General features: G+C 42.3%; 4 protein-coding genes across 4 annotated transcripts; 2 read left to right on the top strand and 2 right to left on the bottom strand.

The window, feature by feature from the left end:
- Nucleotides 1-3,933: 3,933 nt before the first annotated feature.
- RNASE13 (ribonuclease A family member 13 (inactive)) lies at nt 3,934-5,230 on the bottom strand. Its single transcript, XM_043989740.1, has one exon. It carries the CDS (start codon nt 5,228-5,230, stop codon nt 4,775-4,777), a length of 456 nt encoding a protein of 151 aa, XP_043845675.1. The 3' UTR covers nt 3,934-4,774.
- A 16,978-nt stretch (nt 5,231-22,208) lies between these two features.
- Nucleotides 22,209-46,228, top strand: LOC122738485 (ribonuclease pancreatic-like). The gene is made up of 4 exons (XM_043980503.1): nt 22,209-22,338; nt 26,557-26,757; nt 42,365-42,454; nt 45,803-46,228. Exons 2-4 carry the CDS (start codon nt 26,614-26,616, stop codon nt 46,226-46,228), a joined length of 660 nt encoding a protein of 219 aa, XP_043836438.1. The 5' UTR covers nt 22,209-22,338; nt 26,557-26,613.
- LOC122742641 (ribonuclease 8-like) lies at nt 27,589-28,053 on the top strand. The gene has a single exon (XM_043987024.1). The coding sequence runs from the start codon at nt 27,592-27,594 to the stop codon at nt 28,051-28,053; it is 462 nt and encodes a 153-aa protein (XP_043842959.1). The 5' UTR covers nt 27,589-27,591.
- Nucleotides 46,229-50,305: 4,077 nt separating the features above from the next.
- Nucleotides 50,306-62,062, bottom strand: LOC122740675 (ribonuclease 7-like). The gene is made up of 2 exons (XM_043983178.1): nt 62,041-62,062; nt 50,306-51,630 (listed from the first exon to the last, which is right to left on the bottom strand). The coding sequence occupies exon 2, from the start codon at nt 51,616-51,618 to the stop codon at nt 51,139-51,141; it is 480 nt and encodes a 159-aa protein (XP_043839113.1). The 5' UTR covers nt 51,619-51,630; nt 62,041-62,062; the 3' UTR covers nt 50,306-51,138.
- Between the last annotated feature and the right edge of the window lie 2,052 nt (nt 62,063-64,114).

Raw genomic sequence — 64,114 nt, 5'->3', positions numbered from 1 at the left:
GATTGATGGATGGATGATGGATGGATGGATGGATGGATGATGGATGGATGGATTGATGGATGGATGATGGATGATGGATGGATGGATGGATGGATGGATGGATGGATGATGGATTGATGGATGATGGATGGATGGATGGATGGATGGATGGATGGATGGATGATGGATTGATGGATGGATGATGGATTGATGGATGGATGGATGGATGATGGATGGATGGATGGATGGATGGATGGATGGATGGATGGATGGATGGATAAGCATTTATTAAGTACTTATTTGCCTAGCTCTTTGCTAAGCATTGAAGATCCAAATACAGAAAGTCAGTCCCTGATCTCTTGGTCTTAGAGAGTCACAAGGATGATGAGTTGATATATAGAATAGTAAATTGACATGCCTTCCAGAAGCAATAGTGCTATCGATTTAAGCAAAAAGTAGAAATTGGAGATGGGGAGAAGTGAGGTAGCAGGCGGATGGCAAGATAGCCTGGATGAATGGCTTGATGGTGGGTAGGATGTGAAAGTGAAGCATGACGTGTTCTGGAGTCTAGGACCCAATAGGAGATAGATTGGGCAGTGTGAGCTAGTTCACACTTAGTCACCAATCTAGACAGTTGGAACCTTGGGCAGCCAACCATCAAGCCATCCATCCATCCAGGCTGTCTTGCCAGCTGCCTGCTACTTTACTTCTCCTCATCTCCAATTTCTACTTTTTGCTCAAATTTACCCAGGTTAAATTCCTGGGAGTGGGGAAGGATTAGGGATAGGAGACAGGGATTTTGAAAGTCTAAGGTTCAGCTACTGGTTCAGATGGGGAAAAGTGGAGCAGCAGCAAACAGATGTCAAGTTGGCCCAGGTAGACAGTTAGATTGGGATGTGAAATGTTTTTATACCTGTTTATGAGTGGTTCTAAATTAGTGTTCCCCAGATCTCACAGTGGATTAGGCCTATCTCAGGCCTCATGGCTGTTTGCCATGATTTGATCAGAAACCCACCTTCAATTTGACCCAAATGTACATTCTTCCTGGCCCTGCCCCAGTCAGAATGGCTATTTCTGTTTCCCAGGCCAAAGTACCTGTTTCTCACCCACTCCCAACCCCCAATAAGTTGTTGGGTTGTTGTTGCTTTTTTTTTTAAACCCATGCTGTACTAACTCCCAGCTAACCAGAAAGACTTCAACCTGTAGTGAACTTTGGAACTTCACCCACACATTCCCAATGATCATTGATTGCCTCCTGGGTTCTTCACTTGTGATGGTGGTTGGGGGATGGGACACCATTACCATTAATAAGTATATCATATTAAGGTTAAATATAAGGCCACACAGCTTGTAAGTGATGGAGTTGAGATTTGAACCTGTCTCTTCTGACACCAATGCAGATTATACTACAATATTGTTCTATGCCCTAAAATACTAATGTGACCAAACACCAATTCTTCATTGCCAAATTCACCCAGAAACCAGACTTTTTTTTTTTCACAGAGGGATTACATTGTTGTGATGCCCTACCCCCAATTAGGGAGCATTCTGTATTTAAGGCAGAGGATTCCACCATTACTGAAAGAACAGTGGATTTATCGAAGTTACCACAATTGGGTCCAAGGGACTGGGGTATTACAGCTACTCCCTTTTCCATTAGGGGCCCCTTTGGTCTGGACACATGCATGTGGCTTCTATACCAAATTCAGTCCTGGGGAAGCCTGGCTTCTAATGAGAGGGGGCTATGTTTCCTTATCTCATTCTCTTCAGCTCATTAAATACCCATCCTGATAAACTGGGGACAAATTATTTAAAGCTTAGGTTTTAGCTTTTGTCTACAATGTTCCTAAAAGGGGAAGCAGAAAGGTACTCAATGTATAATATGAATCAGGTATGAGACGGGTACATTCCTCACACACAGACATTTTGCTAAAAGATGCAAAAATCTCAAGATGCATTCACACCACTTGAGTCATATAACTTATATGTTTTATATATATATATATATGGTCATAGTTAATATAACCTTATAACTACTATTGCAATCTCTCAAGAAACTGATACTTAAGTCCCATCAGAACACAGAGCAGTTTGCAGGACTGCTGATTAGGCATTTTATGTAATTAGCTCTTTGCTGTCTCCCTCAAAGTCCGTGTTTTCTGGCAAGCCAGGCCAAGAACTTGGGTTGTCTTCTTTGTCCTCAGTTATCTCTGCTCGTTGGTCCTAGGACTTCTGGACCTCTAGACCCTCAGTCATGGTGAATTTAGTGAAAGAAAACAGGATGTGCCACATGAGAGTCAAAGCAAAAGAATGAGCTGGTGGCCTGTCATCAATTCCTATCTCATCAGTCAACAAAGGGCTTGTTTTGTCATGTCAAAGTGCTCATATACTTCAGCTCTCAATCCCATGTATGGTTGAGCCATCTCCAACACACCCAAGGGTTTAATGAGTATCTGTGATCAGCAAGAATAAGGAAAGGCAACACCATATGTTTCCATAGGCTGGCTGTCATTACACTTGGAGCAAGAAGATTTGGGTTCTAGTCCTATCTTCAAACTCCTTTGTGACTTTGGGCTTCAATTTCTTCTCAATAAAATGGCACTAATAATAAAAGAAATTCTAAATCCTAACTACAGTTATGGAGTAGTGAATAGAAAGCTGGCATAGGAGCCACAGAGATCAGATGCCAAGTTCTGCCTCCAGCACATACTGGCTATGACCCCACTCACAACTTCTCAGTGTTCTAGACAACTCTAGGACCCTTAAGTTACAGAGAATGTGACAACCTAAATTAGAAGATTCCTTGTTTGGAAGCTCCTTTTACTAATGAAATCACAGATCCAGTCTCCAATGCCTTAAATATTCACAGGATTGCTATGAAAGTCAAATGAAATAATGTATGTAAAGTGCTTTATACCCATTAAGCACTATATAAATGTGACCTGTTATTGTATCAGTGTGCCTGGCACATATTAGAACCTTAATAAATACTGTTTGGTCAATTGGTTGATTCATTAGATCTCTCTTGCCTTCACTGGTTGCAGTTTGGAAAGGTAGCTCTAGATGGGATGGGAGGTAATTGAGTTATCAGGCCATGACACCCATGTATAGCCTCCAAGACTTAATTTTGCCATCTTCAAATCCAATAAATTGTTAAGTCCTGCTGTTTCTTCCTCCAACATTTCTCTCAAATCTCCTGTTTATCATCCACACTACCATCATCTTAGGATAAGCCCTTAATACTCCTTGCCTAGACTTTATAATAGACTCTTTGGGGGGGGGGTTAAGTGACTTGCCCAAGGTCACACAGCTAGTGTCAAGTGTCTGAGGCGAGATCTGAACTCAAGTCTTGAATCCAGGGCCGATGCTTTATCCACTGTGCTACCTAGCTGCCCCCGTGTGTGTGTGTGTGTGTGTGTGTGTGTGTGTGTGTGTGTGTGTGTTTGTATATACACATATAGATAGATAGATAGCTACAGAGAGAGACAGAGACAGAGAAACAGAGATTGAAATTTTCTCTCTTGAAACTGTCTTGTGTGTTGGATGCTAGAGGAATTACTACCATTTTTCAGATGAGTAAACTGAGGCTCAGAAATTAAGCCAATTGCCCATGATCACACCATTAAGCATTGCCTTCCTTTCCCTTCTCCACTCCCTGCCCTATTACCCACAGAGCCACTGGAGTCAATGTAGAAGAGAGATTGATTGAGGGGTTTTCTGAAGGGAAAGAATCCCAAATTAGAGGAAAGAGGTGAGAGTCAGGTTGAAGAGGAGATCTAGTTGAGAGGGAAAAGGAGAACCTAAGGAGGAAGGAAAGGAGGCTGTTGAATTGGTTGAATTTGAAGCTCTGGAGGCTCCCAGATCTGTAGCTATCCCAATACTCCCATCTCCCTCAATTCTCTTGTACTATTTCCTAAGATTTCAAGATGTATCCAGAGAAAATAAAGCACATGGTTCATGGTTTAAAAGACTTTATCTTACTCTATCCCAATCAACCCTACAAGTGCTACCTAGAATCTGTTGTGGGATGGAGAGAAAGGAGAGGGCAGATTATATATAAAGGGAACCCCGGTGAATGGAAAGAAAGGAAGATATTGGGAAATTGGGGAGGGGTGTGTTTAAGAGGTGGGGAAGATGGAATGGGAAGAGGTTCTGTGACCCCAGGATGGGCATGAGGGGGCCAAGTGCTTCAGAGACTAGATGGCCAGTGTCTAGCAAACAAAGATACCCTTTGGAGGAAGCTGGGCAGAGAAAGAAGTAGTGGGGATAGAAGGTGGGGGGTGGAGGGAAGGGAGGCCAGGCCAGCTGTTGTCATGGTGCTGGCCATGGCTCTGGGCCTCTTGCCAGTTTTCAGGATCCGGCCAAGTGAACAGTGAGCCTCTGCCAACTGGACAAAGTTAGCTTCTTAGGGCAAAGGGGGGCTGGGGGAGAAGGGGAAGACTGAATTTTTCAAAGGGTGAGGGGCTATATCTCTGGGTTAGGAAACTGGCAAGCGGGCACAAGGTTGGACTTGCTCAAAGGGTAATGGGGCAATTTCCTGGTGGTTTATAGGGTAACTTATCTATTATTCTTCATGTAGAGACAGTGGGGAGTGGTCTGGGGCCCTTGGAAATTCTGCCGAATGATCTGGTTTCCTGGAAACTGGCTTGGCCTGCTCTGTTGTCATAGGAGGGATGCAGAGGGCAGGGGGAAGACTTATATTCCCTGAGCAAGGAAACAACAGCCTGACCCTTGTTTTGCCAGGGATCAAAGCCTAGGTTTTCCCCTGATACTTGGGTCCCTCCCCATTCTACTTCTAGAGGAGGCCAATGATAAACACAGGTTCACCATTGTATTTTCTGGAGCAAAGTAGGTATACTCGTTGAGTGGAAGTGGTTTCGTTGTATTGGCAGGTGGTGGGTGGCTCCAAGGTTAGGCGGTTACAGGTGGTGAGAGGAAAGGCATCTTGGCTGACAGAGCAGTACTCATTGAAGTCCTCACAGTAGCTGTCAGTATGCTTACAGTTCTTAGTAATTTTTGCCCAGGGAGCATGCAGCACATAGTGGACCCACGGGCATTGCCAGTCTTTTTTCCATCCTCGAACATAGGATACCAGGCCATTGCAGTAGCCTTGGAAGCCCTCAGCGAATTTAACCTTAGGATAATCAACATGCAGGGCACGGAATTTTCTGACTGCAGAGGATGTGAAGGAGAGGAAAGCCAGAGTTGGTACCAGGAGCAGATGGAGGACCAGAATCCTAGACAGAATCATTTTTCCTATGTGGGGAAAGAAGGACAAGGGGGAGTTGGAGGGAGAGGGCAAAAGATAAAAATATTGTTTGTTGCCTTTCCCCCAAATACCTACATCCTCATTCCCAAAGTCCCAGCACCCTATGTCTGGCTCTTTCCTGTCTTCCCCTCCTCATTCAAGCCATTCTTGCCCAGATTAGCTCAGCCTAGGACCTCTCTCCTTACCCAGTTCTTATGTTGAAGCTTTGGCAGAGAAAAGAATCAGCCGATCCTTAGACTAGGAATCTTCCTTGGCTTTTTTGGCTCCCGGCCCAAACTTCTGATGAATACAGGTTATGAAAAGAGAAGACAGAAGAAGAGCAGGCAGGCCCTGTCTTCCTCTAGTCTTCTTCCTTCTGGGAAAGGAAGAGCTGGCTGAGGCCAGCTGTAACTCAGGTCAGCTGGGAACAGTAGGAAGGTAGGATGGAGCAATGAGTCTGGAGGTGGACAATAGTACTAGGAGGGTTCACATTTGGAAATCTGATTAAGGAAACTATTCAAAGGGGGCGTTGGTTGTCGGATAGAGTATCCTGAACTCATCCATCTTGATAAGATGTGGGGTTGGGAGTCAGAACACCTGGTGATTTAGTCTCTGAACCATCTTTCATGTTTCCTCTGAGCCGCCCTATGGGCCCCTCTTCCCCAAGAAAGGTGGGTAGAAAAGGACTGTTTAGTTTATGGGGAACAAAATGCTCCCTGGATCTAATTTGGTAGGAACAGAGAGTGACTCAGATGCCCCTTTCTCTCCCACTCTCTGGGGCATGCCTGGCACAGTATTATATGAGTTAGTTTCCTATTTAGGAATCTAGGCTCATAAACACATCTATAAGGACTCTCCTCCATATGCCAGCTTGAGATCATGGCACCCAATCTCTTCCCACTAGACTAACACCATTCACCTGAATTCAGAACCTCTAAAAAAGACATTAATGGGTCCCTGACCCTCCTTGTCTACTACCTCAAAGTATATGTGGGTGGGTGAGCCACAGGAGCAGATGTATAGCTTTTCTGGTCTGGATGGGTGTCGCCAGTCTGTAGAGTTAAGAGCATAGTTGGCTTGTCCTTTCCATCAACACTAAGCTTTAGCCACCAGAACTATTCTCTCCCCACCCACTCCCATGATTCCCAGGAAATAATCTGGCAGTTTCCCTCCCTTATCTCATGGTCTATGCACCCACAAAGTATTGCCTTGCGACTAGAGGTTTCAGCTGTCAGAGGTCACCCCCATGCCGAACAGAGTAGTTAGCCAGGAGATAGATGAGGCCAACTTCTGATGTTCTATGATTCCAGCAGCACCAGGTGTTATTCTGCCCCTTTTTTTGCTGGGGGTGCTTTGAAGAAAAGACTCTCTGGAGGGCTTCCTGCTGTCTTAGTTCCCTGAACCTACAGCCTTGAGATGGACTTCACAGAAAGGAATTCTAAGCTTCTGGTCACCAAGGCATTGCTCTTATTCCAGCTCCTGCCTCCCCAGCAAGCCAGAGTCTTCAGGGGCTTGTTCACTCAGGGGAAAAAAGATGAAACCCGGAGAGTGAAGTCAGCATTGCCTTTCAGTTCGTGAACCAGAAATGCAGATGATGATAGCCAGGGGGTAGTTTGGACCAGAGTTCACTTACTACATTCCCTTTTAGAGGAAAAGTAGCTAATGTTTGGATTAGTCAGCTGGCGAGCAAGGCTTCCACCTAACTACCTAGTCTCTTCCAATAACCCCTTACTAGCCAAATGCAGTGGCCTTTTCTCCACCCTCCTCACACTTCTTCAGCTCTCTGCAGCTTTTGACCCTGTTGACCACTCTCTTTCTCCTTGATTCTCTCTCCTCTCTAGATTTCTAGTACTCCTACATTCTCCCTGTTTTCTTGCTGCCTGTCTGCCTGCTCCGTCTGGATCTCTTTTGCTGGATCTTCATTCAGGTCATACTTCCTTTCCCATATGTGTTCCACAGGGTTAAAAAAGATTTATTAGGAAAGAGGAACACATGGCCTAGGGACAAATCACTTAGGGAAAGCTGTCCCCCAGGAGTAAGAGAAGACCTGGTCTTTTGTATCTTTACCAAACAAAGAAAGGGGAGGGAATTACAAAGCAAGAGGAAATGCAAAAACTGGGAAGGGCCAGATATTTAGAAGGGAATCTTTGAATAATGGGGTATCAAGAGGAGATGCAGGATCCATACATATCCTGCAGAGCATTTTGCAGACTTTGGTATTGCTTATCAGGGTACCAGGGTACCGGGGTCTTGCTCCTCGACACCTTATTCCCGAGGTGGGAGACAGAGCTGTTTTCCCCTTGGCTTTGAGAGTTGGAATCTTTAGGTTTCTTGGGATGCCACTGCATTCCCACAACAATGGGTTCGGTTCTCTCTATGCCAGTGATTCTTAAATCTACTCTATCCAGCCCTACTCTCTGGACTGGCCTCCAGTCTCACATCTCCAACTGCCTATTAGACACCCCAAAGTGGATTTTATAGATATCTTATACTGAACATGAGTTAACAAAACTGAACCCATTGTTCCCCCAACTCTGTGGGGGGTGGCCTGTAGCCTATCTCAGATATTCCCCCTTCTCTCATACAGGCCTGTTCTCCTCACTCCTAGACTACTGTGACAGCCTGCTGGTCATCTGCCTGTCATAAACCTCTCCTCACTCCAGTCCATCTTTCTTCAGCCACCAAAGTGATTTTCCTAAAGAGCAGGTCTGACCATATCACCCTCCTACTCAATAAATTTCAGTGGCTTCCTATCACCTCTGGGATCTAGTACAAAATCCTCTATTCAGTGTTCAAAGTCCTTCATAACCTTGCCCTCTACTCCCTACCTTTCCAGGGGTCTTAAACTTTATGCTCTCGGGGGCAGCTAGTTGGCGCAGTGGATAGAGCACTGGCCCTGTTTTCAGGAGGACCTGAGTTCAAATCCAGCCTCAGACATTTGATGCTTACTATCTGTGTGACCCTGGGCAAGTCATTTAACCCCAATTGCCTCAACAAAAATTAAAAATAAAGAAATTTAAACTTTACACCCTCCACTGACCAGTGACACCCAACTCCTTGCTTTTTCTCAAACAAGCTATTCAATCTCTCAGCTCTGGCCATTTTCTCTGGCTGTCCCTCATGCCAGGAAGGCTCTCTTTCTTCATCTCCACCACTGGTTTCCCTGGCTAATGACCAATATCATGAGGAACTTCAGATGCCCCCCCCCTTATATTAAATGTTGTAATTCCATACTCACTGTCCCACTCAAGACCACACTCGGGTGAACTCCAGTGTGCTGGCTCAGCTTGGGTGGAATTTACATTCTTTGGATTTGTTGTGGGAAAAATAGGGTAGGGGGTTTGGGGTAGGGGTTGGGGGTCCTTAGGAATTCCTCTTTAAAGAATTACACCCTCTCGCACACAAATCCAATAGAATAAGATAATAGTTTATTTAGGGGATGGGGAAAGGAAACCAAGAGAGAAATCCTTTGATGTACCCCAGAGAACTTCTGGGGTGCTCTGGGCCCATAATAAATTGATTACCTTGAACAGAGATATTGTCCCTAATCAAAAGAACTTTCAGTCCTTCAGCTTGATATGGGTCTGGCCTAACTCAGGTTTTCTCCTAGAGAAGCTAAACTGAAGCATGGACACACCTAAGAAGTAGGGGGAGATAAGCAGCACTGGGGACAAATATAGCTCCAGAAGTCAGGACCACCACCCTTCATTCAAGCCTCTTTCACCCCACCAGGAGATGAGCCTATTAGGTGTGGCTGCTGCCTGAGCTGTGACGGGACAGAAACACTACCACCCCTCACTCAAGCATTTTCCAACCCCAAAGGTAACTTTAAATACTCAGGTGGTCACCCCATCCATTCCCCCACCATCCATCCTGTAAAGGCCTTGGCCTCCCTCCCTTCCAAAGAGAAAGTTGACTCAGAGAATCAAGTCTCTAAGTCACCTCTTCTCCCCTTGAGGTCTTTGACTTCTCTTTTGGTCACTTTCTCTAAGTGCCTAAATAAAAGACCATTTTATTCTAATTGAATTGTGTTAGAGAGGTGTAATTCTTTAAAGAAGAATACTTAAGGATCCTCACCACCTCTCTCTCCTCCCCCTCCCAAACCTAATGTAATCCACCTTTAGACTATTGAATTATGTGAACCAATTAGATTTGGTTGCTGTGTAAGGATCCACCTCTTGTCCAGAAAGGATAAAAACCTGAAAAAGTGGACTACAAGAGGTTAAGGAGCCATTTTGTCAATTCCTTACCTGTACTGATTGATAAATTGATTATAACTTAACCAATAATTATTTTAATTGCCAGAAAGGCTAAACTAAAATTCCATCTTCTAAAGGAAGCCTATCCCATCTTTTTTATTCATTATTGTTGTTTGTTGCTGTTCATTCATGTCCGATTCATCATGACCCCATTTGGGGTTTTCTTAGCAAAAATGCTGGAGTGGTTTGTGGGGACCAATTTTTAATTGGGGAGTGCTAGCTAAGCAGCTCGCCACAATATTGGGGCAAGGAAGGAGACCGGCAGACTCCCTCAAAACAGAACAAGATTTATTTTAACAAGAACAAACTTAAAAAAAAAACAAAAAACAGGATCAGTAGGATCAAGGGAAAGGAAATAAAATGGGGAAAGGGAAATTATAATACCTGAAAAAATACCACCGCCCAGGAATCAGCTGAAAATACACAGCAGAATGCCTGTCGCTTTCCAGCTTCCACCTAGAATGCTCAATTCTCTTCCCCGAAACCTAGAAACACCCCACACAGCCCCAGCCAATGGGATGGTCACTCTGACAGTCACATGACTGCCTTCACTAGGCTTCCAATCATTATAATTTTGCCAGGCCCATGTGGGCGTCGGCGAGTGGTGATGACATGAGGTGCCAGAGCCCTGGCAATGGCTACAACCAGTGGGTGGAACACCATGCGGTTTGCAGAGCCCCAGGCCAGTGCGCACCAAGGCATAAACCCCTCAAATAACAATTAATTCTTTACAGGTTTGCCATTTCCTTTTCCAGATCACTTTACAGGTAAAGAAACATGAGGCAAATAGAGTTAGGTGACTTGCCCAGGGTCACACAGCTAGTGTCTGAGGCCAGATTTGGATGCAAAAAAAAGATGTCTTCCTGACTCTAGGACCTGCACCCTATCAACTACACCACCAAGCTTCCCTCTCATTTATCCTGTATTTAACTTGTTTGCAAATAGATGTTTGCAGGTTGTCTCCTCCTTTAGATTGAGAGGCAAGAACTACCTTTTGCCTTTCTTTAGCACAATGCCTCTACTTACTAGGTGCTTAATAAATTCTTATTCACTTTTATTCACTATCTTACTTTTACATTCTCTCTGGGTTATAGCTCCCTAGTCTCCTAAGACCTCCTCGATTGTTGGTGTTTTTTCTCCTTTTTTTCTAGATTTCTAGGATTTCTAGAAGAAATCCTAAACTGGGTCTCCTAAACTATCCCTCAAATACCCTTCCTCCTCAGCCTAGGCTATTACTTGTCTGTGCCTTTCTATGACTCCCCTTCCTTTTTTCTAACACTTTAAAACTGGGCTTTGTCACTTCTAAAAGGGTCTAGCTTCGGACTCTTTTTCCCTGTCCAACTCTCTCTCTCCTGTATATTAACCACTCTTTATTCTTCAGCTATCACAACCCAAATTATGGCCCTTTCTAAAACCCTAGAGCCACATTTCTCACTGCTTGATGCATATGTTATAGGGCCTAGCACCCCAGAAGTTCTCTTGGGTACAGCAAAGAACCTTCTCCTTGAGAAAACCAAAGGACAGATACACCTAAAGAGAAGATAAGTGGAACTGAATCAGGACTGAGCTAGCTCCGGGACCATCACCCTTCATTACAGTCTTCCTCAACCCTGGGGAGATGTTTGGGTGTGGCTGCTGTCTTTATGCCAGGAGGAGGAGAGAGATGGCTTGAGAGATCCGCAGCCACCCCTCACCCAACTCCCCCAGCCACCACCAGTGGGGGATGGTCTTCCCTCAATAGGGGAACTTTCCACAGTCAGATGATCACCTCATCAGACCACCATTGGACCTCTATAAAAGTGTCTGACTGTCTCCTGCTCGAGGAGATTGGTATCTCAGAGCCATGCTCTGTGCCATGCCTTCTCCCCATGAGAAGTCCAAGGATTTTTCTCTTGGTTTCCTTTCCCCAGCCCCTAAATAAACTATTATCTTATCCTATTGGATTTGTGTGCAAGAGGGTATCATTCTTTATTTTCTTTTTCAGCAACAAACATTTATTTTCTTTTCCAGTTACATGTAAGGGTAGTTTTCAACATTCATTTTCAGAACTTCCGGGGCAGAGCCAAGATGGCGGAGGAAAGGCAGTGAGCTCCCAAACTCATGACATGATCACTCCAAAAACACATCCAAATAACGCCATAGGAAAATGCCCGGAGAAGCAAAACTCACAGAAGAATGTGCTGAAATCATCTTCTAACCAAGAATGGCTTGGAAGGTCAGAAGGAGGGAGCTGCTGTGCTAATACAGGAGTCAAGCCCGACCCCACAGTCACCCTGACACAGATCCAGTCCCAGGAAGGCCTCACCAGAGAAGGAGACCCCCCCAGAGCCTCTGAATCAGCTGAAGCACCAGTGTTGTCTGGAACTAAGCTCACAGTCTGGTGAGTGGGCTGAGCCCTGGGCAGGGGGGAGACTACAGAGGTCTATGCTGGTGCTAAGACAGAACTTGGATTTTACACCCCTGCTGAGAACCAGGAGGTAGGCTCAGGTAGCAGTGGCCCAGGTGGGGAGGGGGCATAGGCTCATTGGAGCTAACAATCACAACACACAAAGCTGGTTGATTAGCAAGTTGGTCTGGGGTCATCTAAGGACCAGGGAACAGGACAGGCAAGTGAAGAACCTGATTCTCCTTAAAACATTCATTTTCATAAGATTTAGAGTTCCAAATTTTTCTCTCTCCCTTTCCTCCCCCCTCCACAATATCGCAACCAGGTTATATATGTACAATCCACAAGTGTTCTTTTTATCAGTTCTTTCTATAGGGGTGCATAGTAAGCTTCCTCATTAGTTCCTTGGGATTGTCTTGGATCATTGCACTGCTGAGAGTGGTTAAGTCATTCACAATTGTTCATTGGACAATACTGCTGTCACTCTGCACAATGTCCTCCCAGCTCTGCTCACTTCACTATACATCGATGTTCATTAGTCTTTCCAGGTTTTTCGGGGATCATCCTGTTTGTCATTTCCTGTAGCATAAGACCATTCCACTACAATCATATAGTACAGCTTTTTCCATCATTCCTCAATTGATAGACATTCCCTTGATTCTCAATTCTTAGCCACCACCAAGAGTTGCTATAAATATCTTTTGTACAATTTCCCCCCTTTTCTCTTTTTCATGATTACTATTGTTAACTGTTTCCCTTCCATCCTATTCCCTTCCCCATGATATTTATCCTATTATCCATCTTCTTTCATCCTATCACTCTTCAAAAGGTATTTGCTTCTGTCTGTCCCCTCCCCCACTCTGCCCTTCCTTCTTTTGCCCCTCTCTCTTTATCCCCTTCCCCTCCTATTTTCCTGCAGGGTTAGAGAGATTACTCCACCCAATTGAGCGTGTACATTATTTCCTCCTTGAGCCAATTCTAATGAGATTGAGGTCTTTGAGCCAATTTTGATGAGTGTTAGGCTCATTTACTGCCCAGATTAAATAGATTACTCCATCCAGTTGGGTGTGTCTGTTAGTCCCTCTTTGAGGCAGCTCTGATGAGTTTAAGATCTTTGAGCCTTTTCTGATGAGTGTAAAATTAATTTACTGCCCTGCTCCTCTCCCATCTCTTCCCCAACTCCATAAGCCTTTTCCTGTTTCACCTCTGCCCTTCTCCCTCCCCCATTGAATTCCCTTCAGTAGTAGTAGTAGTAGTAGGCTTCCACCAGTTGAGGATGACCATGGATCAGTGCCTTGAAGAGCCACAGGCCACAGTATGGCTGTGCAGTCTGATACGGGAGCCGCAGCTCCTGCCGCCAGGAGGACATCGGAAAACTTCGCTCTCTATTGCCCATCGGTTCCTGTGTCTCATTCGTTTTTCTTCCTCCAGAGCTTGAAGGCCCATCTCAGCTGCGCTCAAGCTGCTCCTGAGTACTGAACTCCATCAGGCGCAGTCCTTGGCCATCTCCTCCCAGCTGCCAATGTCCATTCCCAGAGCCCTCAAGTCTTGCTTGCATACATCTCTATAGCGAAGCTGGGGGCATCTAGCAGGTCTTTGGCCTGAGGCTTACTTGCCATAGAGTAGGTCTTTAGGAATTCGTCCATCTTGCACGCGATGCACATGACTGAGCCAGTGCAGCCATCTTTGTTTCAGTAGCCTGTAGATGCTCGGAAGTTGCGAGTGTTGGAGTACTTCTGTGTTGGTGATCCTATCTGACCAAGATATGCCAAGGATGCACCAAAGGCAGCGCATATGGAAGCTGTTAAGCTTCTTCTCTTGTCTAGTATATGTAGTCCATGTTTTGCCGCCATACAGTAAGGTACTCAGCACGTATGCTCTATAGACAGCAAATTTGGTTCGTCTTGTCAGTTTACTGTTTGCCCAGACACCCTTGGCAAGCTTAGCCATGGTTGAAGTAGCTTTCCCAATCCTCTGATTGATCTCAGAATCAAGTGACAAATTGTCACTGACAATAGAGCCAAGATATGAGAATTGGCTTACGACATCCGACATCCAACTGGTAGCTACCGATGTGTATCAATGGAGGCAACCTAGCACTCTGACACATGACTTTCGTCTTTTTAAGATTAATGGTTAGGCCAAAGTCTGTGCAAGCTTGGGAGAAGCGATCCATCAAGGTCTGCAATTCATGCTCTGAGAGACAGGCAAGTGCAGCATCATCAGCGAAAAGCAGGTCTCTAAGGGTGCTACCTCTCACTCTGGTTTTGGATCTCAGACGTGAAAAGTTGAACAGGCCTCTGTCAAACCAGGAATGTAGATAGATGCCATCAGTTGATGAACCAAAAGCATGATGCAACAGCATGGAGAAGAAAATTCCAAACAGCGTGGGAGCAAGCACGCATCCTTGCTTGACTCCGCTGTTTATGCTGAATGCTTCAGAGGTGTTGTCTTCGAACTGTACAACACCCTGCATGTTGCAATGAAAAGAGCGAATGAGGCTATGAAGCTTAGGAAGGCAACCAATTCTCGAGAGAATTTCGAAAAGACCTTCTCTGTTAACCATATCAAACCCTTTGGTCAGGTCTATGAAGGCAATGAAGAGGGGTTTTCTTTGTTCTCTGCACTTTTCTGGCAGTTGGCGAAGTGAAAAAATCATATCCATAGTTGACCTCCCTGCTCAAAAGCCACATTGCGATTTGGGGTAAACATGGTTGGCAAGTTTATGCAGTCTTAGCAAGATGACGTTGGCAAGCATTTTCCCAATGACACTGAGAAGTGAAATTCCTCTGTAGTTGTTACAGTCATTCCTGTCTCCACTGTTCTTATAAAGAGTAACTATGTGGGCATCACGCATATCCTGTGGCACTTCACCTTCTTTCCAACACAGGCACAACAATTCATGCAGGGGCTTTAATAGGACATTTTTAGAGCATTTGATCAATTCAGCTGCAATACCATCTACACCCGGAGCTTTTCCACATTTTAGGGAGCTAATTGCATTCTCAAGTTCCTCAAGTGTGGGTACATTGTCCAACTCCTGTAGTACAGGGAAGGACTCCATGATGTTTAAAGCTGATTCTGTGATAGAATTTCTGATGGTGTACAACTCAGAAAAGTGTTCTACCCATCTTTCCATTTGCTTAACTCTGTCCATAATGTACTCTCCAGTGCTGGACTTCAGGGGAGCTATCTTGCTCTGAGTGGGTCCACAAGCTTTCTTGATGCCTGCGTATATTCCTCTGATGTTTCCCATGTCAGCAGCAACCTGTATTTCCTTCACCCCTCAATTTAACCCTAAAGATGTCATCACCTAGCTAAGTGACACAGTGGACAAAGCATCACCCCTAGACCCAGGGGGATCCCAGCCAAAACCCGGCCTCAGACACAAGACAGTTGCCCACTGTACGACCTCAGGTAAGTCCCCCAGCTCCAATTTTTTATGGTTCTCCAGGGTCTTGTATTTGAAAGTCAAATTTGCCATTCAGTTCAGGTCTTTTCATCACAAATATCTGAAAGTCTTCTTTTTCATTAAAGCCCCATTTTTTCTGCTGAAAGATTATGCTGAGTTTTTCTGGGTAGGTGATTCTTGGTTGTAATCCCATTTCCTTTGCCCTTTGGAATATCATATTCCATGCCCTCCGGTCCTTTAATGTAGAAGCTGCTAGATCTTGTGCTATCCTGACTGGGACTCCACAGTACTTGAATTCTTTCTTTTTGGCAGCTTGTAATATTTTCTCCTTGACCTGAGAGCTCTGGAATTTGGCTATAATATTCCTAGGAGTTTTCCTTTTGGGATCTCTTTCTGGAGGTGATCAGTGGATTCTTTCAATTTCTATTTTAGCTTCTTCTAGAATTTCAGGGCAATTTTCCCTGAGAATATCTTGGAAGATGATGTCTAAACTCTTTCCTTGATCATGGTTTTCAGGTAGACCAATAATTTTCAAATTATCTCTCCTGGACCTATTTTCTAGGTCAGCAGTTTTTCCCAGAAGATATTTCACATTGCCCTCTATTTATTCATTTGGATTTGCTTTATTGTGTCTTGGTTTCTCATAAAGTCATTGGCTTCCATTTGTTCAATCCTCATTCTTAGGCAATTTTCATCAGAGAGCTTTTGTACCTCCTTTTCCATTTGGCCAATTTGGCTTTTCAAGCTGTTGACTTTTTTCTCATGTCTTTCCTGCATCTCCCTCATTTCTCTTTCCATTTTTTCCTCTACCTCTCTAACTTTATCTTCAAAGTCATTTTTGAGCATCTATATGGCCTGAGACCAATTCGTATTTTTCTTGGAAGCTTTAGATATAGGGGCCCTAATGTTAACATCTTCCTCTGAAGGTGCCCCTTGGTCTTCCTTGTTACTGAAGAAACTTTCTATGGTCCTTACCTTTCTCTATCGGCTCATCTTGCCTTCCTTTTACTTGACTTTTAGCTCCTTAAAGTGGGGCACTGTTTCCAGGCTGCAGTATCCCAAGCTTAAGAAGTTCCAGGTGGTATGATTTAAGGAGAATCAGGTTCTTCACTTGCCTGTCCTGTTCCCTGGTCCTTAGATGACCCCAGACCAACTTGCTAATCAACCAGCTTTGTGTGTTGTGGTTGTTAGCTCCAATGAGCCTGTGCCCCTCCCCAACCTGGGCCACTGCTACCTGAGCCTACCTCCTGGTTCTCAGCAGGGGTGTAATATCCAAGTTCTGCCTTAGCACCAGCATAGACCCCTGTAGTCTCCCCCCTGCCCAGGGCTCAGCCCACTCACCAGACTGTGAGCTTAGTTCCCGGGTGTCATTCTTTAAAGAGGAATTCCTAAGGACCCCTACCCCTATCCCAAACCACCTACCCTATTTTCCCCACAATAGATATCTGACTGTCCCACCCAAACCTTAAGCCTAGTGTGTCCAAAACCAAATTTATTATCTTTTCCCCAAAACCTCTCTTCCTTCTCCCTCCTCACTCCTTAGTTTCTTTGAATGCCCTTGCTAGTATCACTCAAACGCTGAACCTATACTCTCTCTGACTTCTCTCTCTTCCTCACCTGTCATGTGGAATCAGTTGGCCAAATCCTTTCAATTCTGGCTTTGAAATCTCTTGTATCCATTCCCTCCTTTCATTATCAGTATCCAAGTTCAGATTTGTTGTAAGGTAGTAAATTGGTGCAATGGTTTGAGTGCTGGTCCTGAAATCAGGAAGATTCAGGTTCAAATCTAGCTTTAAATGAACCTAGGCCACTCATTTAATTATCATCTGCTTCAGTTTTCTCATTTGTAAAGTAGGGATGCTGCCTCCCAAGGGTTTTTGTAAGAATAAAGTGAGATATAATATTTGTAAATTCAATAAACATTTATTAAGTGCCTACTGTGTGTCACACTGTGTGTTAAGTGCTAGGGATACAAAAAGAGGCAAAAGAAAACTTCCCTAAAGAAGCTTATAATCAAATGAGAGAGACAACATGCAAATCAGTAGACACAAAGCAAACTATATACAGGATTAATTGGAAGTAGTTAACAGAGGGAAAATAGTGGTAAATTAAGAAGGGTTGGGAAGGTTTTTCCTGTAGGAGGTGGAATTTTATTTATTTATTTTTTTTTTTTTTTTTTTTTAGTGAGGCAATTGGGGTTAAGTGACTTGCTCAGGGTCACACAGCTAGTGTCAAGTGTCTGAGGTCAAATTTGAACTGAGGTCCTCCTGCATCCAGGGCCGGTGCTCTATCCACTGTGCCACCTAGCCACCCCGGGAGGTGGAATTTTAGTCGGGCATAAAGGAAGCAGGTGAGGTCAGTAGTTGGAGTGGGGGAGGGAAAGACCAGAGAAAATGACCTGGAGCTAAAAGATAGAGGGTCTTGTTCTAAGAACAGCCTGGAGGCCTGTGCCTCTAGATGCAGAAGTACTTAAGAAGATTGGAAAGATAGGCAGGGGCTAGGTTATGAAGGGCTCTGCATGCCCTTCAAAAAGAGCATTTTGTATTTGCACCTGTGGCAATAGGGAGCCACTGGAGTTTTTTGGGTAGGGGGATGAGTTCAAAATTGTAGGTAAAGCACTTTGTAAACCTTAAGCACTATATAAATGTAAATTATTACTATTATTCTCACCTCAACTACAATAGCCTAATAGCCTCCTAACTGGTCTCCCCAATTCTACTCTCTTCCTTTCTAATCTGCCTTCGATTGTCTTTCAGTTTAAACTTCCTTATATCAACTGGGTAGTCCTGAATTCAAATTCAGTTCTGACACACTAGCTGTGTGACTGTACAACTCCCCTAACTACTCTGTGCTCTAGGCAATCCTCTGAGATAATCAATCCGTGCAGAAAACATGCCGATAGAGGGAGATAGAGGGAGTGTCTTCACCTGTGAAATCCAGAGCTAATGAAATCAGAGGTCTAGTCTAGTCTAGGAATATGTTTGATCACTTCATTCCTCTACCAGTTGACTGACACATCAAAGGGGAAACAAGCACCGACTCAGGTAAAGACTTATGTCAGAGCCAGAGGTCCTGGGTTCAAATCCTTCCTCTGATTCTTTCCTGTATGACCCTGGGCAAGTCACTTAATTTCCTGGGCCTCTCTTCCTTGAATTGTAAAATAAAGGGATTGGACCAGACAGTTTCTGAGATCCCTTCAAACTCTAGATCTGTGATTCCATGATCTCTGATTCTAAAGTTCAAATTATTTAACCTGGTTTTCAGGATTCTCCAAAGCCCGAGTCCAACCTTCCTTTTCATCCTCCTGTGTTAGGTGTTCTACTCCAGACAAACCCATGCCCACATTCCTGCTTTCCCAACAATCTATCTTTGTTCCCTGAACTTGGAACTCCCTACCCCCATCTGCCTGTTGAATTATAGCCATTCTTCACCACTCTCCTCAAATGCCATTTCCTTCTTGCTGTCCCAATGACCTTCCAAAGCACTTTTCTTTTGTTTCCTCTTCTCTGCCTGGCACATAGTAAATGCTTAATAAATGTTTCTCCATTCTGTTTGGTGCTGATCTTGTGTGAATCTGTCCCATAGTTATTTATGTGTGCATTGTATTCATCTCCCCTTTTTAAGCTTTGTAGGGCAAGGACTAGAACTCACCCATCTTCATATTTCTCCCAGTACTAAACCCAGTACATTGCCCAATGTGGACTGGAGGTCACATACATTATTACTATATGTTACTCAAGGGAGCAGCTAGGCTGCACAGTGAATAAAGCACCAGCCCTGGATTCAGGAGGACCTGAGTTCAAATCCGCCTCAGACATTTGACACTTACTAGCTGTGTGACCCTGGGCAAATCACTTAACCCTCATTGCCCCACCAAAATAAAAAAGTACTATATAACACTAAAGAAGAAGACTCTGGACCCTGTCCTAGACACTTGGAACCTCCTATGTATGATTGCCTAGCCCAGAGGTGTGGGAAGTGCTCAGTTTCATGATTTTCTCCAGTAATGCGCAGCAGCTTTATACTTACTCTTAGAGTAACAAAACAATCAGGAGGTTCTCCCACCTCTCAGACTGCTGGGTCTCAATAGCATTTCTAGATCTTCATTCAGGTCACACCTTTGTCCCTGATGTTTCCGTCCAGGGCCCTCTTCTCTTCTAGATCCTACTTCCTTGGTGACCTCATCAGCTCCCACGGATTTAATTACCACCTCTATGCTGTTGATTCTCAAATCTCCTAACCTTTCTGTTGACCTCTAATGTCTAATCTCCAGCTGCCTATTAGACACCTCCAACTAGATATCCAGTAGACACCTTAAACTTAATCCGTGCAAAATGGAATTCATTGTGTTTTTTCCCCTCAAACCCTCGGCCACTTCTAAATTTCTTTATTACTGTTGAGGGCAACTTTATCTTCCCAGTCTCCCAATCACACATCCCTCTTCACTGCAACCCATTCTGCATTCAGCCACCAAAGTGCTTTTCCTAAAGAGCAAGTCTAGTCATGCCATCCCCACCCCTACTGAATACATTCCAGTAGCTCCCTATCCACTCCAGGATCAGTACAAAATCCTCTGTTTGGCAATCAAAGGTCTTCATAAGCTAATCCCTGCCCCCAAAGCCCCCAACTGGAATACCTTATACTCCTCCATGTACTCTGATCTAGTGACCAGTAGCACTGTTCTCCTTGACTTTTCTCAAGCTATTCAATCTCTTGGTTCTGGGTGTTTTCTCTGGCTGTCCCTCATGCCTGGAATGCTCTTTCCTCATTTCCACCACTGGTTTCCTGAGCTCCCTTCAAGTACCAACCAAAATCTTCTACAAGAAACCTTTCCCAACCACCTCTTAATTACAATGCCTTCCCTCTTTTTATTATTTCCTGTTGTTCCCATGTATAGCTTGTTTGTACATATTTGTACACTTAGGGCAGGGATTGTCTTGCTCTTTTTATATCCCCACCACTTAGTACAATGTCTGACACATAGTAGGTGCTTAATAAATGCTTATTGACTGATGGTTAGGATTTATCTAGGGACAATCAGGATACAGGTCAGGAATGGGAGGGATCTTAGAGGTCATTTTAGTCCAACCTCCTCATTTTACAGATAAAAAACTAGGAGGTTCAGGGAAATGCCCATTGTGACAGAAGTAGTAAGTGATAGAGCCAGGATTAGAAGTCTAGATCCTCTGATGCCAAAGTTAGCATTCATTTTACTGTACTTTGCATGCTTCCTCTCTGGGGTGGTATCTAGTGAAGCATTACAGTGGACAAGCAAGACTACAGGGACTAAGGCAAGTGATGCCAGAATGTGGGACATGAATTGGGAGAGGATGAATACATCAACCAGAGGCCCTGATAAAGGCAAGGAGCAAATTCAGAATGGAAAGGTGAAGGTAGATGAATGGATCATACATTGTAGGCTCAGAGAGTGTCAGCTTTTTGAGAGCAGGTCCTTCCCCCACCCCACGACTTTGTGTCTTCAGAGCTTAGCACATACTTACTGATTGACTGACTGAGAGTAGAATTCCAAAGTGGAGATTCTGGAGGTAGCATGGTTCCTATAGATGGTATGATCAACAGTCTAGTTTTGTCAGCTTGTGGCTAAATTGGATCAGAGAAGGAGGTTGTAAGTTGAGGAGCTAAAGGAAATGAGAGATCAGATTGTTAGAAGGCCCTTTGACGTGAACATTCAATCCCCCAAGGATGATGGCAGGGGATAGGCAGGAAAGGAAGATGGTAAGCTAGATGATAGAAGTCACTGAGACAATTGGGAATGCCTTGGAGATTTAGTAGATATAGCAGCAAGGACAGGGAGAAGATGGTATAGAGAGATTTCATAAACCTCAAAAGAAGAGAGGTCACAAGGGCTTTTATTGAAATGGACTTGGAGCCAGCAGAATTTGAACCCAGTATGCCTGTCTCCCATGAGTCAGAGGGAACAGGAAACATGGTGTCCAATGGAGAGGAAACCACAGACAACCAGAAAACCTGAGTTCTAGTCCCATCTCTGACATCACCTTGCTATAAAACAAAAGTAGGTCACTTTCCAAAAAAAAGGAATATGTAAGAACCGAATCTGAACCTGCCTTGGATAGACCTTCCATGTCCTTGGCGTTTTCCTATATATCTACCTTCACCACCCAAAGGCTATGAGAAAAGCAAAAAGAGACACAGAGACCAATCTCCTTTCTTTACAGAGGGAATATGGGTGTGGAGCTGTCCTCATACTGTCGGACTTGGTTGATGTGTTGTTACTTAATTCTGCTTAGTGGCTTCTCCCCTTCTCCCTTTCTTTTCTTTGTTATAAAGTATGGCTTGCTGGGTAGAAGAGAGTAAAGGGGTACAACCAGAAATCAAGGTGATTTCAAGATATCATGAAGAACATTTTTAAGTTCAGATTGATTTCAGAAAAGTGTTGCAGACAACAGTCAGTCTTTCGTGTCTCTGCCACCACCTCTTTAGCCCCCACAGATGAAAGCAGCAAGAAACAGCTGCTGTTGGCCTACCATAAAAAGAGGCAGATCTCCACCTGGCATGGGTTGGGATTTGCACAACACTCACCCCAGCTACTTTAACTGCCAGCTGCAGGCCCCCCTGGGGAGAGACTGGGCCACCATCAGTGCCACGGCCAATGGGATGGGAGCGAGAGTAGGCCAGCTCTCTCAATTCCCATGCACAGAGGCAGCTTCTTTGCTGGCCCATTTTCCCCTTTTCTTCTCTCTCCCCCTCACCCCAGTGCTGGCCTCCTGCAGCTCCACTGTGACCTTTCCACCTTGGCCCTCTGCCTACCTCCTCTTGTTCCCCCATCCTCCACATTTTCTCTCCTCCCTGAAAATACCCTTTTTAAAAAATGTAGCCCAGGGGCAAATGAAGGGAAAAAAAATAGATCACACCGAACACTTTTCTTCATAGCTGCATGTTTGTGCAAAATGAGCCAAAGAGGACCTCACTCAGCCTGTGATCCAGATAAGCCAGGCAGGGAAAATCTCTCTTCACCAGTAGAATCCAGATGATGATGAAGGGACAAGTAAATGTCTGGTTTACACATGTACAGGTAATGGATTCCATTTTCCATTTCAAAGTTAATGTGTAGGCATACAGAGAGAGGGCCTTTTATAAATGGATAGAGAGCCAGTTATTTAACTTCTGAGCCATGTTCTAGGCAACCCTTTAAGACTAAGTTGCAGAAACACAGCTAATAATGGAAATATGTTTTGCATGACCCCACATATATAATTGTGTGTGTGTGTGTGTGTGTGTGTGTGTGTCTCACAATAGAGGGGTTAAGTGACTTGACCAAGGTCACACAGCTAGTAAGTGTCAAGTGTCTGAGGTCAAATTTGAACTCAGGTCCTCCTGACTCCAGGACCAGTAGTCTATCCACTGGGTCACCTAGCTGCCCCTCATATATAGAATCCAAATCAAATTAATTGCTTCCTCACAGAGGGCAGAGGGACAGGAGGGAAAGAGAGAATTTGGAACTCAAAATTTTTTTAAATGTTATTGTTGAAAAAAATTTTACATGGAATTGGAAAATATTTAACTAATTAAAAATTATTTTTTAAAAAAACTAAGTTGCAGAGAAGGTGCTGACCTGTATTGGTAGGAGTTTGCTCATGAGAAAATAACAGACCCAGCCCCCGACTTTGTCCCTTTATAGACACAGATCATGAATATCTTCATGCGTGTTGTTTTTGCTTTTTTGCTCCAAGGCAGTAGGGGAATGTGTCGATTTAATTTCATCTCCGCAAAGGCAATTCAAATGAAGGGAGGTGGGGATGATAACTAACGTTCACATAAGGCTTTAAAGCTTGGAAAGTACACTGCATTTATTCCCTCCTCTTAATTTCCCAACAGCCCTGTGAGATTTGTACTATAGATAGTTTCTCTCCACTTTGCGGATTAGGAAACTTAGGCTCAGACAAGTTAAGTGACTTGCCAATGGTCACAGAGCTAGTGAATGAGTGAAGAGGGATCTGAACCCGTGTTCCTAACAAGTCCAGCACTCCATCCATTGTGGCATCCAACCTTCAAATACCATGATGGGTAAACTCAGTGGCAGAAGTTGGAGGAAATCAGGGTGTGGAGACATTGCATTACAAGAATAAACAAGCAGTTCTCGCTGGGAATCCAACTTAACTCCCTCACTAGCCTCCCTCCCCATCCTGCCACCAGCCTCCACCCCTCTGTTGTCTCAAGTCAATAACTTCTACTTGATGAATAGGCTGTGCTGAATCAAGGATTCTTAGGCACAAAATGTCTTGGCATCCCCGCTATGATGTGCATAGCTCCCTAGCCATAGGTTCACATTTGCTCATCGTTCAGAGTTCTTAAGAAGGCAAAGCAAGGTGTGGCCCAAGAGTTTAGGGCCCTAGAAAAGGAAAATGAAGTGTTATGGTCCATTTTCTCTTAACCTCTTCTGCCATCTAGTGGCATGGCTCCCTTTCCCAAGTCATTCTAGTACAGCCAATCTCCTGTCTCCCTCCACCCTCACCACAGTTGCCCTTTATCCACAGTGATGGTTCTTTCCCTGTTGGTTTCCTGTCTCTGTTGGGCCCCCAACAAAAATCCTGCCCAAAACCTTTGCCCCGGTTTACTGACCAGAACACTAATCCTAACCCCAAATGAACAGATCCTGTAACCTCTGATCTAAACTAATATTCCATCCTACTAAATGCCTGTGCAGTTACTGTAAACTAATGAAGATCCTAGAAATGATTTGGGGAGTGTGTGTATGGGGGTGTGGGGGGGAGATACCTAGATATACAAATTAGGAAGAAATTACTCCATCTGCTTCCTTCAGTCCTTATCTATAGCTGGCTGAGTCCTCAATCAACATCAAGCTATCTAGCTGTCAGTAGTTATCCCATTGCTGGCCAACCAATGACTGCTGCTGGGCTTAAGCCAGCCAGTAACATAATGAAGGAAGCCTTTGAGAATCTTGAATTCTGTCTTAGTAGAAGAAGGAAAGACCAAAACTCCAATCTGAGAAATCAGAGAATGGACCCCATCCTTTGATTTATAGCCAGAAAGGACCCATTGATTTTCAATATGAAGAAACTGAGTTAAGTTAAAGGATTTGCCCAAAGCCGCGCCACCCAAGGCAATGGATCTGAGCCCACATACTCTGACTCCAAATCCTTGCTAATGCTGCTGTTCCAAAAATACTAGGGCGATACCAGATACTCCCTTATCCTCAGACTGCCACTTAGCATTTCCCATGATCCTTTGCTGCTTTGATACAGAGGCAGCATGGAATTCTGGCAAGAATCAGTAGAGCTGGGTTCATGGCATCATAAGACCCACTGTTCAGATTCCAGATTTAAGCCTGCTAATTGAGTGACAATGGCCAGGTCACTTCGCTTGAAGCTTTCATCCTAACATCTCCCTCTCACAGCCAAAAACAAAAATGAAATGTCTTCCATTCATTACCTCCTCTTTCCTCCCTTTTCTCAACCCCTTTTAATCTGGTTTATGATGTCATCATGCAATTGACTCTGCTCTTTTCAAGATTAGCAGTGACTTCTTAATTTCCAAATCCTATGGCATTTCCTAAATTCTCATCCTTTTTTACCACTCAAGAGCTTTTGACACCTAAGACTCCCCTCTCCTCCTGTATATCCTCTTCTCCCAGGTTCTGGCAATACCTGCTTTTTGGTTATTCTACCTGTTTGGCAATCTTTCAGTCTTCTTTGTTGGACCATCCTTTATGTCCCACCCTCTTTGTGTGGCCCTACTCCAGGGCTCTGTTCTGAGCTACTTTCTCTCTGTCAACTTTCTTTCTCAGTGACCTCATCAGCTCCCATAAGTTCAGTTATCCTCTTTAAGCACATGACTTTCAGATTTTTCTATGTAGGCCCAGCCTCTCTCCTGAGGCCCACTCCTGCATCTCCAACCTCCTTTTAGACATTCTCAACTTCTTGTCCTGTAGGTATCTATCTCAAAACAGAAACCACTCCCTTTTCCCCAAAGCCCTACCTTCTTCCCAACTTCCTTGTTTCTATTGATGGCATCACTATTCTTCAAGTTTTACAGTTTGCAACCCTGGAGTCACACTCAACTCTTCCATTTCCTTCAACCTTCATATCCAACCTATGGCCAAGTCTGGTCCATTTGTTCTGCTCCACAACATATCTTGCATCTTTCCCCTTCTCCCACTCACACAGCTGTCATCCTAATTTTCAGGTCCCCATCGCTTCTTGCCTGAAATATTATAAAAACCTCCTAACTGGTCTTCCTGTTTCCAGTCTCTCTCACCTCCAATTCATTCTCCAAACATCTGCCAAATTGACTGTGTCATTCCTCTGCACAAGATGCTGCACTGGCTCCCTCTTGCACCAGGATAAAAGACAAGTTTCACTGTTTGGAGTTTAAAACCATTCACCCACTGGTTCCAGCCTGTATTTCCAGACTTATTGCACATAACTCTCCTAATGCAGTCTATGTTGCAGTCAAAGTAGCCTGTTGCTGTGCCCCATCTCCCACCTCCATGCTTTGGTACTGGCTATTGCTCATGCCTGGATATATTCCTTTCCTTACTTCCTCTAGTTAGAATCCCTAACTTCCTTGGAGGCTTAGCTTAAGGGCTATTTTCTACAGAAGGCCTACTCTGACCTCCCACTCCTCAATTGCTACTGCCCTCTCTCCTCTCCTCCTGCACAAATAACTTGGTATTTATTTTGTATTTACTTCTCTGGGTACATATTGCGTCACCCAACTGAACGTAAACTCCTTGAGGCTGGGAACTTTTATTCTTGTCTTTGTATCCTCGATGCCCAGTGCAGTGCCTGGCACATAGTAGGTGCTTAATAAATTTTTGTTGAATGAATGCAGTGGTCAGTGTCTGGACAGAAAAAAAAAAAGAGGCCCAGGTAATAGTCATGGGAAGCACTGCATCATCATTAGAATAACTATTGGAGATGGAGATGAAGGAGCCAAAGAGTACAGGATCCTTGTAAAACCTTGATGATTCAACTCTTTTTCCTTCCCATCCTCATAAGTAAACAGCGCCACCCCAATTAGGAAATCATATACACAATGACTTGTAAAGGCAGGCATGGGATAGCTTTCTCAGGGCAGGGAGAGAGGAGCCCTTGATGCCACCACAAGGAGCCCTATTGGTGCCAGCAGGGAGAGAGAAACAATGGCCTTTTTCCAGGCCTTCATTCTTGGTTGACACATCAGGAGAGGAAGTACGCCACTAAACTTTTTTTTCATGTGACAGAATGAGTACATTTTTAGGGCGTTGTCATTATAGAACTTGTTTACACAGGTGTATTAACTCCTTTGATATACACTGGCATGAATGGTATCCACTGGTTGAGGTCACATGACAGAGAGGGGAAATGACTGGCTTCAACCTGTTCCTGGATATGAGGTGCGCTTGCCAGCCACAAACACCACTTCTCTCCACCAACCCCGAGCTCATCCCCATATCCTTCTGGCTCTGCAAGAACTACAACCAACAAGGAAGGTAACTCCAGAATTTTCTCAAGAGTCATCTGGATTAAACTTGCAGCAAGAAATTGTTATTGGTACTACTGGGTGAGGAAATGTGATGGTTTTCTGGGGCTGGGGTAGGACAGGATTTAGAGAGGAAAGAGTGTTGTGGGGACAAGAGAGGGGGGGAAAGGATAGATAAAGAGAAAAGATGGTTTTTCAAAGGGTAATTATATAATTCGGTGGGGATGGGAGCATAGTCATATAAGCAAGGGACCCAATGGGGTTTGTAGGGAGGGGGGCACAATAAGGTAAATTGAGATAGAAGCAGAGTGACTGAGGGGGCAGGAAGGGCAGTAGGGAAATAAGGATGAAAGCAAAGTGGGGTATGAAGAGAGAGGAATACAGTGATATGAATAGAGAAGGGGGAATAAATAGTAGGGTAAGAAGAGATAGGCCATAATGGAGTAAGGGGGGTTGATATAAGTAGGGGGATGAAGATAAAGGCAAAGTAGGGTGTGTAGAGCACAGTGGTGTGAACAGGGAAGGGAATATTGTGTTATGTGGGGATGAGAGCATATAGTCAGTAAGCATTTATTAAGCACCTACTATGTGCCAGGCACTGTGCAAAGTGTTGGGGAAAAAGAAAAAAAGGCAGTTCCTGTTTTCAGTGAGCCCACAGATTAGATGAAATGAGGTAAAAGAGAGAGATTGTGAAATGAGTAGGGATAGGGTCACATTGAGGTAAGTGGGGATGGGTGCACAGCAAACCAAGGAGATGGTAACTGAAACCAGAGGTGGGGGCCATTGATTTCTTGAATAGCTTCTTGCCCTCTGCTCCCTTCATTTTTCCTCCCCCGTAGGAGAGATGGCACCAGCTCTGGCAGGGTCATGCCCCCTCTTGCTTCTCTTTCTGGGACTATGGGAAGTCCCAGTCAGCGCAAAGCCTCAGAACCTGACCTACGCCCAGTGGTTTCAAGTTCAGCACATCCAGCCCAGCCCTCTCCAGTGCAACAGGGCCATGGGCAGGATTAACTCTTACACCCACCACTGCAAGCCCCTTAACACCTTCCTCCATGACTCTTTCCCAAATGTGGTCATTACCTGTGAATCTCCCAGCATGACCTGTAAGAATGGCCGGGAGAACTGTCATCAGAGCCCTAGCACAGTCTCCATGACTCAGTGTGACCTCACCTCTGGGAGATACCCCAATTGCCGCTACAGTGACACCTCCCTAGATAGAGCCTACATTGTGGCCTGTGATCCCCCTGAAAGTGGTGATCCCCCTGGATATCAGCTGGTTCCTGTGCACCTGGATGGCACCGTTTAGCACCTGAAAACCCTCTGTCTAAGACTGCAGTGGGAGGCTGACCCATTGGTTCCCTGCTGCTTTCTGCACTGGCCCCTAGGGGTCCTTTCTCCTAGTTTAGACTCTTCTAGGGGATGAATAATGGATTGGGGGTGGGGTGGATCCAGGGGAGAGGAGAGAGAAATAACATTACTGGGAGTAAAGCCAAGAAGGGGACTGCTATTAATCCTTTCATTGCTGCTCCTCACCCATGTTAAATGGGACTAAACCATGGGCTCTCCCTCCATGATCCCAGCCATCTCTACCATTTTTCTATCCTATTTCCTAATCCTCCAGGCCAATAGAAAGAAGTTGGCTATAGTCAATTGTCAATAAACACTTATTAAGTGTCTATTATGTGCCAAGCACTGTGCTTAGTGCTGGAGATAAAAATAAAAAAAATTAATCCCTGCCCTGGAAGAGATTACAATTTAATGGGAGAAGACAGCATACACAAAGAAGCTGGAAAGTGGGGGGTGGGAGAGGGTGGAGGTAGCTGACCCAGGGCTATGGTGGAGAAGTCAGAGATTTCCCATAGCAGTGCAGCCAGGTGAGAAATCTGGTGTTCTGAGATGAGTTCCCTCCTAAAATCAAAGTTTTGGAGTTAATGGGTCTACTCTTCCATGTGGAAGGGGTTTATGATGATGAGAGAGCATGGTGCAGTGGGGAGAGCAGGGGGTTAGGAGCCAGAGAACCTGTGTTCAAGTCCCTGATCTTCCACTTATTAGATAAGTTACCATGGGCAAGTAAGTGCCTTAGCATCTCAAGGCCTCACTTTCCTTATCTGTAAAATGAGACACTGAAACTAAATGTGTTCTCAGATCTCTTTCAGTTTGAAATCCATGAACTATGAAATAAAGGGAAGGGAACAAGAATTTATTAAGTGCCTACTTTATGCTAGGGACTGCACTAAGCACTTTACAAAGTGCTTATTATCATATTATCTCGCCTGAGATCATTTAATTCTCAAAAAACCCTGTGAAGTAGGTCTGATTATGATTATTGTGCCTATTTTAAAGTTAAAGAAACTGAGGCAGTAAGAGGTTAAGTGCTTTGCCTAGGGGTCACAGAACTATTAAGTGTGTTAGATGAGATTTGAACTCAGGTTTCCCTGACTCCAGACAAAGCACTCTTACCTACTCTGCCCCCCAGCTGCTTCTACATATTGTGTAACACCTTCTAATTTTCAAAGTGCCTCCACCAAGGTTATCTCATTTGATTCTCACAGAATCCCTATGTTATAGGCAGGATGGGTGTATTAGACTTGAAGTCTAATGGGAGACCTGAACTAATTACTCTCCATGCTCCCTCTGTAACTGTGGACAATAATATGACAAATTTATCTGCCCTTCAGTTTTTTCATCTGTAAAAATGGAAATAATGTTATCAGTAGGGATGTGCTGTGAGGATCATTTGAGACAGTCATAGAAAGCACTTTTTATAAACAGTCACATGGAGAGTAATATGTAGATTGTGTGTGTATATACACATATATGCAGGCTGCTAACATATAGCAACTTAAGGTTTATAAAACACTTTACATTTTCTTATTTGAGCCTCACAGCAACTCTGTGAGGTAACTAGATGTATTATTATCTATCCCCATTTTATAGATAAGAAAATTGAGGCTTAAAGAGATTAAGCCATTTGTGCATACTCATATGGGCACAAGGAAGTATCCAAAGTGAGATTTGAATTCAGGTCTTCCCAACCTCAAATCCTACACTCTATCCATGCTCCAAGTTGAACATTACCTACCATGCTTCACTGACTCCGAGAAGGACTTAAAATAAGGCAAGAGACCCAGAGAGGTGTTATGCGACTTTCCCAAGGTTATCCAGCTCATTTAGTCTTCAAACCAGTAATAGAATCTGGGCATCCTGACTTCAATGTCTGTCCTCTGTAACCACAACTGAGAAAAAAGCAAGAATGGTATGATATATGAAAGTGGGAACCAACCCATCCACCAGCCTCCAACAAGGGGCTCTCCTCCCAGTAACACGCTGACCCTGACCATTTCCAGTGGGCCAGCAGCACTGGTTCAGTATTGAAAGACTTGGCACTTTGGGATGATGCTGCAGTTCCTTGGTGGTGACGACAGAGGGCCGCATCAAAACTTTATTAGTGATAATTTGCCATTGAGTTCAGAAGACCCTTCCTCCCGATGTCAGCAAACCTTATTCTGGTGTTCTCTTTTCTTCCTCTCTCAAGAACATGGGAACAAAAACATTCCTCTCCTTGAGATTTTGTGTGAGGCCTAAGGGAGAAGTAACATTCAGATTGTTGCTGCTGTTCTTAATTTGGGGCGGGAGGGCGGGGGGGGGGGGGGGGGGGGGGGGGGGGGGGGGGGGGTGGAGATGAGCATAAGTGCCTGGGCAGCAATCATGAGGAAAGAATTTTTTTTCCCAGTGGCTACCTTGTGAGCTCCTGGGTCACTCAGTAGGTATCATCTGAATTAAAGGGGACAGCCCCCTAAGACTACTACTGGAATTCTTAGAGAAAGACAACTACTTATAGGAAGAGGAGAAATCTTGGACCAGTTTTCCCAGGAGACACCTTGAAGAAGGAGTTCGGATAATACAGAGCCAAGGGGAAGGTGGATTAGTCTGTTCAGCAATCCCAAAAAAGGTTTTATGTTCTTATGTGTTTAAGTATCAAGATTAGTAGTTATGTTATTGCTTTGTGTTCAAGTCTTTGTCAATCTGTGCATGTAAGTCTTTTGTGTTTTAAACATTTATTTTTGTGTGGAGGAAATATATAGCTTTCTTAAACCTGATTTATACCTTCTCCTTCTTCTCTCTTTTGGGGAGAGCCTAGACATGAGCCAAACCTAAGTTTGGAGCAGTTCTCCACAGACATCTGGGGTGGGGTTGTAAAAAGCTTAAGAAAAAGAGTTTGACCCCTCTTAGGACTAGGGTCACTCTAGGCATGGACATAGAGGTAGAGACAACTTTATTATTATTATTATTATTATTATTATTATTATTTTGGTAAGGCAATTGGGGTTAAGTGATTTGCCCAGGGTCACACAGCTAGTGTTAAGTGTCTGAGGCCAGATTTGAACTCAGGTCCTCCTGAATCCAGGGCCAGTGCTCTATCCACTGCACCACCTAGCTGCCCCTAGGGACAACTTTAGAGGAAAAAAGCAAGCACCTTGGTCCCTCTGGTCCCACCAGGGTTCTTTCCCATAAAATATTTCCTATGTCAGCTGCAGGAAAAATCATTATATAGCTCTAACGAAGTTACTGTGTGTTAGAAGATTCTATTCGTATTCTCCCACCCCACCCTCTCCTGTCTCCAAAGGGTTGAGGTATCATTCTTTCCCCCTCTACATCTGGACTTGGTTATATATAACCTCAAATCCTTTACCCCTGCTCTTCAAAACCTAAGTCTGTTGCTCTCTCTGGGCTTGATCTAAAAGGATATGGCAACCATTATATTTGCCCCCAGCCCACCTCTCTTCCCAACTTCCCTATGGGGGGGGGTCAGAAATGGGGCAGTGAGGTTTAAGTGATTTGCCCAGGGTCACACAACTAGCAAGTGTCAAGTGTCTGAGGCCAGATGTGGAACTCAGATCCTCCTGAATCCAGGGCCAGTGCTCTATCCACTGCACCACCTACCTGCCCCTCTTCCCCATTATTTTTAAAGACCCTATCATTCTTCCAATCACCCAGGTTCACAACTTCAATATCATTCTCAAATTCTCAACTCCATTCTCTCATCTTTTATATCTCTCTCCTCTCTTCTCTCTCTCTTTCATCTCTTGTGTGTGTCTATCTCCTCCTCATCCTCCATGTTACCAAATCTTATAATTTCTTTCTCTACATCTCTCAAATACATCACCTTCTCTCCACTTTCACATCCATAACCCTAATTCAAACCTTCACCACCTCTCACCTGGTCTCCTAGCCACTCTCCCATCTCCAATCCATACTCTACTCAGCTGTCAAAGCGATGTTCCAAAAAGTTTAGACATGACGATGTCATTCCCCTACTCAATAAACTCCAATGACTCTCTACCTCTCTAGGATCAAATATAAACTCCTCTCTATGGCATTTATAAATATTCACAACTTGACCCTTTCATTGCAGTCCTTTAACACATCACTCACCTATATACTCACCTCTACAATCCAGACATGTTGGCCTACTTACTGTTCAACACACATAATATTCTATCTCCTATCTCCATATCTGTGCACTGGTTGTCCCTCTCTTAGAATTTTCTTCCACCTAACCCTTACTTCATAGAATCCCTGGATTTCTCAAAAACTCAGTTTAAGGGTCACCTCCTCCAAATGCTTTTTTCCCAGTCCCCTCAGTTGCTAATGCCTTCTCCTCTAAGGCTACCTTTCATTTACTCAGTTTTTATTCTGCGTACTGATTGATTTATAAGTTCTTTAAAGGCAGGGACTATTTTTTCTTTTTTTTTTTTTTTTTGTATCTGTAGCACTTAACCCAGTGCAATTAATAAATTCTTGTTGTTTGATTGATGCATAAGGGGCTTGTCCTAGCTCAGCCTCCCTCTGACTCATGATTCCCTTTGACCTTAAGAAGCCTCTGTGGCTAAGAGCCGCAGCCAAATTCCAAACAGCCAGAATTTCCTTTTTTCCCCAGATAGTCATCTCCCCCTACCATGGCATTTCCTTCTCTCTCTTCTCTGGCAGCCTGCCCAGGCCTGAGATTAGGATGAAGAAATGTAATCTCCTTCCCACTCAGGCCTTTGGCTACAATTGCTCTGTTTCCTGATAAAATAGCTGGGGAGTTGAGCTCTTACTCTTCCTTTGACTCCACTGTCCCAAACTTGAAGTATCCTGGCCTTTGGGTGTAGTGCAGGAGTTCGCATTCTGGGGTATAATACCCCCACAGAGTATAAGAAACTTGTTAAAGGAATACAGGAAATATGTGGGGTGTTTTTTGGGTTTTTGTTGTTGTTGTTGTTGTTGTTTTTGGTGAAGCAATTGGGGTTAAGTGGCTTGCCCAGGGTCACACAAGCTAGTAATTGTTAAGTGTCTGTGAAGGCTAAAATTTTAGCTATATTGTCTAAAATATCTAATGAGTGGTTTCCAATAAATTATAAGCTTTAGCATTTATTAAGGAGAATAAGAATTTGGTAAAGAGAGAGAGAGAGGCCGACATTCATCTCTCTATTAAAGGGAAAGCGCATTTCTAGCTCCCTTCTCCACTGGAGTCCTTAGGAAAGAGCCTCAATCAGAGCTCCAGGCTCCCTCTTCTTCCTCCCACAAGCAAACGTCACTTCCTGATGCCAAAGAAAAGACTCATGGTCTTGCCCTCAGAGACCTTCATCTTATGGCAGAGCTTTTCTACAGTAAGTCTCCAGCAGGTGGCGTCATTCCAATTGTTACAGTGTCTGAGGCCGGATTTGAACTCAGGTCCTCCTGAATCCAGGGCCGGTGCTCTATACACTGCACCACTTAGCTGCCCCGGAAATATGTGTTTTTTAATAACTGTATAATACAATTGTATTTACAACATATATTACAACTACATTTTTTACACTATAAATATTTGAAAAGTAATAAATAGTGTGTGTTACTAAGGGAAAAAATGGATTGGAGATGAAATAGTTAGGAGCTGGGGTCAGAGTGAGAAAGGGAAGAAGCCATCAATCAGTACATCTGAAAAATGTCTAAGGGATATTTGAAGGAATAAATCCAACTGACCAAAACCAAATGATTAAAATTTAGATATGAGACTCTCTTCATATTGAACTAGAAAAAAAATCAGCAACAAGGGCCCAGGAAAAAATGAGCTATTTGATTTCCTTAATAAGCAAAAGCTCCAAACTGATTTCTAATCAGCAAAATTAAAAACTATTTGGTATACCCTTGGAGAAACATGTCACCATTACTAAATGTACTCAAAAGATTATAATGTAGAACAACTTATTTCTGTGAATTAGGATTCTCTGTTTCATTCTCAATCAAATCCAAAGCAAGAAACAAACAGGAGGCTGAACGTGACAGGTAGGTATCTGAAAAGAAAACAAATTCACTAATTTATTTGACTATTTCTGATAAAATTTTTTTATACAAATATGTTGTTATATATCAAATAAAGTTTCCCTTAGGAAAAATTAATCTCTTTTATTTCTTGTGTGCATATGCATGATAAATTCTAGAATTTATTTCTTTTCATATTGAGTAAGGAAATGCAGTGAGATTAACTGAAAGTCATGGGGCAGAGGGACCAAAAAAGTTGGAACTCCCTGGTGTCACAGCAAGAGCATCTGTTTTGGAGTCAAATTCAGATTCTGCTATTTACAACATTGTGATCTTCCATGAAGTCACTATAATTCTGTCTCCTTTCTTTTATCCATAAAATGAGAGGGTAGGAATAGATGACATCTAAGATCCCTTTCAGCAATATAATCCTAGGATGCTGACTCTCCCCATCTCTTTCAGCCTTATATTATTCCCAATCCTAGCCCCTACAAAGAAGTTTCCTTCCTCCCCTCCTCAAATCAGCACTCCATTTCTCATTGCCAGTCAAGGAAAAGCATTTATTAAATACCTATTATGTGCCAAGTGTTGTGCTAAGTGCTAGGGATGCTTCTCGTTGTTGTTAGTCCTTCATACTGGAAGAGGACCAATGACATCACATGTTGGGGTCAAGGTACAGTGTTCAACTGTGGCTGATGGAACTGAGTATAATCCTTCAGGGAGGAAAGTGGTCATTCAATGAAATAGAGGGCTTTCAAAGTTTCCTGATATAAAGACCAGAGTTCAATAAAAATTTTTATTTTCAAATACAATACTCAAGAGAAGCATAAAAAGGTAAAAAGGAAAGAAAAAACAGAAGGGGTTCAATAAAGCTAAATTTTTTGCATTTGTACATGGGAAGATGATGTTTATAATTCTTAAGAACTGCATCACTACTAGTGCAGTTAGAAGGTATATACATAGACAGAGGGTGCAGGTATCAGGTGACTTTGAGGGGATGATACCCCCAAATAGATAGATAGATGATAGATAGATAGATAGATAGATAGATAGATAGATAGATAGATAGATAGATAGAAAAATAGATAGATAGATAGATAGATAGATAGATAGATAGATAGATAGATAGATAGATAGATAAAGGAGGTAAGAAAGATTATTACACTGGGAGCAAAAGTAAGGGAGAAGTATAATGGGGTAAACTATCTCACATGAAGAGCATGAAAGACATATTACACTGAAGGTGATGATGGAGGGGGAGGCATTGCCTGAACCTTACTCAGCAGAATTGGCTCAAAGAGGGAAAAACATATACAGTGAATTGGATATAGAAATCTATCATCCTATAGGGAAGTAGGAAAGCCAGGGGTTAAGAAAATGGTGGGGGGGCTGACTGAAGGGAATATGGATTGGGAGAGGTGGTAGTCAAAAGCAAAACACTTGTGAGGAGAGAAAGGGTGAAAGGAGAGAAATAAGGATAAACAGGAGGAAAAATAGGATGGAGGGAAATACACAGTTAGTAATCATAACTGTGAATGTGACTGGGATGAACTCACCCATAAAACAGAAGTGGATAGCAAAGTGAATTAAAAACCAGAATCCTACTATATGTTGTTTACTAGAAACACACTTAAAACAATTCCAAAGAACTCATGATGGAAAATGTTCTCCACATTCAGAAAAAAGAACTGTGGATTGTGAATGTAGATTGAACCATACTGTTTTTACTTTTTTTTTGTTGTTTTTTTCTTTTTTGAGATTTTTCCCTTGTGTTCTGATTCTTCTTTCACAACATGACTAATGCAGAAATGTTTAATGTGATTGTACATATATAAAATATATATATGAGATTGCTTTCAGAGGGGGGAGGGAAAGGAGAGAGGGAGAAAAATTTGGAACTAAAAATCTTATTAAAACAAATGTTGAAAACTATCTTTACATGTAACTGGAAAATAATACAATATTTTTATGATTAAAAAAAGAAACACTTGAAGCAGTGACACAGAGAATAAAGGTAAGAGGTTGGAGTAAAATCTATTATGCTTCAGCTGCAGTTTAAAAAAAAAGCAGGAGTAGTAATCATGATTTCTGACAAAGCAAAAGTAAAAATAGATCTAATTGGGCAGCTAGGTAGCACAGTGGATAGAACACCAGCCCTGGATTCAGGAGGACCTGAGTTCAAATCTGGCCTAAGACACATAACACATACTAGCTGTGTGACCCTGGGCAAGTCACTTAACCCTCATTACCACCACCACCCCCAAATAGATCTAATTAAAAGAGATAAGGAAGGAAATTACATCTTACCAAAAGGTACCATAGACGATGAAGTAATATCAATACTAAACATATAAGCACTAAATGGTATAGCATCCAAATTCTTTTTTTTTTTTTAGGAGGCAATTGGGGTTAAGTGACTTGCCCAGGGTCACACAGCTAGTAAGTGTTAAGTGTCTGAAGCCGGATTTGAACTCAGGTCCTCCTGACTCCAGGGCCGGTGCTCTATCCACTGTGCCACCTAGCTTCCCCAGCATCCAAATACTTAAAGAAGTTAAATGAGTTGCAGGAGGAAATAGTAAAATTTCACTAATAAGGGACCTCAACTTTCCCCTCTCGGAACTAGAAAAATCTAACCACAAAATTAACAAGAAATTAAAGATGTGAATAGAACTTAGAAAAGTTAGAAATCATAGACCTCTGGAGAAAATTGAATGGAGATAGAAAAAATATACCTTTTTTTAAATGGTACATGGCACCTGAACAAAAATTAACTATGTATTGGGGCATAAAAACCTCAAAATAAAATGCAGAGAAGCAAAAAATACTAAATGTATTCTTTTCAGATCATAATGCAATAAAAATTACATTCAATAAAGGGCAGTGGAAAGACAGATTAAAAAAGAATTGGGGGACAACTAGGTGGCGCTGTGGATAAAGCACCAGTCCTGGATTCAGGAGGACCTGAGTTCAAATCCTACCTAAGACACTTGACACTTACTAGCTGTGTGATCCTGGGCAAGTCACTTAACCCCAATTGCCTCACCAAAAAAAAAAAAGAAAGAAAGAAATGCCCAGAAAGGCTCTCTCCATTAGGGGCGTGGGTGATGTCTTCTATCACCTGTCTACCTGCCCACCCAAGGGCCTTCCTTTCCAAAGGCTGAGCAAAAGGAGGGAAAGTTCTGGTCTCCAGGTAGAAAGAAGTGTTGTAAAGTAAACCTTAGGCCATTGTTGTAGGCACTGAGGAGACAGGATTGTCTGGGCCAGAACTGAACCTCACTCTCTACCTGTCAATATTTGGGGCCCACCAGCCAGCCTAAGCCACATGAACTCAGTCTTCTCCCCCAGTGGACTGCTCCTACCCATACTCTCACTATCTTGTTACCAGTTCTACCAAGCCTCAGTTCCATGTCCCCACTCCAATACTAGGCTCTGCCCCTGATCCACTAATAGACCCTTCCCCTGTCTTTTCCCTAGAAGAAGATGATCACTTGTCACTTGTCAGCCTACGCTGGGACAAATGTCTTATTTCTGGACACTTGCTCACTCTAGGACAAAACCTCTATTTTTATCCTGCTTTCTTTATGCAGTCATTACTCATTTTCTCCTTTCCTCCTCTAAAAGAAAGAATTGGGTCTAGTTCCCAGAACTAATCTTTCCACTTATACCCTAGACTCTATCTCCTCCTACATCCTCCAGGAAATAGTTTTATCTATCATTCCCTCTCTTGAATCTTTGGTCTCTCCATTGTTTTTTCATCTCTATCTACAAATATTTTCAGGTAGCCTAAAAAATTCTCCCCTTGGCCTGCTATGCCATCAAACTTTACTTATCTCTCCATTCCCTCAAAAAATAGTTGCTTCTCACAGTACCTGGTGCTTAATAAATGCTTGGCCTCTTCTTCCCTTCTTTTTTTTCTCTCTCTTGAATAGAATTTTATTTTCCAAAATATATGTAAAAACAAATTTTGACATCAATTTTTTAAAACTTTGTGTTCCAACTTCTCTTCCTCCCTCCCTTCCCACCCTCCACTCACAAGAACTCAAGCAGTACAAAATAAGTTATACATGAGTAGTCATGGAAAACATTCCCACATTAGCTATGTTGTGAGAGAAAAGAGTCAAAAAACAAAACTTCAGATTAAGGAATTGTCCAAAAAAAATTTTTTTAATGTGTTTCCATCTGTTTTCAGATATTATCAGTTCTTTCTCTGTAGATGTATTGTGATTTTCATAAGTCCTTCAGGGTTATATTGGATCATTGCCTTGCTGAAAGTAACTACATGCTTCCCAGTAGATCATCTTACACTATTACTGTTATTTTGTATACAGTACATTTCACTCTGCTTCAATTCATGTGGGTCTTTCCAGGTTTTTCTGATAGTATCCTGTTCATCATAACCTGTATATAGTACCTTAAACTTGACAAATAATTTTCTTCATAATAGCCCAGCAAAGTAGGTACCATACATTTTGCCATTATAATCAATCATTATAACTATTTCCCTCCATCCTATTCCCTTCCCATAATATTTACTCTATTTTCTATCTTCTTTTACCCTATTCCTCCTCAAAAGTGTTTTACTTCTGACTGTCCCCTTCCCAGCTCTGCACTCCCTTTTTTCACCCTTCCCTCTTATCCTCTTCCCCTCCTACTTTCCTGTAGGGTTAAATAGATTACTCCTCCCAATTACGTGTGAATGTTATTCCCTCCTTGAGCCCACTCTGATGAGATTAAGGTCTCTGAGCTAATTCTGTGTTCTAAATTTTTCTTCCTCCCTCCCTCCTCAACCCTCCCTATGAAATCAAGCACTCAAAAGGGACTCTGGGGGCAGCTAGGTGGCACAGTGGATAGAGCACCGGCCCTGGAGTCAGGAGGACCTAAGTTCAAATCCGGCCTCAGACACTTAACACTTACTAGCTGTGTGACCCTAGGCAAGTCACTTAACCCCAATTGCCTCACAAAAAAGGGGGACTTTGGAGAGAAAGTAGGAGAGATAGAAGGAAGATTTAGAGAGATGGAGGAAAGAATGGAAAGAGAAATGAGAGCAATGCAGGAAAGGCATGAGAAAAAGGTCAACAGTTTGAAGAGCCGAATGAGAAAAGAAATAGGAAAACTCTCTCAAGAAAATAATTGCTTAAGAATGAGGATTGAACAAATGGAAGCTAGTGACTTTATGAGAAACCAAGACACAGTAAAGCAAATCCAAATGAATAAAAAAATAGAGGGCAATATGAAATATCTCCTTGGAAAAACAGCTGACCTAGAAAACAGATCCAGGAGAGATCATTTGAAAATCATTGGACTACCTGAAAACCATGACTAAAATAAAAGCTTAGAAACCATCCTCCAAGAGATTGTCAGAGGAAATTGCCCTGATATTCTAGAAACAGAAGCTAAAATAGAAATTGAAAGAATCCACCGATCACCTCCTGAAAGAGATCCCAAAAGGAAAACCCAGGAATATTATAGCCAAATTCCAGAGCTCTCAGGTCAAGGAGAAAATATTGCAAGCAGCTAGAAAAAAAGGAATTCAAATACTGTGGAGCTCCAATAAGGCTAAAATAAGTTCTAGCAGCATCTACATTAAAGGACGGGAGGGCATGGAACTGGGAATATAGCCAAGAATCATGTACCCAGCAAAACTGATTATAAAATCTGAAAGATTATAATCTTTCAGAGGCAAAAATGGGATTTCAATGAAAAAGAGGACTTTCAGGCATTTGTGATGAAAAGACCTGAACTGAATAGAAAATTTGATTTTTAAATACAAGACCCTGGAGAAACATAAAAAGGCAAACATGAAAAAGACTTCATGAGGAATATTAAAAGATCAAACTGTTTACATTCCTACATGGGAAGATAATACTTCAAACTCATAAGACCTTTCTCAGTAAGGAATTCACAGAAGACACAGGTCTGAACTGAATATGAAGGGATGATATCTGTAAAGCATTTATGTTTTGTTTTTTGTGAGGCAAACAGGGTGGGGTGTCTTATGTCTGGGGCCGGATTTGGGCTAGGGGCCTCCTGGGTCCAGGGCTGGTGCTTTGTCCACTGTGTCACCTAACTAACCCATGATGACATCTTTAAAATAGGGTTGAGATGTAGGAGGAATAGACTGGGGGAGGGGGAAGGGGAGAGATGGTCTGGGGAGAGGTAGTTCACATGAAGGAAACAAGAAAAAAGCTTATGGAGGGGAGGGGAAAAGGGGGCAGTAGTGGGGGAGGGAGTGAACCTTAATATCATCAGAATTGGCTCAAAGAGGGATTAACATACAAACTCAAGTAGGTATAGTAATATATTTTTGCCCTGAGGGAAGGGAGGGAGATAAGGGGTCAGGGAACAGTAAAAAGCAAAACACTTTTGAGGAAGGTGATGATGTTGTGCATTACTGCACAAGTATGACATATTGAATTGCTTGATTTCTTCTTCCCCTCCTTCCCCCCATAGCAGGTATCCAATCCCAGAGGGATTAGTTATTGTCTTAAAATTTGCTTCTAAGGGGTGGCTAGATGGCACAGTGGATAAATCACCGGCCCTGGATTCAGGAGTACCTGAGTTCAAATCCGGCCTCAGACACTTGACACTTACTAGCTGTGTGACCCTGGGCAAGTCACTTAATCCCCATTGCCCGGCAAAAAAAAAAAAAAAAAAATTGCTTCTATGTTCATATAGCCAGATGAATGTTTGATCTTTGAGCCAGTCCTGGAGTGGTGTGGGTGAAGGTAGAGGGCCCTTTTCCAAGAGAAATCCAGTGCTTTCAGTTTAAAGAATGACGTCAAATCACTCTACCCTTTTCATTACCACTTCCTCCTTCTTACCAGTCCTGCTCTACAGTCAGATGTTCAGCCCCTAGAACATCCCAGCTTCAAGACCAGCTGTATCTGTTCTCTGCTGGAGTCAGGACCAGAGCACTAGATAAGGCAAGACACTTCTGGGGCTGGGCCAGCATTGGGATAAAGAGAGGGAAGGACTGGGAGAAGGAGTGAGAAACATTAAGGGCTCAGAGGAATAAGAAACAATAGAGGAATAGAGGTGGAGAGAAACATTTTGTTTGTTTTTATCGTAAAAATATTTTATTATTTTCTAGTTACAGGTAAAGATAGTTTTCAACATTTGTTTTCATAGAATTTTTAGTTGCAAATTTTTCTCCCACCCTCCCTTCTCTCCCCCCTCCCCCCTCCCCAAGATGAAAGGCAATATGATATAGGTTATATATGTACAATCACATTAAAAATATTTTTTCATTAGCCACATCGTGATAAAAGAATCATAACAGAAGGGAAAAACCTCAAAAAAAGGAAAGAAAAAAAACAGCCAAAAAGTAGAAACAGTATGGTTCAATCTGCATTCAGAATTTACAGTTCTTTTTTCTGGATGTGGAGAACATTTCTTTCTTTCTTTCTTTCTTTCTTTTTTGTGGGACAATGAGGGTTAAGTGACTTGCCGAGGGTCACACAGCTAGTAAGTGTCAAGTGTCTTGGGCCAGATTTGAACTCAGATCCTCCTGAATCCAGGGCCGTTGCTTTATCCACTATGCCACTTAGCTGCCCCTGTGTGGAGAACATTTTCTATCATGAGTTCTTTGAAATTGTTTTGGATCATTAGACTGCTACGAAGAGCCAAGTCTGTCATAACTGATCATCACACAATGTTGCTGTTCTGTGTACAATATTCTGCTGGTTCTGCTTAGTTCTCTCAACATCAATTTGTGTAAGTCCTTCCGGGTTTCTCTGAACTCCTCCTGCTCATAGGTTATTACAGCAAAATAGTATTCCATTACATTCATATACCACAACTTGTTTAGCCATTCCCCAGTTGATGGGCATCCCCTCAATATCTAATTCTTTGCCAGGCGGAGAGAAACATTGAGGGGATAGCATATTGGTGCCTGGGCAAAATTGAGTTGGACAAAGCTGCAAAGGAGACACTGCCCCTCTTACTCCTTCAGGTTACTGACCTGCCACAGCTTTCTTCTTCCCCTTCCCACCTTAGGATTAATTACCATAGACTTTATTCTGTTTTGTAATTGCTTCCCCATATGTTTATGTTTCTTCTTTCTCCCAGTAGCCCAGACACTTCTATTCTGCTGCCACCCAGACCCTCTGCAGTATTCTCTTTCCCTACTTATCCCAGGGCTTTTTCCCCAAGTGAGGATCCGGGTATCCTGGGTGACAGTGTGAAAATTTGAGAAATTGAGGTATTGATGAGCATGAATCTAGTAATGACTACAGTAACATGCTGATGGTTGGGGACGGGGGGAGGAAGAGGTGAAGGAGAGGAAGACAGTTCACGGCATGTTTCCTTCCATTTCCTTTCTCCTTCCTCAGAAAACCAGCTCACAGAGTCAGAAGAGGGGTCAGGATGTTCAGCAGTTCGTGATAGCAGTCCCTAAAAATGAGGATGAAGATGTTTACTTGGTGAGTTGGGTGAGATTCTCTTTCATTTCTGCAAAATTAACTTCTTCTTTCACTTTCATTTCTTCTCTCACTGAACGTGAAACATTTGTCTAGAATACTTTCTTCCCATTGAATAGATGAGCTCCTCCCAGTGGTTCTTGGCCCTTCCTCCCAAAAACCTGAAACTCAGCCCCATGAATCTGCTGTGAGGATGGGAAAAAGATGCCTCGCTCTAATACTCATCACCATGGTATTCTCTGAGCCTCAATATCTGCATCCATAAAATAAGGGAGTTGGAATAGATGATCTCTAAGTTTTCCTCTCCTTAGCCTTGCAGATGCTGGGCCTCCCCTATGGGTCAAAGAGGATTGGGAAGAGATGTTCAGAGATGATTCTATGGGCAAGGTGGTATCTCTCATGACTCCAAAGTACTGATATGGATTGACCTTGGAATTCCATCAACCCAATCATAGAAATAGAGGATTTCATGCTGGAAGGGTTCTTTGAGATCACCTTGTCCAAACCAGTCATTTTATAGATAAGGAGACAGAACACCAAAGAGGTGAAGAGACCTGACCAAATTCATACTGAGAGCAAATAGCAAGTCAACATTCATAGCCAGGCTCCTAGACTCCAGAATTCTTTCCCCTCTGCTATAGCTGCCTCAGTTCACTTGCTTTCCATCATCTGCCATCATTGTTTCTCCTTGCGACTATGATTGATCAGTCTGGCCACTGCTCATTCTGACCTCCAATATGTCCAGAGCATCTTTGCCCACCCTTATCCTCTCACATATACATCTCATAAAGCCGTAACTACACTCTATGTCCAGTGGCTTTCATACACACAGATGTGTGGACCTTCATACACACATCTCGTAAACCCCAAAGCTACACTTTATTTCCCAGTGCCTCTGCATCTATTGCTTCTCTGGCCTCTCCACCGTGCCACTAGGAAGCCCGTTAGTAGAATAACCTTATCATCCTGTAAGATCTCAGCAGCCTTGGTACCCCACCTCTGCACTACCATCTGTCTCTCTGATTGGAGAGTAGGAGCACAAACTCCATTTCACCGAAGACATAAAAATAAATGACAATATTCCTCTGTACATATATCAGTAAAGGGGAGAGGAAAGACATGCGGGGGCGGGGCAGCTAGGTGGCACAGTGGATAAAACACTGGCCCTGGATTCAAGAGGACCTGAGTTCAAATCCAGCCTCAGACCCTTGACCCTTCCTAGCTGTGTGACCCTGGGCAAGTCACTTAACCCTCATTACCCCCCACCCCCACCCCCAGAAAGGAAATACATGCAGGGACTACGTAGCTGTCATCTTCCCTGCTCCTTCATGGGTGCCTCCTCCAGAATCCCCCTTTTCACCTTTGCTCTGGGAACAGTAATCAAATCAACACTATCATTGCTACTAGAAAGATCGTAATAGTAATTGCCCTATGGTTCTATTCAGAATCCCTGACTCTCTAACCCCAAACTCCCTCTTCTGGCCACCATTTTCCTATATATGTTGTCTCCTTCTATTAAGGTCCTTGAGGTCCAGGACTGTTTCACTTTCATATATTTATTTCTAGAACCTAGAACAGTGCCTGTCACATAGGAGATACTTAATAATAAATTGTCACTAAAATAAATTTTAATTCATTCAATATTCACACATATAAGACTATATGATCATATATTTTTAGAGCTGAAAGGAACTTTAGAAACTATATTTAGTCTAACCTTACCATTTGACAAATGAGGAAACTGCATCCTAATGAGCTTAAGTGATTTCCCCAAAGTCACTCAAGTAGAAAGTGACAGAGATGGGATTCGGACTTAGGTCATTGAATCTGTACCCAGTGTTCTTTTCCCTGGACCATTCTGCCTCTAGGAACATGTAACCAGGGCACATATAAGAAGAGGCACACAGAGGAAATGTGTAGCCAATACAACTCACAATTCTGAGAAGCAGATGCTTTTGGTGATGTCATCAAGTGAGATGGGGTCCTATGTTACTGTTCTCTCTGCTGAAGTTCTCTTTATTGTTCTCTAGCAAATGTCGCCACTGCTGTTCTCTGCTACCATCTGCCGATCTCTAGTTACCATAAAAACTCATCAGATACTCTGCTGCTATCGACTGGATTGCATGTACTATAAAGTCTATCCCCTGGAGAGAGAGGGTTTACCTCTTACAGTGACTGCATCAGAGATATTTTAGTCACACTCTGCAAGACAGCCAGCAAAAGCCAGGAGACATTCTCAAGACTTAGTTCATGCTTTGAAGGGCATTTTTCTGGCTGCTGCTGATCTCTAAGACTCAATTCTTATCTGAGTTATGCTCTGAAATTCATTGAAATTCTATCATATTCCTGGGTAACCAGTCTGGGTAACCTTCAAATCATCTGTGAGATTCCATTTCACAAAATTGTAAAGGAGCTATGGGAGGCTGTTGTAAGGAGATTTCTTCTAATCTCCTCCCCAGTGATGATCCCTGCTAACATGCAAAGAATTCAGGAGCAAAAATGAAAAATCTAGGTGCAGCTAGTAGTCTTTTCCCCACTTCACATCAGCAATCAAAACTGCTGTGCTCCCTGTAAATAGGGGTTCTTAACCTTTTTTTTGGGTAAAGCCTATGAACATATTCTAAAAATAATGTTTTTAAATGAATAAAATAAAATACATTGAGGGGCAGCTAGGTGGCACAGTAGATAAAGCACCGGCCCTGGATTCAGGAGGACCTGAGTTCAAATTCGACCTCAGACACGTGACACTTACTAGCTGTGTGACCCTGGGTAAGTCACTTAACCCCAACTGCCTCACCAAAAAAAAATACATTGGATTACAAAGGAAACCAATTATATCGGAATATAGTTTTCAAAACAAATTAAAAACCTTTCTATAGATGGATGGGCTTTCCCTTCCTCTCTACTGCTTTAGTTACACCTATCATTCCTCATTTCATCTCTAACTGAGACCAATCACCTCTGTCAGCCCCTTCCTGCTCCACAAAGTTAGTGAATACTACAACTCACTGCCTTGGTTCCCCTATTTCTATAGTGAACTGACTGCCTTTTTTTTTGTGGGGCAATGGGGATTAAGTGACTTGCCTAGGGTCATCCAGCTAGTATGTGTCAAGTGTCTGAGGCCGGATTTGAATTCAGCTCCTCCTGAATACAGGGCTGGTGCTTTAATCACTGTGCCACCTACCTGCCCTTGTGACTGCCTTTTGAATTGGCACCAGTCTTTGTGAGAGAGATATGTATATGTGTATCAATGTGTGTGTGTGTGTGTCTGTACAGGCTGTGCAACAATTATATGCTAGCAACTCCTTGAGTATGAATCCCAAATTACCTACATGTTATTCTTCTTCATAGCAACCAATGATAGATTCCATCACATCCTTTGCTGGATCTTCAATGAGGGAACTCAAGTTTTGGCGGGAACATCACAATGAAAGGAGTAGTAACGAAGAGGTCCAAAAACAAATGAGGCAGATCAATTCAGGCAAAAAGAAATGCAAGCACGTCAATACTATCATTCATGACCAACAAGACAAGATCAAGGATATCTGCACCAACCCCAACGGCATAAATGTCCCTTGCAAGAATAGACAAGACAACTGTTTCGAGGGCCCAGACTCATACTCTGTCACTGCCTGTGAGGAGACAGGGAGCTCTCAGCTTGGTAAATGTCACTACACATGTACCAAGAAAGAACCAGTCAAAGTCACTGTGGCCTGTGAGAATGGGAAGCCTGTCCATCTTGAAGGAACCCGGGAGATTATCCATGATGAACTATAATTGGCCCAAAAAGCTTTTAGGAAAAATGATCCACTCTTCTAATGATAGAAGCAATATCTGTCACATAGGCTAGGCTCATTTTTTTTTTCCTTAAGAGGCATTATTAAAGCCATCCTCAAAACTTAATTAACCCTTTATTAAGCATCTTGGTAACTGAAGAACAAAAATTAGATTATAAGGAGGCAGGAGTTGCCAGCCCATGCTAGCAATCTAAAGTCCAGGAAGCTGTGCCAGCTGAATCAATGTTGTATCCTTGCTGAGTATACTTTCTGTGCTATGGCTGAGTAAACTTTTTGTTAACTGTTAGTCTCCAGATGCCTCATCTTGTTCCAATTTCCAACCTAAAGCACCAGACTGGCCTGAGTCAGGCCTGTTCTACACCACTTAAGATGAAGTATAAATGAGTCTGGAAGTACAGTGACTGGAGAAAAGATGGTGTACTGCCCAAAGTACCAGGCTGTTTGTGAGTAACCCAGATTTATAAATATATCTAGAATGCCTCCATTCTAAGTCTTGGGGATAATTAGAGTTCTACCTTTGTAGGAATTAGGAAGCTTGACAGATGATCACTCCTTCACTTTCCTTTTTAGCTTCGAGATATTATTGAGCTTGGACTTATATCTTTCACATATCAGATATTTGCAGACTAAGAGTCTAGTTATTTTGGGGGCAATTCAGGATAAAAGCCAAATTCCCTGATAATTCTGCTCCAGGTTGCTCCAGGGTAAGTGTTAACTTAATCTCAAAAAGTTTAGCTCTCCTCCCATCTGTGACACAAGAGAGAAGAGTGTGTCACCCAAGTGGACCAAGTTTAGTAATTTCTAACATTGCAGGTGCTGGGAATCAAGGGACATGTTGGAGTTCTGATACTTCCTGACATGCTTCTGGCTATGGAGGTTGCTCATCCTAAGTCCATTCCTATCTTTTTTTTTTTTTTGGCAGGGCAATGAGGGTTAAGTGACTTGCCCTGGGTCACACAGCTAATAAGTGTCAAGTGTCTGAGGCCAGATTTGAACTGAGATACTCCTGAATCCAGGGCCGGTGTTTTATCCACTGCGCCACCTAGCTGCACCTAAGTCCATTCCTTCTTTCTGCTCACCCCAGCTGTCTGTCTCTGTCCCTCACTTCTGCTTCTTTTTTCCTCAGCTGGGCTGTCCTTCACTGGAGAGCTGCCAGGAGCTTGGTGTACAATTGTAGTCAGACCAAGGTCTTCTGGTTTTCTATCCAATGTTCTTTCTGTTATCCCTTGTTTTGAGACTCTGACGTGGGTTGGGGCTGTGTTTTAAGGTTGAATTTTTTTTTTTTGCTGAGGCAATTGGGGTTAAGTGACTTACCCAGGGTCACACAGCTAGTAAGTGTTAAGTGTCTGAAGCCGGATTTGAACTCAGGTCCTCCTGACTCCAGGGCCAGTGCTCTATCCACTACGCCACCTAGCTGCCCCAAGGGTGAATTTTTATATGCTTTCAAAGCAAGTAGATTATATATATATATATATATATATTTAAAATTTTTTTCATACAATAGATTTGAGCAGAAAGGGAAGGAAGTAATCAGGGTTTAAGTACAGCAGATATCTGGACCTGATGTTGTGTGTGGCCCCTATACTACAGAAGGACATGGGCCAAGTTAGGCCTGGGGGACTTTAATTAAAGGTTAGGTTAGGAAGCATAATGACCATTAAGTCTGGAATTGGATCATTTTCTTTTCTATGTATAACCCATATTTGGAACAGGTTTTGACCAAGTTGCATTTGCATTTGCATTTTCTTTCAAGGTACCCAGGAGATCATCCATCCTGACGGTGCCAAAGTTGTAGAAAGTAAGGGGCTTGTGACTACCTCATGGTAGTCACATAAAGTCAGCAATCAAAAAGATTGTCCAATGTCCCACTATGCATGGATATTTTTAAAAGTCATCTGCTTGGGGGCAGCTAGGTGGCACAGTAGATAAAGCACCGGCCCTGGATTCAGGAGGACCTGAGTTCAAATCTAGCCTCAGACACTTGACACTTACTAGCTGTGTGACCCTGGGCAAGTCACTTAACCTTCATTGCCCCACCCCACCCCCCCAAGTCATCTGCTTTCTGGAAGATTCTTTCAGAGAGGTACATGGAGAGTGAGCTTGCCTTGCGGTACAAGATGGGAGTCACTCGGATTGTTAAATAGGGCACCTCCTCTCCTTTCTCTGAGGAGTCCCTTAGTCAGAGCTCTCAGTATTCAAAATACTCTGTCAGGCTTTGTGTGGATACAAAATGGGTCAGAATATGCTCAGAAGTACACATGAAGAGAACGTACCCAAGACAAAATATGGATGGTGAAATTTCACCACAATAAAATTGATCCAGTGAACTGGGTAATGGGAGAAGCACAGAGTGAAAGCAGAAACATTAAAGAAACACTCTGATAGGCACCAAACTCCAGATGCACCTAGTTTTCAGCTAGGAAGCCGCTAACACCAGAGGAATAAGTATTGGGAGTTACTATCCATTATATAGTAGGGGAAAGGAAAAAGAGAAAAAATCAGTGCCTTGAATGTTTTGCTCTTTATTGTCTTGCTAATCTTTTATCAGCTATAATCATCAGGATGAAAAATAACTATGATTTATATGGTAAGAACATATTCCCAGGTTAGAAAAAAAATAACCTGTGTGTAACCAAACTATGATGTAGTCCCAGGGAAGTTCCTGTGTTAGATAACCTTAGAAGTATAACTAAATCATTATAAAATGTGTATAAATATGTGTCCATAATAATTATACCTGTATGTTAATCTTTATATTGAAACGATAGGGGCAGCTAGGTGGAGCAGTGGAAAAAGCACTGGCCCTGGATTCAGGAGGAACTGAGTTCAAATATGATCTCAGACACTTGACACTTACTAGCTGTGTGACCTTGAGCAAATCACTTAACCTTCATTGCCCTGAAAATAACAATGATAAAGTACATGAATCAGCTTCTAGAAGACATTGTCATACCATTCATGAATGAAGAGACCTATAAATAACTGTGAATTCTAGATCTCAGGGTCTCAGACCATACTGGGTGGACTGTAGACCCCACCATTGTTTCTCTTAAAAAGTTGTTTTCTTTATCCAAGAAGGCTTCCAAGCTTCTTTTTTGTTGTTGTTCAGTATTTTATTATTATTCAGTTACATATAAGGATAGTTTTCAACATTTGTTTTCATAGGATTTTCAGATCCAAATTTTTTCCCACCCTCCCTTCCCTCCCTCCTCCCCAGGACAGAAAGTAATCTAATATAGGTTATATATGTGCAATCACATTAAACATATTTATGCATTAGTCATATTGTGACAGAAGAGTCAGAGCACAAGGGAAATAACACACAAAAAGAATTTAAAAAAAAAACAGCCCAAAAGTAGAAACAGTATGGCTCAATCTGCATTCCTAAACCACAGTTCTTTCTTTCTGGATGTTGAGAACATTTTCTATTATGAAGTTCTTTGAAATTGTTTTGGACCATTGCATTGCTAAAAAGAGCCAAGTCTGTCACCATAGTTCATCACACAATGCTCCTGTTACTGTATATAATGTTCTCCTGGTTCTGCTCCTCTCAGTCAGCATCAGTTCATGTAAGTCCTTCCAGGTCTTTCCGAACTCCCCCTGCTTATCATTACTTTTCACATTGATTTTTTAAAACTTTATGTTCTAAATTTTCTTCTTTTTAAATATTTTTCCTTAATAGCATTTTTCCAATTACATGTAAAGATAGTTTTCAACATTCATTTTTATAAGATTTTGAGCTCTAAATTTTCTCCCTGTCTTCCTTCCCTCTCCCCTCCCCAAGACAGCAAGCAATGTGATGTAAGTTATATATGTACAATCATGTTAAACATATTTCCACATAAGTCATGTTGTGAAAGAATTAGAACAAAAGGGAAAAACCACAAGAAAGGAAAAAAAAAACAAAAGTGAAAATAGTATGCTTCAATGTTTTGGGGTTTTTTTTGCAGGGCAATGGGGGTTAAGTGACTTGCCCAGGGTCACACAGCTAGTACATGTCAAGTATCTGAGGCTGGATTTGAACTCAGGTCCTCCTGAATCCAGGGCCGGTGCTTTATCCACTGCACCACCTAACTGCCCCTATCCATAGTTCTTTTTCTGCATGTGGAGAGCATTTTCCACCATGACTCTTTTGGAATTATCTTGGATCATTGCATTGCTGAGAAGAGCTAAGTCTATCAATTGATCATCGCACAGTGTTGTCCAGCTTCATTTTTTTCTTTTTCTTAATTTATTTTTCAGAGCATTGAGGGTTAAGTGACTTGCCCAGGGTCACACAGCTAGTAAGTGTCAAGTGTCCAAGGCTGGATTTGAACTCAGGTACTCCTGAATCCAGGGCCAGTGCTCTATCCACTGCACCACCTAGCTGCCCCCCTCACTAGATTGTTAGAGAGGTCCACAGTACCAAAAAAGGTTAAGGAGTTCTGCCCTTGAGTCAGAGGACCTATGTTCAAATTCCACATTTGATGTTTCCCACACCTGTGTGACCTTGAGCAAAAAATCTAACTTCTCAGGTCCTCAGTTCCTTATCTAAAAAATGGGTCTACTTGACCTAGATGGTCTTTGAGGTCCCTTCTAGATTTATATCTATAATCCTATGAGTAGGGGATAGGGAAAATAAGTCTTATCCATGAGTATCAAGTAAAGTATTGATAACACTTTCCTCCCATACTATTTTGCTATTAGCAGTCAGAAATATGAGCTCCAGACCCAGAAGGACCTCAACCAGGTGAATGACTACTGGGTTAATGGTAAGAGGAAGATTCTAGGAATTTAGGAAATGAGCAAATGCTACAGAAAAGACAAGCAGAATGAGACCTGAAGCAGAAGAGCAAAGGAGTAGGAGGCACAGAATCAAGTTGGAGAATGGGAGTGATACATGGTCAGGTCCTAATCCAGATGCACAGGAAGCCACGGATCCTTTTGGGTATCATTAGGTTGGCGGGGATTACAGGCCACCACAAAATGTGAATTGTTAACAGTACCTTGGTAGCTGCAGGTGGGAGTAATCTGGATGAGATTGCATTTGGTGATGGAAATCACTGCTGAGCTATTATGACAGTTGAACATGCCATTCTTACAGGTAATAGTAGTGAGCTGGCAAACATTGACGATGTTCTGGATCTGGTCATGCAGAAAGTCATTGTTCTTTTTGCAGAAGGTAATGTATTTGTTGACACTTTTTGCCATTTCATTATTGCAATAAACATTGGGGTTGGAGAAATTGGCCTTGGGGAACTGCCAATGCTGTTGTTTGAACCATTCAAACCGAGTGAAACCAGGGGGAATCATTTCAGTAGCCAGGACCATGGCTGCTGCCCACAGGACCAGGAACAGCAGTGGGCAGAATCTATTCCAAGCCAGAGCCATCTCTATGATTAGCTGTAAAAGGAAGAGAAAAGAGATGGAGGGAATGGGAACAGAGCAGATAGGAGAAATGTAGTCATTCCTCAAACAACATTTCCATTCCCCTCCTGTGACTCCCAAGTCATGCCATTATTTCCACTTACTTTAGAATCTCCAAATAGTAAGGAACATTAACTGAACATTCACTCTACAGAGAACCATACTAAGCACCACAGATGTGGTCAGGAGGAAGAATAGAAAAGAAATAGAAGACTGATCATAGATTTACAGCTGAAAAGTACCTGATAGGTCATCTAGTCCAAAGTTCTCATTCTACAGATGAAAGGAAGGGGAAGGGAACACATATCTTTTAAACACCTAAGCATTTTATAGATATCTCATTTGATCCTCCCAACAACCTTTCAAGGCAGGTCTATTATTGTTCCCCATTTTACAGTTGAAGAAACTGAGGCAGACAGGTTAAATGACTTTGCTTAGATACCACCAAGTGTCTGAGGTCATATTTTAACTCAGATCTTCCTGATTCCAGACCTATCCCTTGATCCACTAATCATCACAAAACCTCTGTCAAGTAGTACAACTTCTTTTTTTTTCTTTTTTTTAGTGAGGCAATTGGGGTTAAGTGACTTGCCCAGGGTCACACAGCTAGTAAGTGTTAAGTGTCTGAGGCCGGATTTGAACTCAGGTACTACTGACTTCAGGGCCGGTGCTCTATCCACTGCTCCATCTAGCTGCCCCAAGTAGTACAACTTCTATTATCATCTCCACTCAAAAAGTATTATGATCTCTACTTAATAGCTGGAGTAACTCAGGCTCAGAGAGATTAGGTGGCTTGTGTGTGATCACATAAGATCATAGATTTAGAGCCTGAGAGCTCACCCAATCTACTCCTCTTATTTTTTGTTTTGTTTTGTTTTGCAGAGGTAAGTGACTTGCCCATGGTCATACAGGTAATAAATAAGTAACGGAGCCAGAATTCAAACCTATGTCCTCCTGACATCCACTTTCTACTGTCCCTCCAGGGTTATAAAGAAATAATTCCAAAGAAGGAAGCCAACACTTGAAACCAGAGCCCAGACTCAATTCTGCCTGGGGACTTCTCTTCTTTTCTCTATTACTATGCAAGCTTGCATCCCCTAGCCACTAGGGTAGCAACTTCTCTCTGCCTTTTTATGATAGCAGCCTTTGACTGGCCTCCAAGGGAGTTTGAATCCACACCCCTTACAGATTCCCCTCACCTCAGCATGGCCACTCCCTTTCTTCCCTATGGTTCATCTGAAGCAGATCGGTTCATTCTCTATTGCTTTGCTTTTCTTGGTTTTTCCAAAAAGGGACTTTGCTAGCCAACTAAAGGAAAGAGTATAAAATAAAATAAATTCACAGATCACAAAGCTGAGGCATCCTGGCACCAAGAAACTGTAGCCAAAAGTAGTTCTATTCTAGTCCTAGGAGCTGACAGCTTCCAGGCTAAGCAGTACCTATTCCTAACTATCATGCCGTGGTGTTAGCCTCCATGCTTTTTCTTTTTTTTTTTTTTTTTGCGGGGCAATGGGGGTTAAGTGACTTGCCCAGGGTCACACAGCTAGTAAGTGTCAAGTGTCTGAGGCCAGATTTGAACTCAGGTACTCCTGAATCCAGGGCCGGTGCTTTATCCACTTCGCCACCTAGCCGCCCAACCTCCATGCTTCTTATGGAGACGGAGGGCCAAGGTGTGACTGCTAGCAGGGACCCCTACTCCTGCTTCCTTCCACCTCCAAAAATGGTGTCCCTTTTCATCTTTCTTGCAAAGTTTTGGTATCCGTGTGTTCCTAGGAACCATTAATTCCCTGCTTTCTTCTCTGATTAGAAGTAATAGAATTATGTGCCTTTCCTTGGCCTCCTAGATTCCCTATTCCTTCCTAAAAACTCTCCACTCAAACCTGCCTTACCCTTTTATGATATCACATAAATACAGTAGAAATACATGCTATAACATATATTTTCCATTAAGAATAAAGGAAGGGCAGCTAGGTGGTGAAGTGGATAAAGCACCAGCCCTGGATTCAGAAGGACCTGAGTTCAAATACAACCTCAGACACTTGACACTTACTAGCTGTGTGACCCTGGGCAAGTCACTTAACCCTCATTGCCCCACAAAAAAAAAAGAGTAAAGGAAGAGGGGGCAGCTGAGTAGTGCAGTGGATAAAGTACTGGCCCTGGATTCAGGAGGACCTGAGTTCAAATCCAGCCTCAGACCCTTGACACTTCCTAGCTGTATGACCCTGGGCAAGTCACTTAATCCTCACTGTCCCAAAAAAAAAAAAAAAAGAATAAAGGAAGAGGCATTTCATTCTTACTCTCAAGAAGCTTATTTCTCTATTTGACAAGACAAATTCTACATCCAGGACAGAGTTGAGAAGATTTATAAAGCATGCCAATAGGCGGTTATAATCCAAACCAAATACCTAACTGATGAGGGAGTATGCTGTAGAAGAGTTGGGAAGTAATGAAGGAGAAGCCTCCCAAAAGTGAGTTTCTAGCAGGATTCCATCACATAATTCCACCATGCCTCTCTTAATCTTTAGCCAGAATTCGCCATCCATGTAGGGACCATTCAGAAATATTTCCCTTACTAGTCCGGCAGGTTCCCTGCTCCCTCCCTTTTTCCCCCATGGCCTTGACTCCCTCCTTCTATCCACCTTATGCTCAACCCTCAGTTCCCTGCAAAGTCAAGCCTTAACCCTCCAGTGTGTGTTCTCACCCAATCTTTGTACTGTGGCTCCCGTAGACAACAGCTCCAAATGATCCGTGAGGCTTGAAAGATGCTTGGGTCTTTTCTCACCCCGTGAATGTCTGCTTTATAACTCAACTAAACCTGGAAGGAGTGGAGGGGGCAGGGAGGTGGGAATGGCCAGGGTTGGATGGCATAAAGTAATTTCCCAGTCACATGGAGCAAAACAAGTGATTGGATTTCAGATACATGTGTTACCCCGTGGATGATAGGAACTGGAGCCCGAGGGTCATATTTAGGACTGGGTGGCAGGGGAAGTGAGTTAACACACTGATAGGAACCTTCACTCTGACTTGGTAATGAAGAAAGATGAAAGAAAACCATTCCTCTTTTTTCTCAGACAGGTCTATATTGAATGTTGGCAAGAGAGGAGTGGAAGAGAAGACATGACTTTAGTTCTGGGCATTTTTCTATTTAGCCTTCCAAATCTCTACTCCTTTCTGTGCTTCTGTCACTACAGTCCCTTGAATTCCATCATATCTTTGTCTTAAGACAGTATCCCTGGGGCAGCTACGTGTTTCAGTGGATAGAGCACTGACCCTGGAGTCAAGAGTACCTGAGTTCAAATCTGGCCTCAGACACTTAACACTTACTAGCTGTGTGACCCTGGGCAAGTCACTTAACCCCAATTGCCTCACTAAAAGAAAAAAAAAAAGGCAGTATCCCTGCAAGAACCTTCTTGTCAGTCCAATTCCCTAGAGAAACTGAGTCTGAGTGGCAGTGTTCTGGTCCTACTTGATGTTATTATCAATCATTATTATAAATATTGAGTATCTACTATGTGTCTAGCATTGTCCTAAGTCCTATGGAGAAATGCAGAGAAGTATAAAGCAGGAACATGAAAAGTTAAACCCCAAAAAGCATTTTGTTTAAGACAATATGATTATAGGAAGAATGACATGGCAAATCTTGGGATTAATCTTTTTGGTTTTCAATTTATATTTTCATTGGAATCCATAACTTCTTTTTATAGACATGTTCAATTGACTCTGTTTCTCATATATCTAGTTTCCTCACTTTTTACTGGTTACCAGTATAGTCCTTGTGGCTCTTCTCATCTGCAGTCCCCTACCAGCTATATTCAGTCCCTTTGGTACTGTTGGGGTAATCATATATTTAACCCCATGACTCAAGAGCTAGTACTAATGTTTTTTCTAGAAAAATCCAATGACTATAAATTTAAAGGAAAAGTATTTGTTGAGGTAGAATAATAGACAATACTATAGAATTAAATTGGGCATTACTATACTAGACCCTCATTCACAAATGACTTCCATCTATCTCTCCAACCAGGACACCTGAGAAGCACTTGTCTCACTCATGATAAACCCCCTGCTGGTTTCCCCAAAACAGTGGGGGGATATATCTAAGACTTGTAGCAGGTGCTAGGGAAATGCATACTGCCTGTTATTGAGGTGAGTCCTCTCTGACTTCTTTCTCCCAGATCAAGACAAGCTACATCTCCCCATTTAGGTTCTAGAAGTATCCCCTAAGGGATCAGTTTGAACCCCTGTTCCAATGATGTCCTTTCATTTCTAGGGTCAGTGATCAAGACCCCAATTCCATTTGATCAATTAATATCAGTTGGCCTTTACAAAGGAATATTTACTTCCAAGATAGGGCAAAAACAGAACAAACATCTTCCCTTAATACCTTAGTGTGAGAAATGGGTAATTGTCTCCTCTCAGTGTGGATATAAGTCAGTCATACTCCCCTGACCTGTTTGTAGGACAAAGGTCTCAGATCCCCTCCTCCCCCTCAGGTTAGCAAGGTCACATGGTTCAAGGAGCCCTGGTCTCAATTAGGTCCTCTCCAGAGTTCTGTCCATATAAGGAAGTATAAGGTCCACTCCTGAGTTATGCCCATACAAGGAAGAGGGGTGGGAATACTGCATTCTGATTAGCTAGTTTTTGCGCATAGATTGTAACCCCACCAGTGATGAAAAAGGGGAAGGTCCATTTGCGTTAGGGACTAGGGTATAAAACAGGGCCTGCGAGCCCCCTTTCGGGGCACCCATTTAGCTGCACACTAGGGTGCCTCTTCGAGAGAAGGAAATAAAAGAGCTTTTGTCACTTTGCTGCTGAGTTCCTGAGAATGATTGAGAAGAGGATGAATTTTTCCCTCACATTTAGGGACATGACTAATGCAGAAATATGTTTAATGTGATTGTATATACATAACCTATATCAGATTGCTTTCTTCTTGGGGAGGGGGGAGGAAAGGGAGGGACGGAGAAAAATTTGGAACTAAAAATCTTATGAAAACAAATGTTGAAAACTATCTTTACATGTAATTGGAAAATAACAAAATACTTTTATGATAAAAAATAAAATAAATATCTAAAAATACCTTAGGGGCACACTCTCCCCATACCACCTCAATCTCTGGGAGAGTGGGATGAGACTTAATGCAATTTCTACGTACCACTGCCCACCAAATTCAGGTCCAAACGCAGCATCACTGCTGGATGAGTCTTGGATGGGGCAGCCTCTCCCCACACCAAACTGTCTCTTTTCTCTCACTAGATGCCATCCAGACAAGAAGTCAGTGGGAAGAGAAGGGTTAAGGTTGACTAGTGGTTTTTTTGGTGGGGCAATGAGGGTTAAGTGATTTGCCCAGGGTCACACAGCTAGTAAGTGTCAAGTGTCTGAGGCTGGATTTGAAATCAGGTCCCCCTGAATCCAGGCCCAGTGCTTTATCCACTGCACCACCTAGCTGCTCCTGACTAGTGCTTTTTGAATATACCCCATTCCCAATTCCAGCTACACAAATACAGCCAATCAAAGAGGCTCCTATTCATCACATCCTTATCAAGCCAGAACCACTTATAGAATATCTTTGCATGCTCTGAGGTCTCTCCAAGATACTTTCATTACATGTTATTGTGACTCTCCTAAAAGCAGGTTCCCTGGCCTCTTTGAAAGATAAGGATTTGTATCTGTACCACAATACACATGCTAATTAGGACTAGGCTCACTGGCTAATTCCCAAACTTTTGGGGGGGAAGCAATCTGGTTTAAGTGACTTGCCCAAGGTCACACAGCTAGTAAATGTCTGAGGCTGGATTTGAACTCAAGTCCTCCTGACTCCAGGGTCACTGATCTCTCCACTGAGCTACCTAGCTATTCTTACTGGCTCTTCATGCTGGCTCAGTCCCTCATTACACCAGTCTGCCCCACCACCTCTTGCCATCCTAGATTTCTCTTATCTAGCTTCTTATTGTAGCAGCAACATAGAGATTGTGGAGACTCATTTCAGCAAAAGCAAGTAATAATAATAATAATGACCATAATAGCTAACATTTATATAGCACTTACTATCTACCAGACATTGTGCTAGGTGCTTTACAATTATTATCTCATTTGTTCTTCACAATAATCCTGGGAGGTGGGTGCTATTATCATTTCCATGTTAGAGGCAACTGAGGCAAACAGGGTTGTAACTTGCCCAGGGTTAGGTGGACTTGACTAGCTTCTCATTACAGTGAAAAACTAGAGAATAGCTTTTCTCAGCACAATCTCTTTTCTGTTCAAACTGCCCCCTCTGTAGCTGGCACTCTTCTCTGCAAGGTTTCTATCATTATTATTGGTTTTTGGGTTTTTTTTTTTTTTTTTGGTGAGGCAATTGGGGTTAAGTGACTTGCCCAGGGTCACACAGCTAGTAAGTGTTAAGTGCCTGAGGCCGGATTTGAACTCAGGTCTTCCTGACTCCAGGGCCGGTGCTCTAGCCACTGTGCCATCTAGCTGCCCCAATTTCTATCATTTTTGAAAATGGAACGAATTAAAAACTGTTGGTCATATACACAGGCTTCTGCCACGAATTAGCTATGTGTCTGTGTTCCAGTTTGAAGCCTAGGATTGCTACAGCTTTTTTTACCAGTCATATTGGCTTATCCTGAACTTATACATAGCTTAGAAATGAATTATCACCTCTCTTCCTGGCTTCTATACTGATACTCATATCATTCACATAATTAAACTGGTTGAACATATTTATCCTTTCCAGATTATTATTATTATTATTATTATTTTGCTGGGCAATGAGGGTTAAGTGACTTGCCCAAGGTCACACAGTTAGTAAGTGTATCCACTGAACCACCTAGCTGCCCCTTTTCCAGGTTCTTGATATAGAACTTATCATTGACTCAGTTGCCAAATTTTGTCAATTCTACCTCCACAACATCCTTTGCATGTGTCCCCTTCTCTCCACTTAAGAACAAAACAAAACAAAAAACCCAGCAACAACCATAGTCCATGCACTTATCACTTCTCACCTGGACTATTGCAAAAGCCTCATAATATATCTCCCTTCCTTCAGCCTTTACCCTCTCTAATCCATCCTACAAAGAGGTGCCAAAGTGATTTTCCTAAAACCTACTCAAGAAACTTTAATGACTCCCTATTGCCTTTAGGATAAAGTACAAACTATTCTGTGTGGCATTTAAAGTCTTTAACATCCAACCCTAACCCATCTTTCCATGTATTATATGATTAACGCATAATCTTCCCTTCATCTACTATTTTTTACCCAAACTGGCCTACTTGGTGCACTGCATACCTATCATTCCATCCCCTATCTTGGTGCCTCTGTACAAGCTGTCCCAAAGATTGGCCTCTGTATTTTGGAACCCACTTTTTATGGCCCAGATAAAATACCACAAGAGTTCTTTCCTGAATTAGTCAGTGCTTCCTCCTGAATGTTTTCTATGTATTTTATTTTTATTTGTCTGTGTGCCTGTTGCTTTTCTACAATAGAACATAGGCTCCTGAAGGGCAGGAATTATGTTTTTTTATTTTGTATTTCTCTTTGTATTTCCCCAGTTAGGTGCCCCAGTGAATAGGGCGCCAGGCCTGAAGTCAAGAAGACTCATCTTTATGAGTTCAAATCTAGCCTCAGACACTTATTTGCTGTGTGACCATAGGCAACTCACTTAACTTTGTTTACCTCAGTTTTCTCATCTGTAAAATGAGCTGAAGAAGGAAATGGCAAAGCAGTCTAGTATCTCTACCAAGAAAACCCCAAATGGGGTCAAGTAAAAGTTGAATACAACCAAGCAACAGTAGTTTCATTTATTGTGACATCCCAACATAAATCTAGTTTGCATTACTGCAACATTTTCCTGTGAGTCATCCCATTCTAGACATATTAAAACACCGAGTATTGACTAGTCATGTTTCCTTAGATAAGTCAAGTAAGAGCTGAACCTCAGTTTCCTAACCTATTCAATAGGGATATGCTTTAATTACATACCTTACAGAATTGTTGTGACAATCAAGTGAAATAACATCTGAAAAGTGCTTCCTAAACCTTAAGGTGCTATATTAGTCAACCAATAAATCAATCTATAAGTATTTAATAAGCTCCTACTATACACTGGGCACTGTGATTGGTACTGGAGGTGGAAAGGCAAAAACGCTAACTAGTCCCTACATTCATAGAACTTATAGTCTAACAAAGAGGACAACATGTGTACTTATAAATATGTATATATACTGTGTACATATATATGTATATGTATATATTAGTGTGTGTGTATATACATATATATTTATTTATCTATTTATTTCTTTATTTTTGGTGAAGCAATTGGGGTTAAGTGACTTGCCCAGGGTCACACAACTAGTAAGTGTTAAGTGTCTGAGGCCAGATTTGAACTCAGGTCTTCTTGAATCCAGGGCCAGTGCTCTATCCACTGTGTCACCTAGCTGCCCCTATATACATATCTATTAACTGCGGTGTTTAAAAAGTTTGAGAGGCATAATTTCTGGATAATTTAATCATTTTTTTTTTTGGTGAGGCAATTGGTGTTAAGTGACTTGCCCAGGGTCACACAGCTAATAAGTGTCAAGTGTCTGAGACCATATTTGAACTCAGGTCCTCCTCACTCCAGGGCCAGTGCTCTATCCACTGCAACACATAGCTTCCCCCTAATCATTTTATTAATAATACCAGCATTTTAAGAAAATATGGATCCCAAAGATATCCCCCAAAAAAGAGAAAAGGCTCTATCTTTACAAAAATAGCTTTTTGTGGTAGCTAAGAATTGGGAATCAATGGGATGTCCATCAACTGGGGAATGGTTAAACAAGCTATGGTATATGACTATAATGGAATACTATTGTGTTATAAGAAATGACAAAGCAGGATGATTTCAGAAAAACCTGGAAAGATTTACATGAACTGATCAGAACCAAGAGAACATTGTTCACAGTAACAGCAATATTGTTCAATGAAGAACTGTGAATGACTTAGCTATTCTCAGCAATACAATGATTCAAGACAAATCCAAAGGACTAATGGTGAAGCATACTATCTGGTTCCAGAGAAAGAATTGATATTGATTGAATGTAGACTGAAGCATGTTATTTTTCACTTTCTTCCTTTTTTTTTCCATTTATTTGTCTTCTTATACAAAATGACTAACATAGAAATGTTTTATATAATTGCACATATATAACCTATATCTGATTGCTTACCACCTCAGGGAGGGGGGAGGAGATGGAGAGATAGAATCTGGAACTCAAAACTTTAAATAAAGATGTTTATAGATTTTTTTAAAAGAATGTGATAAAATAGATATTTAAAATTATAAAACATTTATTGGGGTATATGTTGTCTTTATATATATATATAATTTTTTTTTTTGGTGAGGCAATTAGGGTTGAGTGACTTGCCCAGGGTCACACAGCTAGTAATTGTTAAGTGTCTGAGGCCGGATTTGAACTCAGGTCCTCCTGAATCCAGGGCTGGTGCTCTATCCAATGTGCCACCTAGCTGCCCAGTATATGTTATCTTAAAACAGATAATAAACTTACTATAATAAAGAGTGACTTTTCATTTGAAAAAAAAAGAAAGGATGGTCATTTGGCCATCTCTCCTTTAAACGAAATAGCATCATGACAGCAGGTTCACAGCTTGTATGCCCTTTGGAAGAGGAGTGTTCCTGAGGGTGGCAATCAACTCTGATTGGTTAACAATTAATGAGAGAATGAATATTATAATAAGGGGCTGAACCTATTCAAATGAACCTTGATTATGTCATTTACTTCTTTTTTTTTTTAATGTCATTGACTTCTAAATTACCCCCAGCCTTGGGTAATCTATTCAAAGAACTTATTCCTCCACCCAAGCCTGAGCAAAAGGGAGTTTCACTTCAGATTAGAAGTCTGATCTAGTTGGGTGGAGTAGTAATACCCAGAATGTGGAGAATGTTAATCTCATTTTATAGCAGCCTTGTTCTTGAGTGATTGGACAAGGAAATAGGACAGGAAAAAAAAAGATGAAGTCTCCCTAATTTTAATAATTGGCTATTAATATGAGAGAGAAATAATCATTTCTCTCAATATATACATATACACTATCACTATATATGTACAAAACACATTCAAAACAGATACATGCATATCAAAACGTGTATGTATAAATATATATAGTATGTGTGTATAACACTTTCTTTTTTTTTTTTTTGCAGGGCAATTGGGGTCAAGTGACTTGCCCAGGGTCACACAGCTAGTAAGTGTTAAGTGTCTGAGGCCAGATTTGAACTCAGGTCCTCCTGAATCCAGGGCTGGTGCTTTATCCACTGTGCCACCTAGCTGCCCCAGTATAACACTTTCAAAAGAGATACATAGTAACCTTGAGGGGGAAGATATTACCTTCTGGGAGAACCAGGATAAACCTCATGCAGAAGGTAGTCCTTGAGCTGAGTCATTAAGGAAACTGAAAATTCCAAAAAGCAAAGGTGGTGAGATGGAGAGTGATCCCAAGCATGGGGGGCCTAGACAGCACAAAAGCCTAGAGATGGGAAAAGGAGTGTTGCGTGTAAGTGATAGTATGAAAGCCTGTTTGTTTGGACCATAGCATGCATAGATGGTAGCTTGAATAATAAATACAGAAAGGAAGAACAGGACAAAATGTAAAAGAAACTATATTTTTCTAATATTATGTTCTGAAAAAAAATCAAAATTGAATGTTGTTTTTAAAAATTCCATTCGGGGGCAGCTAGGTGGTGCAGTGGATAAAGCACTGGCCCTGGATTCAGGAGTACCTGAGTTCAAATCCAGCCTCAGACACTTGACACTTACTAGCTGTGTGACCGTGGGCAAGTCACTTAACCCCCATTGCCCTGACCCCAAAAAATAAATAAATAGCTAACATTTTTTTTAAAATTCCATTCACCAACAATTCTCCATTTCCCAATTTCCCCAATTAATCAATGAATGAGGTAGAGAAAGTATAGAAAAAATAAACTATCTTTTAAACTCTTACTTTGGAATGCAAGTTCTAGTCACAGTTCACCCCAATTTTAAAATACAGAGACTAAGGCACTAAATGATAAAGGTACAAGCGAGAAAATTATAGATGTCAATTCTTCAAGTGTTTGGGATTTCATCAATCAAAGTATTCCCTTTACCAAAGCAGATTGTGACCCTTTCATGTTTTGGTAGATAATCTTGGATCTTAATGAGTTGCCATTACTAAAAGAAAATTAAATTTTAAAAAGTTCATTAGCTTCTAGTGATAAAAGTTCTCCATATTTAGAAAGGCAAGTCTTTGGGGTTTTTTTGTTTGTTTGTTTGTTTTTGTGGGGCAATGGGGGTTAAGTGACTTGCCCGGGGTCACACAGCTAGTAAGTGTCAAGTGTCAGAGGCCGGATTTGAACTCAGGTACTCCTGAATCCAGGGCGGGTGCTTTATCCACTGCGCCACCTAGAGGCCCCCAAAAGGCAAGTCTTTGGAAAATAGATACACTCTCCATTGCCAAGGCCTCGAAGAATTCAGGTCATCTCCAGGCAATCATGAGGCAATGGAGTAAAATTTCAGGAAATGATGAGTAGGAACAAGGAACTGTCAAAATAAAGTGATAGCTTGCTTCAAGTTACCATCTTCAGTGGGTAGATAAAATAGATTTGGAGCTTCAGTTATTTTTCTGCCCTTAAAAAAAATAATGTTACTAGATCATTTTAATTTACTGTACTTTGGCAAGGTTGTTCTAAAAAAGATAGTTTATTTTTCTATACTTTCTCTACCTCATTCATTGATTAATTGGGGAAATTGGGAAATGGAGAATTGTTGGTGAATGGAATTTTTAAAAAAATGTTAGCTATTTATTTATTTTTTGGGGTCAGGGCAATGGGGGTTAAGTGACTTGCCCACGGTCACACAGCTAGTAAGTGTCAAGTGTCTGAGGCTGGATTTGAACTCAGGTACTCCTGAATGTAGGGTTTTAACTGAGAGAACAAAATTCAGGGTAGAATAGGTAGTTCTCAAGTCGCTCAGGGACTCAGATTTATATTGATGTTGACATGTGTCTAAACCATTTCCAGTAAGTAAGCTGATCTGATTTTCCTTTCATTTTCTTTGGTTATCAACCCCCTAACATTCTATCTGCCATGCTGGCACTTCTCTGGATCTATTCATAGAACTGGATGATAAATGACAGTTGTTCTGGGAAACCTAGTGAACCCACATCTAGACTAGCAGATTTGGGTTAGATGAGGCAGCTCTCTCACCTGGAAATCCATGGGAAATGAGTCTCACTTAACTCAACTTTTTCCCTGTGGTCAGAAAGGGAAGACTATGTGGCAGTAGGAGATCTGGGTAAAGGACAATCATATCCTAAAGTTGATGGAGCAGTGTGGTACAAAGTAGAAAGTCTTGGAGATGATTAATTGTTCTAGTAAGTGGGCAAAAATATAGCTGACTGAGAGAAGGGAAGACACATTCTTCA

The sequence above is a fragment of the Dromiciops gliroides genome, chromosome 2 (assembly GCF_019393635.1).
Source record: "Dromiciops gliroides isolate mDroGli1 chromosome 2, mDroGli1.pri, whole genome shotgun sequence".
NCBI lineage: Eukaryota > Metazoa > Chordata > Mammalia > Microbiotheria > Microbiotheriidae > Dromiciops > Dromiciops gliroides.
Note: the sequence above shows the minus strand (reverse complement) of the source record. Positions and strands in the feature narration are given on the sequence as shown.

Excerpts from the sequence above, each read along its gene's own strand:
- RNASE13 (XM_043989740.1), bottom strand. The coding sequence starts at position 5,230 with ATGATTCTGTCTAGGATTCTGGTCCTCCATCTGCTCCTGGTACCAACT.
- LOC122738485 (XM_043980503.1), top strand. The coding sequence starts at position 26,614 with ATGACAGAGAGGGGAAATGACTGGCTTCAACCTGTTCCTGGATATGAG. Across the intron at positions 26,758-42,364 it reads AACTACAACCAACAAGGAAG|AAAACCAGCTCACAGAGTCA; the intron begins GTAACTCCAGAA and ends CTCCTTCCTCAG. Across the intron at positions 42,455-45,802 it reads AGGATGAAGATGTTTACTTG|CAACCAATGATAGATTCCAT; the intron begins GTGAGTTGGGTG and ends TCTTCTTCATAG.
- LOC122742641 (XM_043987024.1), top strand. The coding sequence starts at position 27,592 with ATGGCACCAGCTCTGGCAGGGTCATGCCCCCTCTTGCTTCTCTTTCTG.
- LOC122740675 (XM_043983178.1), bottom strand. The coding sequence starts at position 51,618 with ATGGCTCTGGCTTGGAATAGATTCTGCCCACTGCTGTTCCTGGTCCTG.